Raw genomic sequence first — 72,089 nt, 5'->3', positions numbered from 1 at the left:
TATGTGGCAGTCCAAAAAAGTTTTCAAACCAGAGGAGCAGGTAGTTGGTCTTCCAGAAAATTTAAATAGATTGAGTGCCTGTATGTGGCACTCCCAAAAATTGCTGAAAACAGAGGACCGGGTAGGTGGCCCTCCAGAAAAATTAAATACATAGAGTACTATAGCTAGAGCCAGTTGGCCCTGGCAAAAAATAGCCAGTTTCCTATGGTTTAGTGTACAAAGAGGAGGAGAAGGAGGACAATGAGGAGGAGGAGTGCATACATTATTCAGGTTGAGCTTCTTTCACCTGGTGGAGAATGGAAATCCTGAGAAATCCAGGCTTTATTCATTTTCATAAGCGTCAGCCTGTCAGCACTATCAGTCGACAGGCGTGTATGCTTATCGGTGATGATGCCACCAGCTGCACTGAAAACCCGCTCGGACAACACGCTAGTGGCAGGGCAGGCAAGAACCTCCAAGGCGTACAGCGCCAGTTTGTGCCACATGCCCAGCTTTGAAACCCAGTAGTTGTAGGGAGCTGTGTGATCATTTAGGACGATGGTATAGACAGCTCCGTACTCCCTCACCATCTTTCTGTAAAGATCAGCCCTACTCTGCCGAGACTCAGGAGAGTAGACAGTGTCTTGACAAGTGACAATGTCTTGCTGGGGTGACATAAAACTGGCAAAGGCCTTGTAAAGCGTTCCCCCAGCCAGTGCTGGACTCTCCCTTGCTACTTGTCCCGCAGAAGTACGCCCTCTGCCGCTAGCGCTGTCAGAAGGGAAATACTGTTTCAGCTTGTGCACCAGGGCCTGCTGGTATTCATGCATTCTCACACTCCTTTCCTCTCCAGGGATGAGAGTGGAAAGATTTTGCTTGTACCATGGGTCCAGGAGAGTGAATACCCAGTAATCGGTGCTGGAATAAATTCTTTGAACGCGAGGGTCACGGGATAGGCAGCCTAGATTGAAATCTGCCATATGCGCCAGAGTACCAACGTGCAAGAAATCACTCCCCTCACTGGCCTGACTCTCCATTTCCTCCTCCTCCAACTCCTCTTATTCTGCCCATACATGCTGAACAGTGAAGGACTGAACAATGGTCCCCTCTTCTGTCTCGCCAACATTCTCCTCCTCTTCCTCCTCATCCTCCTCCACCTCCTCTGCGCTGAGAAACAGACCTGAGGGTGCTTTGGCTATCAACAAGGGAATCTTCTTCCCCCGTCTCTTGTGACGAGCGCAAAGCTTCCGACTTCATGCTGACCAGAGAGTTTTTCAACAGGCCAAGCAGCGGGATGGTGAGGCTGATGATGGCAGCATCGCCACTGACCATCTGTGTTGACTCCTCAAAGTTACTCAGCACCTGACAGATATCAGACATCCACGTCCACTCCTCATTGTAGACTTGAGGAAGCTGACTGATCTGACTACCAGTTCTGGTGTAAGTTGACATCTGGCAGTCTACAATCGCTCTGCGCTGCTGGTAAACTCTGGATAACATGGTTAATGTTGAATTCCACCTCGTGGGCAGGTCGCGCAACAGTCGGTGAGCGGTCAGTTGGAGGCGGCGCTGCGCTGCCCTGAGAGTGGCAGCATCTGTGCTGGACTTTCTGAAATGCGCACAGATGCGGCGCACCTTCGTGAGAAAATCAGACAGATTCTTTAAAGAACCTCCAGACTTCTGAAAATCTAGCCATCGCCACGGGAGCTTGACTACGTGAAAGATTTGGCGCTGATGCACCAGCTCTGGCCCAGCCTCTCCGTCTGGCCCCACCGCTGCCTCTTCCAACCTGTTCTGGTATCGGAATCGCCTCCGTCTCAGAAGCACTGTGTTCACCTGGCCTATCAACCCAGCTTGGGTCTGTCACCTCATCATCCACCGATCCCTCAGTCTGCTCCCCCCTCGGACTTCCTGCCCTGACAACAACTTCACCACTGTCTGACAACCGTGTCTCCTCATCGTCTGACACCTCTTTACACACTTCTTCCACTACGTCAATAATGTCATCATCACCCACAGACTGTGACCGGTGGAAAACCTGGGCATCAGAAAAGAGCTCAGCAGCAACCGGACAAGTGGTTTGTGACTGTGGTAAGGGTCCAGAAAACAGTTACTCAGAGTATGCCGGTTCAAATGCCAAATTTTGCTGGGAGGGGGCAGACTGGTGGGAAGGAGGCTGAGGTGGAGGAGCTGGAGGAGTGCTGATTTCGGTGACATGGGTGGACTGCGTGGAAGACTGACTGGTGGACAAATGGCTAGAAGTATTGTCCGCAATCAACGACATCACCTCTTCGCACTGTTCTGGCCTCAACAGTGCTCTACCATGAATCCCAGTAACTTGAGACATGATGAACCTATGGAGTGTATCTCTGCGGCGTTCCCCTGCTCCCTCATCAGCTGGTTGTGTCTCACCCCGCCCAGGACCACGGCCTCTGACCCATGCAGTAGTTGGACGCCCATGTCCACGCCCTCGTCCTCTACCCCTAGCCCTTGGGTTAAACATTTTCAAAATTAAAGTGTAAACTGTAAATTTTTTTTGTTTTTTGTTTTTTTGTGTCTTTATTTTATTATTTTTTTTAAACAAAACGATGCTATCCTATTGCTATGACTAGTTTCTAACCTACACTGACAGCACACAACTGGATTTTGTGCTGTGCCTGACGACTTTGAGTTATAAAAAAAAATAAACGTAAAAAAAAATAAATGAGCAGACTGTGCCTAATTCAAATCATACCCCTAATAAATTGTCCCACTTCGGTGTTTGAGATGGATATGTGTGTCACTAAGAGCTAAACACAACGTTCGCAAGTCTCCCTGCAAATTCCTCACAATATGGTACTAGCTGCACTACTAGTGCCAGCAAGCCCAGCCACAAGCAAATCAACAAAAAATAAAATATATAACGCTATTGTAGGCCAAAGTAAGCCGTTTGGGTTCTCCTATGGCTATTTTCTAGCCTACACTGAAAGCACACTGCTATGCCAGATGACTTTGAGTTATAAGAAAAAATAATCGTAAAAAAAAAAAAAATAAATCAGCAGACTGTGCCTAATTCAAATCAAACCCCTAATAAATTGTCCCACTTCGGTGTTTGAGGTGGATTTGTGTGTCACTTAGAGCTAAACACAATGGTCGCAAGTCTCCCTGCAAATTCCTCACAATATGGTACTAGCTGCACTACTAGTGCCAGCAAGCCCAACCACAAGCAAACAAAAAAAAAATATAACGCTATTGTAGCCCTAACAAGGCTGTTGGGTTCTTGTAGACTCACTCCTGCCTAACAGTAAGCTAATATAACACCCTAACGCTATCCCTGCAGCAGTAGCAACTCTCTCCCTAACGGAATCCAGACACAGAATGATCCGAGCAGCGCGGGCAGGGGCTAGTCTATTCCAGGGTCACCTGATCAGGCCAGCCAACCACTGCTATCGACGTGTAAGGGTACCACGTCAGCTGGCGAAATACTCGTCCGCAATGAGCAGTTTCGAGTACGCTAATGACGAGCATCAAGCTCGGACGAGTGTGTTCGCTCATCTCTAATCCTTAATGATCCTTAAATGATACTGTGTTCACTGTGTTCTTCACTGTTCTTCACTGTGTTTCCTTAAGTGTAAGCTCGTTATCGAGCAGGCGAACTACTCGTCCGAGCAACGAGCAGTTTCGAGTACGCTAATACTCAAACGAGCATCAAGCTCCTAAGAGTATACTCGCTCATCTCTATTAATAGACTGTTTTGAAATACAAATTATGTTAGAAAAAAGGGGATTCTTCCACATTATGTTGTTTGAGGTGTGGAATGGAACTGATGTGTATGATGGGTATGTCTGATGTGTGCCCTTTATTTGTCTGTTATTATGACTTAAGGTGAGTTAACTCATTTAGTTATCACAGGGCAATATTGTGTTGTATTCCCTTCCCTGTACACACTACACACTGGGTGTTATTTATTTGATTTCTGCCTGTTTTGTGGCAGGCACTTTTTTCTCCTGTTGCACCATATGGGCCTTATTTATTATGTGTCGGCACCACATAATTGTTTCTTTTCCGACACTCACGCCATTTTTTTATGTCGTTCAAATTTGGCCGCAACTTCAGAATCCTTACACCTATCCTGTTCTTCTAATTTCTCTGAAATTTGTGTTGCAAATACAAATACAAAAGGCATGTCTACCAAGTTCTATTTCTGCTTCATGAATGTGGAGCCATTTCAGATACTTTTCAGTTGTGTGTCAATTTATTAATCCCTTGTGCCACAATATAACATTCTTGTAGTACCGTACAGTTTGTGCGCCCAAAAATTGACCCTGGGTCACAATTGATTTATGCCTTTCACTCTTTTCTCACATGTGGTTAGTGGGTTGAGCCAGTCATGTTATTTAGTGGTGTATCTATATGTGTGCCCAAGGTGTTTGCTGCACTATACAGTATTGATGCATCTGATATTGTGGTTTGCATTTGTGTGTTCACCGTCCTATGAGATATGTGTGTCTAACATGTACACTAGATATAACTGATTTTGGCATAGCACATGTCATGTGTGTCTTTGCTTTTATGGCATTAATACATTTTAAAGCTACATTGGTCACATATTAAATTGTCATTGTCTCCATGGCCATTTGCTAATATATGGCTCTATACATGATCCATGGACAGTATTATTGCATGCAATGAATTGTAGTTTGCATTATGTTTTTTTAGTCAAAAGGCTTTCCTGCTCAGATAGGACATAATTCCATCCTATTGTTGGCACCGTGTGAACTTTTTCTGTACTAACGCATTATTTGGCCATGTACAAAGAGTTTAACATTAAGGGTGGTTTCACATTGGCCTTTTTTTTTACATCAGTGATTTTTCAGTAAACTTATTTTGGCAAATGGACATAAAGGGGCACACGCTGAAATAATCACAAATGCTATCTTATTGCTAGCAATTGTGATTATTTGTCCTAATTCCCCACCTTCACACCAGTTGGGCATGAAGGGGGGGTGTCGATGGCCAGGAGTGGGCTGGCACGGGGTGTTACTGTCCCCGCACAAGTGCACTCGCTGCTGCCAGCTGCACAGCAAGCTGCCCTGCCTGCTACATCAAGAGGCTGAAGTGGGCTTTCTCACACTTCCTCACACTTCTTTTTTTTCACTAATCAGTTATCAGTTTAGAACCATTTCTTTTTGTGCTCAGTGGAAAAAAATGGCATGTGAAAAAGCCCATTTAAATAAAATTGTTCAATAAAGCATCAGTGAAAAATCTGAAGCCAGGAAGAGAAAATCAATCTGTATGTGTCCACAAGCCAAAATGGGTTCAGTGAAAAATCACTGATGTGAAAAAAACACTAAAGTGATGCCACCTTAAGGTCTCATTCAGATGGCCGTCTGTGGGGATGTATATGTGGCCACAGAATTGTGGCCGCATATTCATCCCCATTGGTGGAAATGGCAGCATGGTGGCGGTATGGTGCCACATATGTGTGGCACCGATCTGTGGTGTACATGGTGAAAAGATAGAGCATGTTCTATTTTTCTCTTGTGTCATCGGCCATGCGCCGCTGTTTTTTATGGAGGGAGGATGGGTCACCTCCTCCTCCTTTCCAGCGCATGGCAGTATGTGATTGCACCCTAAGAATGCACTTTCCACGGCTTACAGAGTAAATGATAGCTAGATTAGATAACATTGAAAGAATTTTAAAGGAACTTCTGCTAGGATTTTTTGACCAAATGTTTTTTGATAAACCTGGAAAAATAATATTTTTCTACATCTTCTCTAAAATTAAATTGCTATTTATTGTAGCAGAAAAGAAATGTGTCCTGGGACACTGAAACTGCAGATTATCCCATAGCACTGTATGTTAGTCTATGTTATTCAGTATACATGTTAATAAGGAAATGAGAGCATTAGAGGGTTAATTTATATGGTACTGCAAATAAATTGAGCTATGTCATTACAACAAGTAATATTGATCCAGAACGCTGCTAATTATTGCTTCATTTTTATGCTACCAAAATGTAGGTTGATTTCATGTAAGCATGGCCTCGGAGGTTCTCTATTGTCTCGCAAGTACATACCTTAGCTAAGCATGCAATTTACAGAAAGTATTACAGAAATTTGCAGAGAAGATGGAAAAGAATAGGGAACAAAATCAGAAATCAATAGAGAGAGTGTGGGTTCCTATTGACATATTAATCAGCCCCCTGTATGAGAACAGTTTTCTTGAAATACATTTTCTACTAGCTATATTCTATGTATGTCTAAAATGCACAATGAACGATTCAGCAATGTCTTATTAGAACAATAGTTCTTTGTTCTCTTTGCTGGGTTTGAATTAACCATAACACCATAAAACAATCCTTGAAAATCTAAACTGCTATATGCAAACTAGCGAGAAGCATGAACGTGCCACAAATCGTATAATGTAGATTCATCTTTGATCAGGACAGCATACATATCTGACAATTTATGGGCTAATTTTCTTTGCTGATAAATATTTCTGAAAAAGATTGTTTGAGTCTGGCTTTGAACTATATTTTTACAGTATGTTTTTTTTCTCTCAATAAACTGATGTAAAAGTATGTGTCAATCACAAATTTGGAATTGTTACACCCATATTCCATCATGCTTTTGTAAAATTTAATACTATATAGGCTAAAGTATGTATGGTAAACTGTTTGCACAGATCAAATCCATCAGATAGAGATTAATCCTTACGTTTTTTTGTGTTCTTTTTTTAACCCCTTCAAGTTGCAGCCAGTTTGTATGTTAAAGGAAATCTACCATTTGATTTGATGCACTATGTAGCAAACATAACTTGAGAATGCTGTAGCTACACTGATGCAGGATCATATCTTGTTTAATCCCTGTGCTGAGTGGTTTTGCTGATAGAAGAATTAAAAAAATATGATAATGAATCCGTCTCTCTTCAATGGCTGCTCCAGCACTTCTCCTTGCACATTAGTTATTCACTGAACCAAAGGATGATGCAATCCCTGGGTTGTGCTTGAAGGCAGAATAATCTATTGCTGCACCTTCCCACAGCTGCTTTGCATGAGTGATCCAGCTCAGGTTGATTAGTCATGTCTTGACTAACTCATGACTAAGCTCTGTGTATAATGACAAGTCTTTGTGTCATGTGTATATGAAGACAGCCAGTCTGACCCAGCTTTCCCAAAGTCCTGAATGTTATAATTGTTTTTTTCAGCAAAACCACTCAGTTCAGGGATTAACCGCTTATGAAAAAAAACTAAAATTTGCTAAATTTTTTGAGAAATTAGTAATTTTCAATATTTTAAATAATCTGATTTTGAAACTTTATCACCTAAATAAGTTACTTACTAACATTTCCCATATCTTAACTTCATGTTTTTATAATTTTTTTAAAGTAATTTTATTCTTATATGACATTAGACATCTCAAACACAGAGGGGGACATGTATCATAGGCTTGTCTTTCTGTGGTGAATTTTTGAGACATTTGGCAGCTCCGCTTGGCCGGCCGTGCCCCCCCTTCACGCCCCTTCATGCCCCACTGGCGTGAAGGTGGCGGATTGGGGCAAATAATCGCAAAAGCTAGCGATAAGCTAGCATTTGCGATTATTTCAGGGCCTCTGCGCCACTGGCGGTGCACAGAGGTCCTGTTAAATATCCCCCTTTTTGTTGCAAATGTCTCAAACGTCTTGTTGTGATACATGTTCTGCAGGTGCAAATTTCGGCTTCTTTTTGAGACTTTTTGTTGCAAATGTCTCAAATCCACTTTGACACAAACCATGTGAGGGGGTTATATGCAAGAGTGTACACTACTGTTAATTTGGGATTTGAGGCTGTGTGCTTCATTTTTAAGCACTCTAGTCACACCCCAGGGAGATTTATGACATACAAGGCTGCAGTCACACATGGTGTTAAGGGTGCAGTCACATGTCGTGTTTAACGCATGCGTTTAAAAAATTCATTACAACACCGGAAGAGAGATTTGCATCTGTTAATTAAACAGCTGTTAACACTTGCATTTACAAAACACAACTGTTAACACATTGTTAACATATGTGTTAACATCATGTTGACATATGCATTTGTTAACACAATCTTAACGCAAGCATTGACATTTGTGTTTTGTAAATGCAAGTGTTAACAACTGTTTAAATAGGGAAATCTCTCTTCAGCTGTTGCAATGCATTTTTAAATGCATACGTTAAACGCAATGTGTGACTGCACCCTCAGAAGTAACCAATAAATTTAAAAAAAATGTAAATGCAAAAATGTCTGAATTTTCAAAAAACAGGTTACTGTGCAAAATGTTAAACATTTAAAGCATGTGAAATAATTCCAATTTACATGTTAAAATAGGGTCCATGTAAAAAATCCTTCCTTTGAACCAGGTGCAGATTTGCCCCATAAAAGTTGCCAAAATAAGCAGGAAAAGTGAAAAGTCGCACGGAAAACAAAGATACATAAGGCACACTGCACAAGGTGCAGACCAAGGCGTACTTGAAAAACGACAGAAAAAATCGCAGTGAAAAGTCGCAAAAACAGATGAGACAATTTGGCTAGCAGAAATAATGATACATGTCAAAATTTCTACATTGAAATTTTTGACATCATTTTTTCTTTTACATGAGTTGTTTTAAATTAAATTGTTAGAATTCCCCTGGGAATCCCCCCATTTTCAAAAGTACACCCTTCAAAAAACAGCTTTTAGTAAGATTTTTACACTTTAAGCACCGCATAGTAATTAAAACAAAATGGAAATGAAATTTAGAATGTTCTAATTTTGTCGGTAATACATTCATGTAGATAAAAGGAGAAAACCCATCTTAAAATTTGTTATGCAATCTCTTCCGAGTACAGAGGCCGCCTCCTCCCTGCACTACCAGTTTTATCCTATAATAACTTAGCAAATTTTAGTTTCCTCATGTAATTGATTTTTGACTTTATAGTTTTTGGTGTTTACAATATAGCCTAAAAAATGCCATATTTTTATTCTATTACACAACAAAAAGGGAAAAAGTGTGCACCAAAATTAGCTCAGTAGACACTATATGCAGGAAACATAGTAAGGTTTATTCATTACCAAACAAGATACATATATGACACACAATTAAAAACATCTAAAACATGTGATATACATACATATCAATTGGTGACCAAGGTGCAGGTCAACCCAATGAAGACCCCTGCTGAGTCCCCCTGTGGTGGACTGAAAACCTACCAACCAAAATCTATAGAGGAATGCCAAGTCTCAATAAATCAAAAATATCAATAAATAGTATAAAAATTCATGAATCCTGTAAGCAGCCAAAGCATGAGTCAAATATCAAAAGAACTGAATAAACCTGGAAGTGCAAGTGCGTGCAATGTGCAAATAATACCCAGGTATAGTAACTAAGGTGCTCTCAAAAGGCTGGCAATCAGGCGGTAGGGAAATGCAGGGGTGATGTCAGACGGGATCTTACAGACACCTTATAGGACCTCAGGGCTGTCATGGAAAAGATTGTCGCCCTCCCCCCCCAACCCGAGGATGTTGCCTGGGGGGGAGATCATGGGGAGAGACCCCTAGCAGGCATCTTAAATTTATAATTACAATGGTTCACAATACCAACCATAATACAATACATATAAAAAATCACCCACCCAGATTAGAGAGAGAAAATCCACATACAACAACAAAAACAACACTAAAAAGACAAATCCACATGAAATCTTCATGAAAAACACACATAAAAACTGCATATTGGATGCAGACTTTCCATATGACAATCTGCAAAATGCGCACATAGCCATCATACAGGTTTTCAATTGCTTAACATGAAGAATCTTGATGGAAATAAGCTTTTTAGTATTGTGTTTTCCTGTGCTCTCTTGCTTGTTACTCCAATTAGTCCTCTCCACAGTTGGGATAAATGCTATAAGGAGTTTACAAACAAATATCTAATCACTGCACCTAAAGAAAGGTTAATGTATTTTGGAAATTGATGTTAACCCCTTAACGACCTGGCCTTTTTTTTTGCTTTTTTCTTTTCTATGTTTCACTCCCCACCTTCAAAAATCTATAACTTTTTTTATTTTTACACGTAATGAGCTGTGTTTATTTTCTGCGTAACAATTTTCACTTCACAGTGACGATATTTAATAATCCATGCCGTGCACTGGGAAGTGGGAAATTTGGAAAAATTCCAAATACAGTTATAATGGGGAAAAAACGCACTTGCTCTGTTTTCTTGTGGGCTTGGATTTTACAGCTTTCACTGTGCGGCCCAAATGACATGTCTACTTTATTCTTTGGGTCGGTACAATTACGACAATATCAAATTTGTATAGGTTTTATAATGTTATCATACATTTACAAGCATTAAAATCTCCTGTACAAAAAAATGTTTTTTTATTTTGCCATCTTCAGGCGCCAATAACTTTTTCATACTTCAGTGCACAGAGCTGTGGGTGATATCATTTTTTGTGACTTTTGATGACGTTTTCATTGATATTAATTTAGGACTGTGCTACCTTTTGATAACTTTTTATAGATTATTTTATGTTTTTGAATATGGCAAAAAAGTTTTGGATTTTGACCACTATTTTCTGTTACGGGGTTAAATGCAGTGAAAAACCATTCTTATATTTTGATAGATTTTGGACACTGCGATATCTAATGTATTTATAATTTTTACTGTTTTTTAATATTTAAATCAGTTCTAGGGAAAGGGAGTATTTGAGGTTTTTTTAAATAATTTTTATTAAACTTTTTTTTTCGACTCTCAACTTTCAACTCCTTTAACCCTAGGTTGTTTGATCGATCCTAACATATACTGCCATACTACAATATGGCAGTATATGGAGATTTTCCACCTCACTCATTACAATGTGCTGATAGCACATTGTAATGATAGGTTTAACTCGAGTCAGCCTTGGTCTTACAAATGACCCGAGGCTGTCCTGGCGAAGGATAGCCATTCCCCGATGACATCAAGGGGAGCGACAATCCTCGGCAAGATGGTGCCATCTTTTTGAAGCCGCCAGCAGCATTTATGCTAGGAAAGACGTCAAATGCAGAGAGAAATCATTTTGTGTTAATTCCAACCTAAGACCAATGCTGTATGACAAACTTAAGCGCAGTTCTAAGTGTGAAAATATTGTGGGTAAATATTCTTTGTGTGAATAATAACAGTAGGTTAACAATGAAAATTAGATAAAATACAAGGGTGTATATAAAGTGTATGTAAAGAGATAAAAACATGGAACCTAATGTAATGTTTCCCTCTAATATATCCCTTGTAAAAACACAACTCGTACATAACATCTAGTTTTAGGCTTCACTTTACAAAAAAGATAAAGGAGTCTCAGAACAGTTGAAAATTCTAGTGACCCATTTATGAACTGGGATGGAATGCCATTCTTTAAATTATTACAGTATTTATTTTTATTTTCCTTAAAGAAAACCTACCATCACAGATCTGCCTAATAAAGTAGATCCAGTGGAAGGTTCCTATAATACATGGCAGCTATGTCCTTTTTGGATAAAACTTTTAGTGGTCAAGAAATTAATCAAAATCTTGCCCCAGTAGCCACTTCCAATCCCTCCTATGACTTCTCGGCTTTGGAGACAAGGTTGAGGTGCTGTAGCTATGTGTTACTGGAATGTGGAGTAGCTGGAGCAGGAGCTGTGGCTACTGCAAGCCCCAGTAACACGAGAGCACTCGTCTGTGAAGCTGGAGTTCTGCACAGGCAGCTGTGTGGTGAAGCTGTGGCTACTCTATGCCCCAAATATGAATAATTAGAAGTTTCAGAAATTTAGAAATTTTAATTAATTTCTGGGCCACTAAAAGTTTTATTTAAAAAATGGACACGGCTACCATGTATTACAGCAATGTGCCGCTGGATCTACCTTATTAGGTAGATTCACAATGGTAGGTTTCCTTTGAAGAAGATATCCTTACATGAGCAAAATAGCAGTACATTAAGCTTCTTTGATAAATTAAATAAAGTGTGGAAAAGAAAGTATTTACTCAGACACCAATTGTGCAAGTTATCCCACTTAAAAAGGTGATAGAGGCCAGTAACTGACATCATAGGTAAAGAATATATTTGCTAATTATGGTGGAAAATAAATATTTGGTCACCTACAAACGAGCAGGATTTCTGACTCTCATAGACCTGTAACTTCTTCTCACCAGTCCTCCACTTATCACCTGTAGAAATTGCTACAGTTTGAACTTGTTATCAGTATGAAAGACACCTGTCCACAACATCAAACCGTCACACTCTAAACTCTACCATGGTAAAGACCAAAGAGCTGTCCAAGGACACCAGAAAAAAATTGTAGACCTACACCAGGCTGGGAAGACTGAATGTGCAATAGGCAGCAGCTTTGTGTGAAGAAATCAACTGTGGGAGCAGTAATTAGAAAATTGAAGACATACAACACCACTGACAATCTTCAGTGGTGGGGCTCCAAGCAAGATCTCACCCGTGATAATCACAATAAGGCCCCTTCCACACTTGCGTTGCCGATCACGTCACAGTTTGATCAGGGTGCGATCAGTGTTTGGTCAGTAAAAAACTGACATTTTGCATCAGAGTTCAATCAGTTTTCAGTCAGAGTTTGTTCAGTGTATCAGTTTTTCACACGCGTTTTTCACGCGCAGATAATGCGTGTGAAAAGGACCCAGGACTGCGCTCCATCTTTTCTATGGCAATTGATGCATGAAAAACGCATTGCACTTGCATTGGACTTGCATGTGTCTCAGAGTGCAATGCGTTTTTGATGCATCTCCACAGACTTGTATGGTGCGTTTTTCACACATGTGACTTGCAAAAGTAGAGCATGCTGAGATTTAAACGCGCGTTAAAAAAATGCGCGTGTGTGCCTGAAAAAAATGCAAGTCTGAAAAAGCTCATTGATTACAATGGGTCAGAGTGCAATGCAAGTTCTGCACATCAAAAGCACACACAGAAAACGTGCGTGAAAAACGCAAGTATGGAAGGGGCCTATCACTCCTAAATTATTAAAAAAGAAAGTTTTTTCCCCATCTACATTATCAACACCATAAAATTATAGGTTATTTTGTAATCATATCACTGTATGCAATCTCTATCTATGAGAAAATATATCCTCATAATGACTACAATGGAGATTGTATTACAAATGAGATTTCCCAAAATAAAAAATGTCAGCAAAGATGACAAACTCCTTGCAACTCTCACTGGAATGACCTCAATATGCAAATAGTCATTTATACAGCTTCTGTTGAAGAGAGTGGGAAAAGTTAGCTATTGCTAGTGACGGCTACTGCAGCATGAGAAGTCAGAGAGATCATTGGGCTGCTATGTGATTTTTGCAGAGACTTTTGGTCTCTGCATAGATATTTTGGTTAGAGGAAAACTAAGCAACAGAATTCAATATCAAGCAGCAGCTACAATAGTAAATATGTTGTTTTAGGCAATATATAAAGAGAGATAAAAAACATAATTATCTCAAATATAATATCTCATAATAAGAGACAGGAAAATTAAGGCTTGTCCAGCTTGGAAAATCATTATATATAATCTTAATGGTATGATTATGTGTGTATATGTATGATTGTATGTGTGGTCAGTACAAAGAACAAACACACAATTTATTCTTGGACAAAAGTTGTCACAGGACTTGTGGATATTCATTAGATGTTGAAAAAAGATGATAGAAACTTCAATATTAAAAGTGATTTTTTGCATTTGGTTCCAATGTGTGGAATATGTGTGTTAATCAAAGATACTTTATAACATTTAAAACATGTTATCTTTTAATCTAATAACCAATGTCATAGGGATTTAGCATTAACCTAACAAAAATAGCACACATCTATGAACAGAGAGGCCAAGCCAACACTCTGTCACTGTTCCAGCTGCTTGCCATGCTCCGCGGCATGCTGTTGCACTTGCACACAATGTAATTTGCTCTGCTTAACACTCCCGCATGACCTGAAACTGATCCATATCAACTCTGGCTTGTTTTGTATGTATCCTTTCCTAACCTCTGGCTTGTCATTTGGATTTGCTTGCCCTGAAATCTGGACTGTCTGAACATACTTTATGTTAGCTAGCCTGTCTCCTGGTGCTTCTCTGTAAATATGCAGAGAAATAGGGGGAGATTTATCATACACCAGCACTTGTGTACTGGCTTTTAATAGAGACCATGCCTCCTGTGTCCCAGCTGATACAAGAGGATTATGCCCGACCAGGCATAGTTTTGCATAGAAAACCTTCGAATGAGAGTCCGCAGGTTTTTAATAAGTATGCAGGCAAGCGTTAGGAACGCCCTGTGCCCATCCTCTCTGCCTGGCTGCGCCACTCCATGCATCCTCCACTTCATCTATTATCAGGATAATAATCAAAAATTCTTGCAGTGTGCTACAGTGTGCAGAAAACTGGTGTAGAAGCACTGAAACCCCCCCCACCACCACCACCACCCATAGTATTTCCTTTCTTTAGAACTCTTTATAAAGCTGCAATAAATAAAGCATTAAATGAGATACCATCTCCGGTAAAAATCCTAAATGTTTCATGGTTTGTGGTTTCAAACTAGTCAACATTTTATGGAATGATAATTTTAGATGTGAACTTAAAATGCCCAATTATCTCAATGTGAGATAAACATCCTAAATAATTCTGAGTATATAAGTATACAAGCCATTATAAAACCTTGGAAGGATAATTACAACTTGAAATTATTATGATTAGAAAATTATAGGAAGAGGGAGATCAAATGTTGTTAAAGCAAGTCTTGTGCTATTTCAAGGTGAGACAAAACAAAGTATAATGGCCCACATATACTTAGGGCTGTGCGCCAGTTTTCTGTCAGACTTTGTACTTTCTTTGCAGTGCAAACTGCTTGCACAGGTATTTATATGTATTAAATGTCTGAGACACAAATCTGGTGTACACCACACAATTGTGGAGTAAGCTGCACTAGCCAACATGCTTCACAAATCAGGGGCGTTCCAGAGCTCATTCCAACAAGATTAATCATGCAAAGTCAGACATAAGTCTGTCACACACCCTATGTTAAAGGTGCACCGCAAAAAAGTTAGTGAACTCTGTCAGGTCAGTGCAGGGAAGTGCCAAATTCATGATTTCTGGTGCACATTCTTAATTAATCTGGTGTAATCTTAGTAAATGTACCCAAATATACTAGAAATCCATACACTATATTATCAGTAGAGATCAGCAGATCAGCTTGTCTGTTGCTCAATTTATTAATTAAATAAGTGCATCTATACCCTGATGCTAGAGACAATGGAAAACCTCCAATTGTTCAACCAAATTCCAATGGCAAGTAGGAGACAAGGTGCTAATTGCACATTGTAATGAATGAGGAGGAAAATCCCCATATACTGCCATACTCTACTTTAGCAGTATATGATAGGATCGATCAGACAACCTAGGGTTAAAGTACCCTAGGGAGTCTGAAAAACAGTAAATAGTAAATAAACCATGGTGAAAAACGGTGTCACAGATGCACCCGCGATCCTTGTCGCACGGACTTACCTCTCCACGAGCCTGCTTCCCAACTAGGCTGTATCCTTGCTCCTGCTGCCGAGGCCAAGCACTCCAACTGTCAGGGCGTGCGCGTGCCCTCTCTTCCAGCCTTAAAGGGCCAGCATCCTCCTGAATGGCGCTTCCTAGTCCGGCTTAGCCTTTATAATCCGGCACCTCCTTTCCTTCCTCGCCGGATCTTCAGCATTGTTGCAGCTTTGTTTCAGCTTTCTTCATGGAACTTCCAAGGTTTCCACACCTTGCTTCCCACAGCGGTTCCTGCTGAAGAAGAAAGCCCATCAGCATTTCCAGATGCTCCTGTTCCTCCAGCGTTTCCAGATGCAACCATTTTTCTCCAGCGTTTCCAGACGCCTACGTGTTCCTCCAGTGTTTCCAGATGCCTTTGCATTCCTCCAATGTTTCCAGATGCTCCTGGTGGCTCTCGTCTTCCAGCGTTCCCAGACGCCTCCAAGCCACCTCAAAGGACCTCTCAGTTTCTGCCTGTCTGGGTCCTGTGCCAGCTACTGCCTGCTTGCCTCCCGTGAGTTCCAGCTCATCCTTCCGAGCCACACTCCTGCTGTCATCCTAGCTGAACAGTCACAAAATAAACATAGTCTGTTGAAGCAGCATGTGCAAATTAGAGCAATGTTTAAGTTTCCATTAGGCTGGCCTTGCCTCAACCTTTCATAAGCAAAAAGGATCACAGTGAACAGCCCTCCAGATAAATGTATACTCATTCTTCCAAGACAAATACCAAAACAATTAGTAGTCTCAATAGGAGGGTAGAATATTTATGTGCTATTTGTATTTGTGGAATAATTCTCCATTTTTCTGGACTGGTGCTTTGCCATGAACTGTTTCACTACCTCAAGGTAGAGGTAGACAGTGTCCTCAAACACCAAGCCTGAGATATGATCTGTCTATAGAATAGACTTGAATTACACTTTGGTGTGGCAGCTAAGATAGGAGGTGAAAGCCTGATAACAATGGGGGACATTAATTATTTTTGGTGCTAAGTGTTGTTCTTTGGTGCCCAATTTTAGCATTGATATTTTATATTATGGTGCACAGTCTCCATGTATTTGGCACCTAGTAAGATGAACTAACACAAACCGCATTCATGAAGGGCGTTTAGAACTTGCTATTGTTTGGTCTTATACTCTAATCTGATCTATGAGGGGAGGGTGACTTTTAGCGAAAAATCTTTAATAGAAAAACTTATTGTATGTTTATCCTAAATACAAGGTTCCCGCAAGGTCAGAACCACTGAATGGATCTCACCACATGCTACTAATTAAAGTAATATCTTTCCTCCATTGATTTTTTCATTAAGTATAGATTACAATTAATAGGTTACAACCCAATCCGTAATTGATCTTTAGTCATGTGATCTCCTAACTACATTAGATAGTTTTGTGTGTGATCCGAGAAGTGGGCTATAGGAAGATGTACAACAGAGAAATCATAGGGTACATTCATTGAAAAAATATATATGATTGTCCAATGTTGGCCAGTAATAGATTCATTAGTACTATTCGGCTAGAATATATGTTATATGGTAGCATTTCGATCATGAGCTGATGAATGGTGTTATCTTGATGTCTATATGTCAATCAGTCAATATGTGATGATATATAGATATAAATACATATCAAATGGAAAGACAGATGTAATTGCAAAATATATAATCTTTATTTAAGTGAAAAAAACATGATAAAATCACTTAAAACACCCTCAAAAGCGGGTGGGAAGCTCAAATCCCTCAGGTATGAACCCAAATAGAAATAGTACCAAAAATATCATGATTACAGAAGCTGACATAAGAACAAACCATAATTCATCAAAGAAAATAAATTAAATCAAAGAAACCGCAGTGTCAATTGCACAAGTGTACTGTTCAGGCAGCTAAAGTGCAAATAGTATTCAAAGTACATCAACCAAATAAGCAGCAAGAGGTATACCCAGTGATGTAGATCCTGGGTGAAGAAAGTGGAAATGTTGGGCATTTCCACTTTCTTGTCCCAGTATCTACATCACTGGTAATACCTCTTGCTGCTTATTTGGTTGATGCACTTTAAATTTCTATTTGGGTTCATACCTATTTGTTGATACTCTCTACACCCCATTTATTTATTGTATATTGATATAAATGTAATGATATTTGTATAAAAGTGGATATGGCATGGATTTGTGCTTTGCTTCATTTTATATATAACTGGTAACTGACTTTTGTATTATCTGTTAATATTGATTGTACCACCATGTGTATCCATGTGTATAATGAATACAGAAACTATTCAGACCCCTTTAAATCTTTCTCTGTTTCATTGCAGCCTATTGATAAGATGAAAAAAGTTCATTTTTTTGCTCAATAATGTAAACTCTTCTCTACTATTTAGCTCACATGCTGTCCATTTCCTTCTAATACTCCTTGAGATGGTTCTACTCCTTCATTGAAGACCAGTTGTGTTTAATTAAACTTATTGGACTTTATTAGGAAAGTCCCACACCAGTCTGTATAAGACCTCACAGCTCAAAGTGCATGTTGGAGCACATGAGAATCATGAGGTCTAACAAACTGTCCAAGAAGCTTAGAGACAGATTTATGGCGAGGCACGGATCTGGCCAAGGTTACCAAAGAATTTTTGCAGTACTCAAGGTTTCTAAGAATGCAGTGGTCTCTATAATCCTTAATTGGAGTTTTGAACCACAACTCTTCCTCAATGACATCAATAACAAACATAAGAATATTACCACAGTCATGGATCCATGAGAAAGTGTCCCTGCTTGATCATGCTTGATTGAGTTAGTTTGCATGGTACAGTATTGAGCAGCCTGTTCACATACTATTACCAATACTGGCTCGGGCCCCTTTATGGAAAACGGGAACCTTGCCATGGTGGGATCAGTGCTGAGAGGGGCCACAGTCTTGCGGGCACAATCAAAAAAGCAAACATTGTAATGACTATTGCTATGCCACTGTTTGGTTTTGCTTGTATCCATTTTGATATTTCAACGTAATACTGAGTGAATGGATCATAAAATGTAGTCCACTGAAAAACATCACAGTACTTCTAAACAAGTTTAATTTACTAACTTTCATATTAACTGTGATAGCAAGGTAGTGAAGTAGCTTGGTTGGTGAAGAATTAATTTGCAGCTAAGTTTAAAAACTTCAAGGTCTAATGGGGTTAACATATTGTACTGTTTTACAGACTATCCTGTTAAGATTGATTGAATGAATGTAGCTTGCTATTTTCATGTTCCAAGAGTTTGTCCTTGGAAATAGTAAATTGAATAAAGGAAAGCAAATCAAATGAATTAAGTTATTAAAAGCAAAATCTCTGAAATATTACAAAATCTTAGTGTTCTAAGTTATAAAAACATTCAAAACATAAACTATATTTACCTTACAATGTAAAAAGATGCACTTTGATTTGGAGGCAAACTTACATATAACATTGAATTTGTAATTTGTGCCACACTTACAAAGGCAGGGCAGAGCTCCAAATTAAGTAGTACACGGAGATGAAAAGCCAGATTGCATTAAAAAATTGATTTTCTACAATAGTAAATGTAAAATGTGTCCCAAGGTAGCAAGCTTAGCTGACCTTAAGTACATTTATGAATTAGGATTAGCTCATGTCTTAGAAGAAATGTAATAAGACATAGAGTTTAATTAAATGAGGATGCTGTTAAATTTAGATTAGACTGGGGAGATTAACATAAATAATGAAGTCATATTTAGAGCTGGTATATAGGGAAATGTCCTAATGTACTAAGTCATAACCAACATGCTATAAATTGCCTGCGAAAACTGCCTCTAGGTCATACAATACAAAAAATGCGTGTTAACAATCTGTTTGCTATTACTACATTGTATTAATGTGATACTGTACTAAAGTAGAGATGATAAGCTCATACCTTCATATGTCACTGAAGTCTTGGAATATTTCATTACGTGTATATAATAAACATATTATTACTGCTAAAAGAAATTTTGGTTCTGCAGAGACACTATCTAGTGGCACAAAATAGAGCTATAGTTATGTAACGTAATGAGAGGAATTCGTTATGACACCATGTGGTTTCATGAATATATTGAGTGAGAGGTATAGCAACTGTATCCACCCTGCACCATCTACCCTGCACCATCCATGTTTTGCTAAATGTCTGCGGATTGAAGGTTTAGAACTGTGTTTTTGTGGATTAAGAAAGCTTTTGTACATTAAGTCTGCATAGGAAAGGAGAAGTAGAATATGAAAAGCCTACATTTCCTTTCATAAGATCTATCTATCTTTCTTAGAGCTAAATGCAAGTATTTTCAAACTTTAAAGCTATTGTATATCAGTTGCTATTGCTATCAGTTTATGAATGTATTATATATCACACATGAAGACATACAGTAGGATGTGACTTTCTTCTTTTTGTAGAAACCATGCATGTGCTTTGTTTCCTTATATCTAATACATTTTATAATGTGTCCTCGTGTTTGGGAGCATGATAAAAGCTTTTATGTAAAATAAACTCTGCAAGTGCTGTTCTGGTACATGCTCTATTCACCATTATTCTGAGAAATTAATCTGTCTGCCTACTAATTAGCCAAATACCACCCAAATGGGTTTTTACTTTGGTCACCAAGTTGCCAAATGAGTGAGGGGCTACATCCCTCCTCCTATCCTCACCCCGCAATGGGATTGCAGGATGCTGTCTCCTTTGCTTGCTGGACCGAACATTTTTACCAAATACACCTTTTTTCATAAATTAATGCTTTATATATCAACCAAAATTTCCCGCTTCAACTGGTCACGAAAAAACATTTTCAAAACCACCTGGGTAAGTTTAAGTGTTCTAAAGTTATTACCGGATAAAGTGACACGTGCAAGTATTAAAAAATAGGCACAAATGAGCTTGGACACTAATTTTCTCTGAAAAACTGTGCTTTTTGCCAGGTGGCTTCATCCTGGCGAAACTTGGAGTCGGGCTGCTAATGTCGGACGTGCAACCATTTTATTCTTATAAGGCCTTTTATTAGAAGTTTTTTTTGTGAGTATACGAAATAAAAAGAAAAAGTTTTACGCAAAACCCTATTGCACCATTGTGTGTTCTTTCTCTCCCTATTGGTGAATGGACTTGAAGTGTTCCCTTTCTGGACCGTAGCGGAACCAACGTTGGTGGAGTTTGAATTTCTGAGTCGGAAGACCGGACACTCATACCGCATCTCCAGTGGGAGCCGTAGGATCCACGGACGCATCGAGCTTAAAAAGAACACTACACAAAGGAGTGATAATGCACAAATAAGGTTTTTTGCCTCTACTCGGGTACATATGTTTGAAAATGGAGAGGTACTGTGTCTTTTCTTATTGATTATTTTTTAATTATTTTTTATCTAATATTTACGGAGGACGTTGATGCAGAGGGACTTTTGCATTTTTTGTATTTCTACATTTGGATATTTGGACTTTTATCCGTTTTTTGTCTCTCTTGCGCCGTTACGCCGTTCCCTACAGCGGATTTGGTTTTCCTTGTTTTTGTTTTTTCTATACATTTGTTCTTCAAACATGTTGTTCTTCACATACCATTATACAAGCACTTATACCTTTTGTGTCCCCCTTCTTCCTCTTAGTCTGTAAGCTCTTGTGAGCAGGAAACTAACTCCTATTCTTTCATCTGGACTATGTTTCTACTTTGTAATGACTTATTTTATTTGTATAAGTCCCCCATAATTTCATAGTATCATAGTATCATAGTATATAAGGCTGGAAGGAGACGCAAGTCCATCAAGTCCAACCTTCAAGAATTAAATAAATGTTTTATCCCCATAACCCGTGATATTTTTTCTCTCCAGAAAGTCATCCAGGCCTCTCTTGAACATGTACATAGAGTCGGCCATAACAACCTCCTGCGGCAGAGAGCTCCACAGTCTCACTGCTCTTACAGTAAAGAACCTTTGTCTATGGTGATGGTAGAATCGCCTCTCCTCTAGGCGTAGAGGATGCCCCCTTGTCCTGGTCACAGGCCGTGGTATAAAAAGATCTTTGGAGAGATCATTGTACTGTCCGTTCAGGTATTTGTACATTGTAATGAGGTCTCCCCTCAGTCGTCTTTTTTCTAAACTGAACAATCCCAAATTTTGTAATCTGTCATTGTATTCTAGTTCCCCCATTCCCCTAATAATCCTGGTTGCTCTCCTCTGCACCCGTTCCAGCTCTATTATATCCTTTTTATACACTGGTGCCCAAAACTGTACACAATATTCCATGTGTGGTCTGACCAGGGATTTGTATAAGGGCAGAACTATGTCTTTATCATGAGAATCTATTCCTCTCTTGATACATCCCATTATTTTATTTGCTTTAGCAGCAGCCGCCTGGCTCTGGTCACTAAAATTAAGTTTACCATCCACCAATACACCCAAGTCCTTTTCAGCTTCAGTTTTACTAAGTAATTGACCGTTTAGAACATAATTATACTTTTTGTTTCCATGGCCCAAGTGCATAACTTTACATTTATCTACATTAAACCTCATCAACCATTTCTCTGCCCATCCCTCAAGCTTCCACAAATCCCTCTGTAATGCTAAACTATCGACCTCAGTATTTATTACTTTACACAGCTTACTATCATCTGCAAATATTGAAACTTGACTGTGTAAACCCACTACAAGGTCATTAATAAAAATATTAAAAAGAAGTGGCCCCAATACTGACCTCTGTGGCACTCCACTGGTAACATCAACCCAATCTGAGAATGTGCCATTAATGACCACCCTCTGTTTTCTATCACTAAGCCAATTACTTACCCAGATACACAGATTTTCTCCTATTCCCAGCAGTCTCATTTTATATACCAACCTTTTATGTGGCACGGTGTCAAATGCCTTTGAAAAGTCCAGATATACAACATCCACAGCGTCCCCCAGATCCAGTCTTGAACTTACCTCCTCGTAGAAACCAATCAGATTAGTCTGACAGGACCGATCTCTCATAAACCCATGCTGACGCTGGGTTATAAGGTTGTGCACAGTGAGATACTCCAGGATAGCATCTCTAATAAACCCCTCAAATATTTTCCCCACCACAGCAGTTAGACTCACGGGTCTGTAGTTTCCAGGATCGCTATTTGATCCTTTTTTGTATATTGGTACCACATTTGCTATGCGCCATTCCTGTGGAACATAACCAGTCCTCAGTGAATCTTCAAATATTAAAAATAACGGTCTGTCTATCACCGTACATAATTCATGCAGAACCCGGGGGTGTATGCCATCTGGCCCAGGTGATTTATCTATCTTAGTGGTTGCGAGGCGGCGCCGTACCTCTTCCTGGGTTAAACTGTTGACATTATAAAAAGAATTAACATTATTCCTCATTGTGTCTTCCACCAGGGGATTTTCCTGGGTAAAGACAGTTGAGAAGGCGACATTCAGTAGATTGGCCATTTCCTCATCTCCTTCCACCATGACCCCCATGTTATTTCTAAGGGGACCCACACTCTCTGTTTTTAGTTTCTTATCATTTATATACTTGAAAAATAATTTGGGATTATTTTTGCTCTCCCTGGCAATATTTCTTTCAGTCTCTATTTTTGCGGCCTTTATCTGCTTTTTACAGGATTTATTTTTCTCTCTATAATCCTGTAATGCCTCATCGCTACCTTCACGTTTTAGCACCTTAAACGCTTTATCTTTCTCGCTTATTGCTTTCCTTACAAGACTAGTTAGCCACATAGGCTTTTTCTTGTTCCTTTTATGCTTTTTCCCATAAGGTATGTGTTTCTCACAGGACTTTTTCAGAATATATGAGAAAAAGTCCCATTTTTGGGGGGGGCTTTTGTCTTTGAGAGCATTATCCCAGTCTATGCCTTTAAGGTCTTCCCTTAGTTGATGAAAATTTGCCCTCCTGAAGTTTAGAGTGTTGGTTGCCCCTTCACTAACATGCTTAGTAAAGCGTAATACAAAATCAATGATATTATGATCACTATTCCCCAGGTTCCCCCCAACCTGTAGTTTTGATACCCTATCAGGTCTGTTGGTAAGGATAAGGTCCAGCAGTGCCCCCCCTCTTGTTGGCTCCAGGACTAGTTGCGACAGGTAATTGTCTTTTGTTGTTGACAAGAACCTGCTGCCTTTGAAGGATCTGCAGGTTTCTGCCCCCCAGTCAATATCTGGGTAATTGAAGTCCCCCATGATAAGTACTTCACCATGCTTTGAAGCCGCATCCATTTCACTTATCAGCATTTCCTCTGCTGCCTCCATTATATTTGGAGCCTTATAACAAACCCCTAGTAATATTTTATTTTTATTTTTCCCTCCTCTTATCTCCACCCATAGGGACTCCACATTTACGTTACTGATGTCATCTCGCAAGACGGGCTTGAGGCAAGAATTCACATATAAACAAACCCCTCCCCCTTTTTTATTTATACGATCCTTTCTAAAAAGACTATAACCATCTATAGTAACAGCCCAGTCATAGCTACTGTCCCGCCATGTCTCGCTGATACCCACTATATCATATTTCCACTCCAACATCAAGAGTTCCAGTTCCTCCATTTTGTTTGTGAGGCTTCTGGCATTTGTGTACATACACTTTATATGGTTTTCCCTGTCCGTATTCCTTTTGTCCTTATTCCCCAATCTCATTTCAGCCCCCCTTCCTCCCCCATGGACTATGGCTCTTCCCAGCTCTCTATGTACACCGTCTATTTGCCCTGCACAAGTGTAGTTGCCCTCCCCCCAGGTCTCTAGTTTAAACACTCCTCCAACCTTCTAGCCAATTTGTAAAGCACTACAAAATATGATGGTGCTATTTAAATAAAAATATTATAATTATTACAAATGTAAATGTAAGAATTCTGTTCCAAGCTTTCTTTCCATAGCTCATGTAAAATGCTCAACTGAAAAAAATGGAGGCCTTACTTGAAGCACTGAAAACTGTGTAGGACTACAAACCATTACATATGTTACCATCCACTAAATTTACTCAAATGGGTCAAGAAGACTTTTGGGACCTAGTTAGGCTACACGGATTAGATTTATCTTCATATCTTCTATACTTTTGTATGTGATATCATGTGTAGATGGATTACATTTACTACTTATATATAACAGAATCAATAACTCTTACCATTCCTAAAAAATGGACAATAAAGGGGGAAATCATTTATTCATTTTAATCTATTGTCAAGAGAACAACTTATATAAAGATTTATTATAAAATAAATCATAATGTTCAAAAGTGGGAATACACAACTAATTATAAATGCAACTCTAATGCATTTGTGTGTCATTGTGTCTATCATAGTCAAAAAGTACACACAAACTTTACCAATTATGTTAATGAACATTTTAATAATATTCATGAATCGTATCTGACAGTAATCAGCATGACTTTAAGTTTCACTACTCTTTTTATCATTTTATGGCAGTGCTTGAGTTTCAGTAACTTAAGGAAATTGACTGATGAAATCTATACTGTAAATCTTCTTATAAAAGGACAGTTCATAAAACTCTCAGATTATTGTCCATTACCACGTTTCGAAATGACTCCAGACGTGCTAGCAAATGCTTCATTTCATCTATCAAATATTGACTGAGCAACTTTATTAGTGGCCTGTCAAAGAAAACTTTTCTCAGTATTATATATGAAAACCTTAAAAATGCAGGCAATCCACTTGGAAGCATTCTCTCTGCAAGCAATTTCTTGCGTGAAAGGGCAGCCAATTAATTATATTAACCAGTGAAGAACAGAAGTAGCACAGGCTAAAACAAATGTTAACTGACACAACACACAGAGCAGTTTGTTTCTAATAAGAGGTTTATCAGGCAGAAATAAGTGTGCAAGCGGAATATAATTATTTATTGAAGAAAACAGCTTGCAAATAATAAATTTGGCAAGACAGTTTTCATGCACTTTAATATGTGTAAGGACAATGAATATGGTAATGAAAACAGCATTTGTACATTTGAGCATCATAAAATTAATGTAGTAATTCCAGGGAATTGTAGGCCCATGAAACAAATCTGGCACCACACCATATGAATGATACTTTGCTGCAGATTTATCTTATTTACAACCACCTGATAATGTATTCAATGAGAGAGCTCTTGGTTGTCTTTTAAAAATGGAATAATGGGCCCCCAAAACCTCAAAAATAGAGATGGCACCACGTGTGCTGGATTTTGAAATGAATTTCAGATGTAATTAATAGCAGCTATACAGCAGTCTTCCATTTCAATATACATGACTACTCATATACAGTGTGAATATAATCGCAATAACATAATGCTTTTTATTATTTAGTAACTCTGCAGCAATTTGAATAACACTCTCCCCTCTACATTTCAGCTGAAAAGCTGTAGTCATACACATATTGATATGCGCTGTACATTACACCCCACATTAAAATCAAATGGGAAAAGTATAATCAAGAAAGAACTGTACTGTAATGAAAGGTTTTGCTTGATCACAATCTAGATATAAATACATGGTTGCTGGACAGGGCCCTAAAACAAACAAGTATTCATACTATCAATTATTTTATCGAAAACAGGTTTGTCATCCACATAGTATTTTAAATAGAATTTTTAGATACTTCTGTATAAGCCGACAAAATAAGCACATAAATGTGCTGAAAAACCCCACCTCGGCCTATACACAAAAGTGTAAAAAAATTAAATTACAAACTCACCTTTCAGCACTCCTGGATTCTCCCCATGGCTCCACTTCCTTCTCCTCTTTACTAGTAACAGAGTGGAGAAAAGCGCCCATGCCCTCTACCCACCAGCACACACTATGACCTCAGTAGTGTTGACACCACCACATCATAGAGTGCGCCATGCATAGGAGAAGGAAGGAGCTGTGGGGAGCATCGGGGAGCGTCATAAGGTGAGTATGTAATTTTATGTTTTTATACAATGAGGGGTTGCAGGGCATTTAATTATTTGGGGAGCTGCAGGGAATTACATTATAAGGAAGGCTGCAGTGCATGACATTATTAGGGAGCTGCAGGTGATTTAATTATTTTAAAAGCTGCAGGAATTTAATTATTGGGGGGCTGCAGGCATTTCATTATTAAGGTAACTTCAGGGAATTTCATCATTTGGGGGGATGCAGGAATTTAATTATTTGGGGAGCAGCAGGCATTTCATTATTAGGGGGCAGCAGAGCATTCATTTTTGGGTGGGCTGCAGGAATTTCATTCTTTGGGGGGCTGCAAGCAATCAATTATTTAAGGGGCTGCAGGAATTTCATTATTTGGGGAAAATGCATGCATTTCATTATTAGGGGAATGCAGGCATTTAATTATCAGAGGGGCTGCAGGCATCTCATTATTTGTGGGGGCTGCAGGAATTTCATTATTTGGGGGTGTGTACTGCATTACATTATTAGGGCTGCTATAAGGCATTTTATTATTGGGGTTTCAAGGGGCATTGCATTACTGAGGAAGGCCCCTGGGTATTATATTACTAGGAGAGGGCTGCTGGGCATTATTTTACTCGAGGAGGCTGTGACCAAGGCATTTCTCACCCTTGGCTTACACTTGAGTCAATAAGTTTTGCAAGTTATTTCTGGTAGAATTAGGGGCCTCAGCTTATGCTTCGGTCAACTTATACTGGAGAATATACACTCACCGGCCACTTTATTAGGTACACCATGCTAGTAACGGGTTGGACCCCCTTTTGCCTTCAGAACTGCCTCAATTCATCGTGGCATAGATTCAACAAGGTGCTGGAAGCATTCCTCAGAGATTTTGGTCCATATTGACATGATGGCATCACACAGTTGCCGCAGATTTGTCGGCTGCACATCCATGATACGAATCTCCCGTTCCACCACATCCCAAAGATGCTCTATTGGATTGAGATCTGGTGACTGTGGAGGCCATTTGAGTACAGTGAACTCATTGTCATGTTCAAGAAACCAGTCTGAGATGATTCCAGCTTTATGATATGGCGCATTATCCTGCTGAAAGTAGCCATCAGATGTTGGGTACATTGTGGTCATAAAGGGATGGACATGGTCAGCAACAATACTCAGGTAGGCTGTGGCATTGCAAAGATGCTCAATTGGTACCAAGGGCCCAAAGAGTGCCAAGAAAATATTCCCCACACCATGAAACCACCACCACCAGCCTGAACCGTTGATACAAGGCAGGATGGATCCATGCTTTCCTGTTGTTGACGCCAAATTCTGACCCTACCATCCGAATATCGCAGCAGAAATCGAGACTCATCAGACCAGGCAACATTTTTCCAATCTTCTACTGTCCAGTTTCGATGAGCTTGTGCAAATTGTAGCCTCAGTTTCCTGTTCTTAGCTGAAAGGAGTGGCACCCGGTGTGGTCTTCTGCTGTTGTAGCCCATCTGCCTCAAAGTTCGACATACTGTGCATTCAGAGATGCTCTTCTGCCTACCTTGGTTGTAACGGATGGCAATTTGAGTCACTGTTGCCTTTCTATCAGCTCGAACCAGTCTGCCCATTCTCCTCTGACCTCTGGCATCAACAAGGCATTTCCGCCCACAGAACTGCTGCTCACTGGATGTTTTTTCTTTTTCGGACCATTCTCTGTAAACCCTAGAGATGGTTGTGCGTGAAAATCCCAGTAGATCAGCAGTTTCTGAAATACTCAGAACAGCCCTTCTGGCACCAACAACCATGCCACGTTCAAAGGCACTCAAATCACCTTTCTTCCCCATACTGATGCTCGGTTTGAACTGCAGGAGATTGTCTTGACCATGTCTACATGCCTAAATGCACTGAGTTGCTGCCATGTGATGGCTGATTAGAAATTAAGTGTTAACGAGCAGTTGGACAGGTGTACCTAATAAAGTGGCCGGTGAGTGTATGGTAATCTTTTTTTGTATGGAGTCACACACAAAAATACATGAATAGGCTCATATACCTAAAGAATATCACTGACAAACTCAAACTCCAAAAAAGAAAAAGGGCAAAGGGGAACACGGTGTTCACCAGGAAGCAGATAATTAGAGGGGTGAAAGTTCAAGTATCAAATGAAGTGGACAGAATGCGGCACATTTACTTAACCGGTCCTGTTGTAATCCCCGATCTGGACTGTCCGACGAGGATGAAAGGATGAAATAGTCCGGCGCGATTCACCTTCTTGTTCCCGGTGTATGTGAGTGCATGTCTTGTGACACAATTTGACATGTTAAGTCCTGCGCGTTGTCCGAATCCATCGGCGCGATCCCCGAAAATGTAGGATAACCCGATGGAAATGCGGACGATAGACCTTAGTAAAAAGCCCCATTGTATCAGTCCAGTACTCATGGGTTAATGATGTGTGTTAAGTCTGCATTTTATGACATCCTGATCCATGGTTTTTAGTTTTAATGAAATTTCCTTTGTCTTAACACAAATGTTTGTCTAGATATAACCATGTAATATCCATTTTAATGGGAAAAGTTTAAAAGTAAAATGTGTGTCAGAGTGCAGAACAGTGTGAAGGAGTGTGGAGCCATGCCCAGTAGTTAGTACTGACACATGATTGAGGTTTTGACATAAATATGTGACATCTAAGGTTGTTTTGAAATAGGATTGTAACCCATATTGATTTATGTATACCATAATATTTACATACCCAGCATTCTTATTAGAAGAAAGAAGTAATATTTTACTGGAGCTACCAGAGTGAATATAGGAATAGAATAAATTAGCTTTATTTTGTTTTAGGTCTTCACTATTGACAACACTGGGTGTCCCTTTTCCAGTGAAAATTCAACAGAAGTATTCCTATTACTCTCTGTGTATACAGAAACTTTATAGATAAAAAGAGTCAGTGCTGACCAAAGGAAAATGGTCAGGGTATTACTTAAAATGACAAGAAGAGGTTTAGCTCATAGATTACTTAACAAGTATTAAGATGATGCAATATGGAGGTCTTTGATAAAACACAAACTGCATTCATTTCATGACAAATAGTATAACCCTACATGAGCCAGCTATTAGAAATAGTTCCCTAAAATAGTTCCAAAAAACCTAAGTGGGTACAGTATATGTCTATTGATGTGCACACACACAGTAGACAATGTAAACAAAATCTGCAGGTTAACCATTTTATTTACCTTACTATCTCAGGGGAGCATGCTTGTATTGCTCTTATATGGAGTGTTTGTTGTGTTGGTTTCTTTATTATTGAGTTATTTTTGCATTTTTTGATGCATCAAATGTAAAACAATATAAAATGGACCAATGTCAAAAAATGCAAAAAACTCAATCATAAAGAAACCGGGTTTCTTTCTATGTGGGTATTGCCCAGCATGTAGATTGACTGGCATAAATAAAGCACATACAATTTTTAAGAAAACAGATGGAAGAGTAGAATATACAATTAGGCATCACATAAACTGTCATACAGATGGGGGAATATGCTGCATCAAATGTCCCTGCCAAAAAATGTACATTGGAAGAACTAAAAGATCAGTGATAACTTGCATAAAGGAACATTTATAAAATATAAAGAGAACAAAAAGAGTGTACATCCACTCGGCCATCACTATAAGACAGTACAAAAGAGAAATTTTAAGGGATCTGTAGTATTTGGGATTGAAAAAAATCCAGATAGGGCTTAGTAAGGATATAGAGCTATTTGCCTTTTTATAAGTAGCCGACCCATATGGTTTTATAATATATACGTGCACCTACATTAATGAAGCTATGCACAGGTCACACCTATTATGTTGGCAATATATACATATTTTTATTTTTATCACATATATTTTAATCTGTTATGATTGCACTGCTCCTGGCTAGAGATGGGCCAATTTGTCAAAATTTGATTCAACCAGGTTCGCCAAATTTTTCCAATAGATTTGATTCAACCCAAATCGAATCATGGGGAATCACATTAAAAACAGGTATTTCCTGGCTGCAGAGAGCCTGTAGGATGTTGTAGACCGTTGTGCCATTCTCAAATATGCATAGCGAGTGTGGTTTGGTGTTCAAACAATGCTGTGTTTTAGTATAACATGCACATGACAGCCGCCGCTCTTAGAATCGCTTCACTCTTCAATTCCATGGGAACTTACAGGGGCCAACTTGACCAAATAAGTGAAGCGGGAACGCAGCTTGACAAAGTAACGTCTCTGCCAGCTCGAAAGGACTAAGCTGAGTGCCAAGATCCCACTATAACATCAAAGAGTGCACTCTTTTTACATTGACATCAGATGATTCCATAGATTACGTCAGAACCTGTTCTGTTAAACGCTGATACATGCAGAAACCCCCCAACGAGTGGAGAGGGTGTGGGCAGTAATTTTGCATTGACGTCACTGATCATTTTGCCCTTCTTTTCATCCGTCAGTGTCCGCTTTCAAACGGTCAATAATCCATCAGTATTGCTAAAGCCAAAAACAACAGGAGTTGATCCAAAACAGAGATGACCAAAAATTGGGATATTTGCATGTCCCCTGTGTTCTGTATCCACTCCTGACAGACTGCTGAGCTGGCATCAGCAGCAAGAGGTCAGAGGGGCACAAGAACTAATTCCAGAGGTGGCCGCAACATGTTAGGAAACAGTGTGGCACAAGGACAGAGTGTGGAGGTGGTGGCAGCAGCAGGAGGTCAGAGAGTGGTACAATGACAAATTATAGAGGTGGCAGCAACATGGTAGGCCACAGAGTGGCACAATGACAAAGTGTGGAGGTGGCAGCAGCAGCAGGATGTCAGAAAGTGGCCCAATCACAGTGTGTTTAGGTGGGTGGCAGCTGTAGCAGCAGCATGAGGCCAGAGGGTGGCACAATGACAAATTATGGTGGTGGCAGCAACATGGTAGTCCACAGTGTGGCACAATGACAGAGTATGGAGGTGGCAGAAGCAGCAGCAGCAGGAGGTCAAAGAGTGGCAAAATGACAAATTCTGGTGGCAACAAGGTAGGCCACAAAATGGCACAAAGTATGCAGCAACAGGAGGTTAAAAATGGCACAATTACGGTGTGTGTAGGTGGGCGGCAGAAGCAGCAGTAGAAGCAGCATGAGGCCAGAGAGTGGCACAATGACAGAGTGTATAGATGAATGGTAGCAGTACCAGCAGCATGAGGCCAGAGAGTGGCACAATTACAAATTCTGGAGGTGGCAGCAACATGGTAAGCCACATTGTGGCACAATGACAGAATGTGGTGGTGCCAGAAGCAGCAGCAGGAGGTCAGAAAGTGGCACAATGACAGAGTGTGGAGGAGGGTAAAGATGGTGGAAAGCAGATGGAGCAACTGGCAGCAGATGTGTGGCATCAGGCGGGTGGCAGCATCAGAAAAGTGGCTGAGACAGGTAGTTAGAATCCTGACTCATTTATCAACATTTGGGGGTGGTGTCATGCCTGATCTAATCTGATGCATAAGGCATTGGTTTGTTTGAATCCTGGCCGATTCATGCCTTATTCATCTTGAAAAACGTCACTCACTCCACATTACAGGTGGACAAGTGGGTTCTCCTTGGGGTAACGATGGCCCCCACCGTACTGAACACCCGCTCTGATGCCACACTACTGGCTGAGCAGGACAGCTTCTCTACTGAAAACTCTGCAAGTTGCCACATCATCAAGTTTGGCTGCACAATAGTCCAGGGGATGCTCTACCTGGGGTGGGAGAGTGCGGTCCAAATAGGCCACCACCTGATGGTGCAGGGTCTGCTCCATGTCCTTCTACTGATGTTGGTGGCGGCTACCCACCTCATTAGGCAAGTGAAGAAAGCTGCTCATGACAGCAGCCGTGGCAGTAGTACATGAGTGATGACTGCCAGGAATCTTCTGGTCAGACCTGACAGAGGATGGACAATGGTGCACATAGGCAGCTTCCAACTGTTTGCACAGTTTTTTTCTATAGTACGCCAATTGTTCCTCCCTCTCGGCAGCTGAAAAAAGGCACCCATTTTGGACCGCTAGCAAGGGTCCAAGAGGGTGGAGAGCCAAAAGCCATATGCTGGAAATTGACTATTCGGCTGTCACTAGTTAGGCAAAGCAGCATGCTGCGGGCCATCTGCGCAAGTGACTCTGAGGGACTCCCGGCCTCCATCTGCACTGTATACTGCCACGGTGCTTCTGGTTCATATGCCTTGTCTTTTATCTCCACCAAGTGCTCCTGCTCCTCCTCTCCTGTCACCTGAGTAGAAAAAACACTAATTTCACAAGACTCTGCTTGTGCTTCAATGTTCTCCTCCTCCTCCAGTTCAGCCCCCACTGGACTCATGTAGTCCCCACTTCTCCAGTGCCCTGACCAGACACATATTTCAGCATCTGCTCCAGGACATGAAGCAGTGGAATGACGTTATTCATCCCGCAGTCCTGGCAACTGACAAATAACGTGGCCTCTTCAAAGGGCTTGAGCAAATGGCAGGTGTCACGCATGAGCTGTCAGTGGCTGACATCAAAGTTGCACACGGAGTACTCCTGGCCACTTGCATCATCAAAAAATCATTAATGGCTTTTCTCTGTTCATAAAGGCGGTCTAACATGTGGAGGCTGGAAATCCAACAGGTGGAAACATTGCATATCAGCCTATGTTGTTGGAGGCAGTTCTGCTGCTGTAACTCGAGGAGGGTGTGCTTGGCTTTGTAATAATGGATGAAGTCCATTCACATTTTTGCTGGCCATTTTTAGATTGTATTGCAGATGGGTGGAAGACTTCAGGAACCTTTTGACAACCAGATTGAACACGTTTGGCATGCAGGGCGCATGGATCATTCCTACTCCGTGCAGCATAGACATCATGTCCCTCCCATTGTATGTCACCATGGTTCCGATTTGCAGTGGTCTCGGAGGAAACCACACATTGATTTCTTCTTGCATGGCGCAGAGCAGGTCCTCCCCTGTGTGACTTTGTTTGCCATGGCAAACCAAGTGTAGAACTGCATGCCACCGCTGTGCCCTTCACATGTGGTATGATGGAGCATCGCTTAGACTTGTGGAGGCTGAGGTGGTGGTGGAGAAGGAGGAGGAGAAAGCCATGTCTCCTGTTCAAGTTGTTGGTGTGGCTGAGCGGGCAGCACATTCACCCAGTGGGCCATAAAGGACATGTACTGGCCCTGACTTTAGTTACACCTCACCGCGCTTTGGTGCACCATGGAAGAAACCGATAAGCTCAAGGCTGACTGAAATGGCATGTGTGCCACTAGGTGCTGCTGTTGTTGCTGCAGCGGCAGGATGGACCACCACATCTGAGACATGTTTCTACCAGGCCATTGGTGACGCTGCATGTGTTGACACGGGGCCGTGGTGGCAACTTTAGCTCCCTAACCACGCTTCACTTTCTGCCCGCAGATTCTACATATACACACGCTCGGCTCCTCTGGTGCCTTAACAAAAATCTGCCACACTGCCAAGTTGGTCATTTTTCCGCCAACACTCTGCACTGAGTGACTACTAATGCTTGTGCCACTGCTTACTTGGACCTGCTTAGCCGTTTGTACCGTGCGGCCGTTGGGCTCCCGTCCTCGCACTGCTGCCATCCTGCTGACTCACTGCCACAGTAGCGACTTGCTGCCTGATGCACAAGCTGAAACCCTCTTCTCCTGATGATGATTATGAAGCCCTTGCTTCACCCAGCTCCCAAGTGTGATCGGCTACATCATCATCGATTTGTGTTTCCCTATTCTCCTCAATGGTCTCAGTATGCACAGCCTGACTACTTACAAGTGCCGGAGTGCAACATAACTTCCCATGCCACTCTCCATATCTCTACTTTCCTACCTAATGCACAAAGCAGCGAATGTCTGCCCCACCTCTTTACTGCTAAGCAGCTGCTGACTATCCTCAAAGAGTTTGTCCTCGCTGTATAGTGGCGCTGAGCCCAGACCACCTAATAGATCTCTGGCTGAGGAAAATGAACAGGACAGAGGTTAAATGAGGATAGGTGAGGGCTGCTGACCTGCTCCTGGGCCATGGCAGCTAAGGGTTGTATCTGACGAACCCACTGACTCTTGGCTGGGGTTGTCAGATGTCATTTGGGAGGAAATGGATGAACTAGTCAACACACTGCCGCTAGATGACCAGGCAGTTCTGGCTTCACAGTGTCACCCCTGCTGCAACGTCCCCTTACTGTGCTGCGACCTGTGCCTACTCCACCTGCCACCTCTCTGTCTAACATGTTGGTTAATCAACTATGTTGATTTGACACAGATTTTTTGATATAACCTTTAGCAACAAAAAAATTAGCTTTGGAGAGTACAGAACCCCAAAAACTGACACCCTGGACATTGAGAAAAAAATCACTCCAGCAAGTATGTGGATTTGACCTGGATTTCTTGATATCTACTTTAGCAACAAAAAAGAATTGAAATTTGGGGAATACAGAACCCCAAAAACTGAAAACCTGGACTTTGGGCAAAAATCACTCCATCAACTATGTTGATTTGACATGGATTTCTTGATATCAACTTTGGTAACAAAAAAGTATTAAAATTTGGGGAATACAGATCCCCCAAAATGGACATCCTGGACTTTGAGCAAAAATAACTTCAGCTACTGAGTATAAGCAGCTAGACCCTATAGAGAGCAAATGCAGTGTGAAATGACAGTATTGCAAATGGACAACTGTTTTTACAGTTTCTGAACAAAAACTGTAGATACGACTGACAACTGACTTACTCAAACATATTGATGGCCTCCAAATCGATGATGAGATTTGGCAAGCGAACTTTGACAAGGAGGCCTTGCACTTCTCAATACCTCATGATAGAGGGATGGAAGTGGTGGAATTCTTTCTATCTACTAGGGGTACCCAATAAAGTCTACATAATTGTATTGTCTTGGACCTCCTCTACTTCTTGCTTACACGTAATTTCTTTATATTTGACTGTAAGTTCCACCACCAGCTCAGGGGCACGGCAATGGGGAACCACATGCACCTGTGTAATGGAATACATTGGAAAAATCATACAGGAACTTTGCTGCCATATAGGGATCACTTGGGGGACATTGATGATGCCCCTGGTACACTATCAATCCCAACATGATCATCTTTTACAAGTAAGTTCACAGGGATCAAACTTGTACCCTATCCACTTAGAAGAGGTGACTGGGATTGTAAGGTTTTAGAGGGAGTAGCTGGTTGGATATAATTAGTGGATACAGTGACACCCAAGGTCCTTCCTTGGTCTTACCTTTAACTACATAAAAGATGCTTTATCTAGGGCATCAATGGTTCAGTACCTATATATATATATATATATATATTATACCATTTATTATAGAACGTTTAAGATTATTACAAATATGCTATACTTTTTGGCATTTGAGTAACTATCTTATAAACACAGCAATGTGCCTGATCTAGTAATATTTTGTGATACTCTCCTTCCTAGTTGCCATTATACTGACCTTCCAGGGTGCTGCAACTCATGTTTTGTTTGCTGGGTGCCTGTTCATACACATGGTGCTCAGGTGTTGGTCACTTCAGGGACAGGCGGCACAACGGGCAAATGACAAATGTTTTGTTTTTCTTGTTATGTGTCTTCACCGTGACCAAAGGAGGGAATTCCACCTATTACAGGACACCAATTAGGATTGAGACAGTAAGTAGGCAGGTTACAGTTTAGGTTTTATTGTCCCTATTATGGCCATGTTGTGTCTAGGACATCATCATCACCTCTTAGAGCTTCTTCCACCAAGGGCTCACCGTTGGCCACCTTGTGAGTCTCCACATTGCAGACCTTGTTTTCATCATCATGGTAAATGTGCTGCAATTGTCCACCCTTCACATCCTCATCCTCCAACACAATTTGTTGGGCACCCTGGGAACTCTGTGTCTGCAACTGGGGCAGGTGGTCGGCTATCGGAATCCTAGGCAGGGGAGTTATTAATGACTGCTCCATGACCTGTGGCTGAGACATATTTGCTGTTTTGAACAGTATTGAGGTGGAGGGCTTTGTACATAAGAGTTTTAAGACAATCAGATTGCACTTGAGGCTCCAACAAACATTGGATTGTTGGAATACACAGACAGTACTTTGCACACACAGTACTTCTCACTGCCTTCCCAAAGCCCAATTATTTAAAATTTCTAGTTACCTATCACTGTCATTGTAGCTACCTTCTCTGGCCTGAACTGTGCTGGTTGGAACCACTCATCACTACCCATAACGTCTTTGACGTTTGTATTAGGGTTCAAATTTGAGCCTGAGTCCAAGTCAAAACTGAGTTTTCCATTGATATTCAGATGAATTCATTCCACCCATATTTCGACCAACCTGCTCATCTCTAGCATGCCATCATAATGTTGGGAGGCAGTATCAAATATATTGCTGTCCAAGAGTTTGCACAGTATTCAGTCCAGGAAATAAGTCCAAGATGCGATAAATATTTAACCCCAGACAGTCACCTGCAAATAACCTAAGAGTGCAGATTCTTAATAAGTGGCTTAGTTAATAATAAAGTCAATGCAGTGGAGGAGTCAATAAAGAAGGGCACTGTAAATGAACACTAGAGTATATCGGTGACCATCATGATATGAAACAATGTTCAGTTTTTTTAATTATTCTGATTGAAGACCTTATAAAGACATTAAATGTTGAATTGTGACACAACACCTTTAAAGGACACCTGTCATCAGGTCTGTGTCACTTGTCTTGTCACTACTACCTGTTGGAGCAGCTCACAAGGATCCCATCCCAGCCTTTATCTAGTTATTTCATACATTATTCATTGTAAAATCATCTATTCTTTATCATATAAATGAGGCTGGTCACATGGTCAGAGGCAGTGATGTCACCCCTGTTACCCCTCCCCTCTCCTCCCCCTGCTCATGTCTGTGTGTAATGTATAGTAAAGCATGGCTAGTGTGTGCTGCATCTGCTGACATGCTGCATCCTCCTAATATACAGGTGAGAGACACAGACATCAGCTACTGACAATCTGACATGTTCTGCTGTAACATGGCTGACTGGAGCTGCTGTATCTCTCCTAAACACACACACACATGCACACAGCTGCAGGGGGCGTGGCCACCAGCACTAGGAAGCACATCTTTATACAGCCTCACATCATTATACAGGCTGTCAGTCATGCACTGGGGGTGTGGCTGTGCCTCCCACTCATGAATAGAGTGGACAGCTTGAATATGCTAATGCTTCATTGGACATTTCACAGGTCATTGGAAAACAGCTTTAGGACCTCATTGCTTAGGTTTACAGGCATGTAGAGGGACAATGAAGGGATAGAGGCAATGCTCTCTAATGGCAGTTTATGAAAATATATTTCGTTTAGGGGGGTTATTTTGCATGACGGGTTCTCTTTAAGGTGTAATGCAGCTCTCAGTATTAAGCTCTTTTTGGTAACTTAATAACTTTTTGGCACCTCAAATAGCAGTGACTGGACTTTTTATATGACAGAGTCTCATATTTTTAAAGATAATACTAGTGATTTTCTATTCTCATAGCATTTTATGAAATCTTAACATATATGACATAGCACATTCCTGGGGGAGATAATTAGGCAAGTAGTCAGAATGAAAAAATGTAAGATTGTAGAGTTGCAGTACAGTACATCTGTATATTTAACAATTTATCACTTTCAGGATGAATCTTAAAATACAAAACTAACCTACATTTACAGTAGCATCAGTTTCATAATGCTTGAAAAAAGATAAAATTCTTTACTATTAGTAGTCATTTTGTACTTTCAAAAGGCACAACATCATTTATTTTTAATTTTCAGCCAAAGATTTATTAGAGCAGGATATTAAAATTGCAGGACTGTGCACTAATAAAAAGGTGACTCCAGTAAAAAAAAATATATATTCATCTTACTAGCAAAGTGAAACTTATTGGCATTTATGCCATGCTTCATTCATATGAATGTCTTAATTACAGTAATTATAGGAATATACTAAAAATGTAAGTACTCCATTTGTTCATTAATATGATAATGTATGAATATAATCGGTGTGCAGCTGCTAAGGGCACTGTCTGTAAATGCTGCTCTGTGTGTTTATAACATTTTATATGTGTACTGTAACATCAGTATACAGCCTTCAGATGGATATAATTTCCTTTACAGACAGATAAAACTGATGAGAAGGGTTGAGCAAACCCGTTGAAGTCTGGGTTTGCCGAGTTTGGACAAATTTTGAACAAAAGATCAGTGTAGGTAACCGAAACTTTACCTGAACTCTTTTAAAAAGGGAAACACAAACTTTGTTATCCCAAAATGGCTGGAAAATATGGGAAGTACGGGAGAGAGGGCTAAAAAATGGGGGTTAAAATCCTGAAAATTCCCCCTCCCTTGCTGTCTTCCCTTGTCTGTGTGAGAATCAGAGTGAATGGCTGAACAGACACTGCACCCATGTATAGGAAATAGTCTCACAAGGAGATAAAGAGAAAAAAATTTCAAGTGGCAAGGTCCCTCCTCCTTGATATATTTTAAAACAAAAATACTGAGCCAAAATACTAATGTAATGTCTTCTTACAAATATTTTAAACTTAGAAAATAAAAGTAAAATTTTAGTTGGCACAAAAAGGGTTAAATTGGCATTTTTTGTTATGCATTGAAATTGAGTTAACCCAGCTACAAACAGGTTCAATTATTTGTCTGGATGTCTCCTATACACACACACAGGCTGCAGGGGGCGTGACCAGCACCAGGAAGCACATGGAGGAGCCATTACACCATTATACTTCAAAACATTATACAGGCTTTCAGTGGGGGTGTGGCTGTGACTCCCACTCATAAATAAGCTGGAGAGCTTGAATATGATAATGACTCATTGGACATCTCACAGGTCATTTGCATACAGCTTTAGGACCTAATTGCTTAAGTTTGCAGGCATGTAGAGGGACAATGAAGGGATAGAGGCAATGCTCTCTAATGGCAGTTTATGAAAATATATTTAGTTTAGGTTGCTAATTTGCCTGACGGGTTCTCTTTAATGTCACTGTTATGGGTGAACCAAACCCAAACATAGGCTTAAAAATTTATATTTTTAAAATGAAGCATGCCAATACGGTTCAGGCTTGGACGGGCCCAAAGGTCAATAGATGAATGCAGAGTGATGCATGGCATTGTATATAAATATTTAGCACAACATGACCTTACAGGATTTTGATGCTGCTTGAGGCCTGCTTCCGTGCAGGCTTAAAGATATATGGAGGGATATGTTCCTTGTCCCCTAAGACAATGAAATTCAAAGGAAAGAACTTGGAAGCAAACTACTACTTAAATGTATGTTTATGAGCAACAGTCATCTCAGTAGTTGGAAGGAACTTAATTTTGGACATTAAACCAATAAAAAATACAGTAGAAGATATGTTTAACCACTTTAATCCACCATGAAGCCTACTCATGGCCCTGTTGCTATTAGTCATCAGTTCCCTACCCGTGCCTACCTGGTTCTCTGAATGCTGACAGTATAGCATTAGCAGTGGCAAAGAAGCTGTTTATTAGATCAGAGAACCAGTGTTAACTCCTTAGATAATGTAGTAAATACTATACTTCATCGAAGGGTGCCATCAACCAGGCAGCAAATACAGTCCTCCAGGTCTGGAGAGTTTGATCTCTGTGCTGTATAAGTTTTTGGGCTGATCCACTAACTATCAAGAAGTTGTTGAGGTAGGGCACCACCTCTGTCGTCAGTTTCGTAAAAATCCTGGCTGCCGAATGATAGGGCTCTGAACTGGATAGAGGCTGTATCCCTTGAGGGTTTTAGAACTGTAAATCTCAGGGATTTTTTAGATTGCTGGCAAATTGGGACATGGTAATACCCTTTACGTCTATGGTACACATATGCCCCTGGATGGATTAGCAGTGATGCAGTTTTTTTTTTATTCCATCTTGATTCCATCTTGAATCGTTTGGAGATAGATAGTTTGTTCTGCTTCCTGAGGATCAATATTAATCTGTAAGAACCATTGGGCTTCTTTAATAGAAAAGGGTGAGTAAAAGACGTTTATTGATACTTTGATTGTCCCTGGAAAGATATTGTCCATATTTAACAATTTTTTAATTTCTGTCCACATCAGAGATTTTGAGATGGTAACTTTGTCAGTAGATTGGAGCCAGGAGGAAGGGAGGTCAGAACTACTTTGTATGCTCATTTTATGACTTGCAAGATCCAAGGATTTAAAGCTATCCCCGCCCATTGTGGATTGAATTTCTGTAACCTTCCTCCTACTTTGGCATCATTGTTTTTTGGCGGAAGTATTGCTGTTGTTGGGACTAAAGTAGTGTCCAGTTAGGGCCCAAACATCTTGTTGCCCACAAACGGTATACTACATAGTTTAGATTTTGATCTGAAAACCCCACTCCATTGGCGTAACCACAAAATTTGTTTTGCACTGATGGATGAATGCTGTCACAGACTTTAATGTAGACATTTTTTCTATAGGAGATCTTTAGGTTTCCCATCCTTAATGCAGTCCTCTAGTTGTGATAAGCAAAGGAATAGTGTACAAGCTATTGAGGTAGTCGCAATTTAAGATTTTAAATTCAGCATTGCCGACTCCCATGTCTTCTATAGGAGAATATGAGATTTCCCATCAAATGGGCCTTTGAGTTGGATAGCATCTTCAAAAGGTGAATCAGTTTTTCTTGCTACTTTGGCAACTTGTATGTCCACGTTTAGTACTGAGTTCGTTAGTCCAGTTTCTTCTTCATCAAAACTTTAGCGTTTTTTTAATCAATTGGAAACCATGATTCTCTTTCCTAGTTCCCTCTATCCATCCAGGATGAGCTTCTTTAGTGTATTGTTAATAGGTAATACTCTTTTCTTTTTACATTTCATAATATGAAATAGTTTATCTTGAATCGATTGAACCTCTGTTACTTCTTCAATGTTCAGGGTATCTTTTATAGCTTTCAATAAAGGATCTTGTTCAGAGGAGAACAGATATCTTGACTCCATTGGGCCCTGAGGAAGTGGATAGTTCACCTTTTACAGACCCGGATGCCATTTCAGAGTCCTCATCTAAGTCAGAAAAATATTCTATGATCCTTGGTCTTTTCTGGAATGTCCCCAGAGGACAAAAGGAAAACATGGATGCTCAGATTTCACCATGGATATATGGACACATTTTATCTTTAAATGAAGCTCTTTTGTCTCTTAAGAAGTGATTGACACACTGTTTTTTTATCCACAGAAAAGAGTTTAGTATTACACATGTTACACTTGTGGGAGACAGTATTCCTTTTCTCTGTCTCTTTTGTTTTTTCTAAAACTTTCCCTTTATACTTCTCTTTGGGCTCTTTTTCGGGCCCTTTTCCATTCTCCTTCCATTTAGGCTCCTACCAAGGAGATAGTGACATTTAAAATTCTGTATAATGAGTGTAAATGGGGAAATGTACAATACAATAATGGTTCCCCCAGAGCCCCAGAAGCCACTTACATATGTCATAGGCTGGGGGTCTAGTGTAAAAATTTACATGCTGATCACTGCCAATAGATGCAGGGAAGTACCACAAGCTCCAGATGACCTGGAAAGGCAACATATCATAAGGTGGAGCCAGTAACCTGTATGCCTTCCATGAGAAAAAAATACTGAGTACCTGATCTCAGAAGCTTTAGTGGATACAAGACTGGACTCCGTATAGAGACCTCAGCAGCAGTGTGACCAATCTGCAGGGCTCTGAACTAATAATTCACGTCTGTGCTCTGTATTTTGATCTCAGAATCTGGTGAGACATGGTCTTTGAAAGTGATTTAAGAGGTGGAGCAAGATGGTGGCTGCAAACAGAAGCCGCATGTGCGGGTGCCTTTCGCATTCAAAAGAACGTTAGTTCTATTTTTTCAAGTTCTAAACTAATTTGTTTAATAGGTTTGACTTTGCAAGCTATTCATTTTATAGTGTTGTGTTTATGGTCTATGATATATATTTTTCACAGAAAATAAATATTAATTATATCAGTAACTGGAATTACCTATATACAGGGCAAACAGGGAAGCAGTGGGCAAGCCTGGGCAAGTGTTGGGGTCCAGGGCTGCTGAAGGGGGCGCATAAGGCTGTGTGTAAGGAATCCATGAGGTGAGGGAGGCTGTATTTAATGAATCCAAGGAGTGGGAAGGGGACTTATATAAAATAACCATGAGGGGGATTTTAGTTTGGTAATTTTTAATGCTGCCATGTGAGTTCACTGCAAAGGGGTTCACTGAGGCCCTGTTCCCCAGGTGTCTCCTGAAACCTTCAGCCTAACCTGCTTATATACTTGAGCATAAGCGGACCCATATAAAAATGGTGGTACCTAATTTTACCACAGAATACTGGGAAAACTTATTGACTCGGCTATAAGCCTAGGGTAGCAACCCCACAGTTTTAGTAACCCCTCAAAAATGTATGCCTTCCCTCTACGAAAGTTTTAGTCCCACGTTCTAATCCCCCATAACCTCAAAATTTCTGTTCTCTGTCCCATTTTTTTTGTATATATTATAGATTTTGATCCCTTCATATTTTTCTGCCCCCTTCTAGCCCTCTCATGTTTTCTGCTTCACCAATCCCCATTTTATGTCTGCTTATATGTTTTGTGCCCCTTCATATTTTGCCTCCTTCCTGCCCCTGCAGCCTGGGTCAGGAACTCAGTCTCTGTAGTCCAGTGTTGGAAATTTGACTTCTCTTGATCACATTGCTGTAGCTGCAATAAGTGTCTTAAGTGTGTGCCAGAGCAGGGTTTAACCGGTTCACGACCACCCGCCGTGTATTCACGGCGGCGGTCGCATTCCGATGCATGGAGAGGGCTCGCGGGCCGAGCCCTCTCCATAGCCGGTAAGTCTCTGCTGCATATTGCAGCAAAGGCTTACCGGTAACAAAGGCTTACCGGGTGTTTTCTTGCTGATCGCCGCCGGCCCGTGACGTCATCGGGGAGCGGTAATCCGTTGCCATGGTAGCTTCGGGTCTCACGAAGACCCGAAGCTACTTCGGGTTAACCCATTCATTACAATGTGCTATCAGCACATTGTAATGTATGAGGAGTAAAATCCCCATATACTGCCATACTGTAGTATAGCAGTATATGGTAGGATCGATCAGACAACCTAGGGTTAAAGTACCCTAGGGAGTCTGAAAAATAGTAAAAATAAAAATAAAAAAAAGTTAAAAAAAAATTATAATAAAAAAACCTAAAAATTCAAATCACCCCCCTTTCCCTAGAACTGATATAAATAAACAGTAAAAATCATAAACACATTAGGTATCTCCGCGTCCAAAAATGCCTGATCTATCAAAATATAAAAACGGTTTTTCACTGCGTTTAACCCCGTAACGGAAAATCGCGTCCAAAGTCAAAACTGGCACTTTTTTGCCATTTAAATTTTTTTTTTAAATTCTATAAAAAGTGATCAAAAGGTCGTACAGTCCTAAAAATAATATCATTGAAAATATCATCAAAAGTCGCAAAAGATGACACCACCCTCAACTCCATACAACGAAGTATGGAAAAGTTATAAGCACAAGAAGACGGCAAAATAAAAAATTTTTTTGTAAATGAATGAAAACATTATAAAACCTATACAAATTTGGTATCCCTGTAATCGTACTGACCCAAAGAATAAATTAGATGCGTCATTTGTGGCGTGAAGTGAAAGCCGTAATATCCAAGCCCACAAGAATACGACACAAATGCGTTTTTTTCACCATTTTCACTGCATTTGGAATTTTTTTCCCGCTTCCCAGTACATGGCATGGAATATTCAATGCAATCACTATAAAGTGCAATTTGTTACGCAAAAAACGAGCCATCACATAGCTTTTTACGTGTAAAAATAAAAAAGTTATAGATTTTTGAAGGTAGGGAGTGAAAAATGGAAATGAAAAAACGGGAAAGGGCCCGGTCCTTAACCGGTTAACTTATAACTTAATAAATTAACACATTAAAAAAATCAGTCCTCCAGACCAGATTGAAGCATTAGCTTACCACTCCTCATTTTCTGGTTCAAATTACCTTTCCATGTTCCTGGTCATCATTCATACAGTATATGGAGGGACATTTAACAGGGTTTCTATGCTACAAGACTGGTGAAGAAGGCTTGAAATAACAGCAATTACTTGAGAAACACCAGTAATTGCAATTATTTTCCCCTTCACACCATATACATACATACATGCATGGTGGGCGTGGAGGGCCATGAAGAGAGCACGGCTGGCAGTGGCATGGAGGGACATGAATGGCGGGCACACTGCCTTAACTGTGCAAACTGTGCAAACATTAACCTCTTGAGTCTGACTTAAGTGTGTCAGACGACCAAGTTGGTGGAGGAACGGACCCAACCAGAGATCGGCCAGGACGCCCCCAGGGCACGGCTTCCCAAGCCACATCACAAGCAGTCCCTTTAGAAGGAGGATTTGGAGGGGGAGAGGCAGACAGAGGAAGAAGAGGGGGGCGCTCGGCCAGTTACAAGAGAAAACAGGTCTCTTGGCGTTGAGAGGTACAGACTACCCCCATGATCGCTTTACAGCTACTTCCCTTAGTCACTCCATACCCTCCTCTCCCCTTCCCCCCTCTGACCCCCCTAACCTCGATTCCTCTCCCGCCTCGATCCACTCCCCCACCCTTAACCCAGACACTCTGCATACTAACCCATATGATTTGTGCATTACTGATATCTGCTGCGAGGCTGTTGAGGTCGGTCCTATTAAGACAGGTAATTAACCTCACGGACGTTGTTTTGCCTACGGACTGTGTGTCTCTTTTGTCTAAAGGTCTTAACTTTGCTATTAGTAATACCTTTGACCCTGTTGAATTTGAAGTTGACATGTTTAAGGCTACTCGTAAACTAAATCTACATAAATTCTTTCAGGATACTGTCCCTGGTAAGCAATGCATTGGGGAAGTCCCTTGCACCGTAGGCCCCTTGATGCGGCAGCTCCTGTCCAGCATTCTGATATCCAATTACTGCTGGATCTGGACCTGGCAGCAGGTGATCCTGACCATATGAGTAGGTCAGATTCCACTGTGGAGATACCTGCTTTCCGTGAGGACATAAGTTCCACGTTTTGCCCCCCTACCCTGACCGGCTCCCCTGTTGAAATCTTCCACCAGATGGTTATTAAGGATATTAAATCCCTGGTATATCCAGTGGCTCCTAGGAACCTCACTGAGGGTGAATCTCGTGCCCTCAGCTGGTTGAAGACTCGCACTGATATATTGGTTAAGCCGGCTGATAAGGGGGGCAGCGTGGTCCTGATGACCAGGGATTACTATGAAAGAGAAGCCATGCGGCAGCTACAGGACAGGTCCACGTACACCCCCCTGGAAAGTAACCCCACCGTAAAATTTCAAACTAGATTACGAGATTTCCTTAGATGGAGTGTGAGCAATAGTATTTTGTCAGAACTCACAGCTGAAAAACTCTTCCCTAAGAAGTCCGAAATACCCGTGTTGGTACTTCTTACCAAAAGTACACAAGACCCTTGTAAATCCCCCCGGCCGTCCGATTGTGGCGGGCATTGGTTCTTTGTTTGAGCCCTTATCTCAATTCCTAGATTGGTTGTTACATCCCCTGCTCCCCAAGATTCCATCCTATTTGAAGGACACTAATGCCTTTTTAAAGGTTATCCATGACGTACATTGGCAAGAGGGATACCACCTGGCATTTGTCGATGTCGAGAGTTTATTTACACGGATCCCGTAGGAGCTAGGAGTGCAGAGGGTCCGGGACGTACTTACAAATGCTAGCCAAAGTAGCACATACATTAATTTTGTGTGTAATGGACTTCGCCTTGTATTATCTCACAACGCCTTCACCTTTGATGGTAGATGGTATGTCCAGAACACGGGAACTGCTATGGTAACCCCTGTCACTGGCACCCTCGCTAAAATTTTTCTAGCTTGTTTCAAGGGTCGCTATAATTTTTCTATGGACAACCCATATAGCACCAGGTTGAAGGCATTCCACAGATATGTGGATGATATCTTCATTGTATGGGAGGTTGATGAGCAGTCTTTCTTGGACTTTGTAGAGTACCTGAACTGGGTTAACCAGATGAACATGAAATTTACTGCAGTCTTTGGTAGGCCTGAGTTAGACTTTCTGGATGTTAAGGTTAAAGAAGTGAATGGTAAGAATGGTAAACTCTGTACCTCGGCCGATAGGAAACCTACGGCCACTAACTCACTTCTCCATTACACTAGTCATCATCCACAACACACCAAGGAAGGTCTGCCCTATAGCCAATTCTTGCGTCTTAGGAGACTTAATAGCGAGGATATCATTTTTCGCATGCAAGCAGAGAAACTAAAATCTTGGAGCGAGGATATCCTGCCCCCTTGATTGAAAAGGCCCGGTGCAGGGCCGAAAAAGTACCCCGCGAAAATCTCCTTAAAACCAAGAAGGGTTTACGGCAGCAAGAAGGGAGGAGTGTTGATAGACGTTTTATCTTCACCTTTGATTATGGCCCATGCGAGTCTGCTATAAAATCGGCCATTAATAAACAGTGGCACATACTTAAGCAAGACCCTCATTTGGCAGAGCTCACCATCCACAGACCCATCGTAGCCTACAGAAAATGTACTACCTTATGAGACACCCTAGTCCGGAGTAGGTATTCTTCCCCTCGTGATGATTAGCTACAGAGAGTGACCCCAAGGGCAACTTTAAGTGCGGGTCCTGTTGCCATTGTAGCTTTAACAGCCAAGCTAAGCACATCACTTTTGGAGGCGTCACCCAAAGGGTTTATACCTTTATTTCTTGTAGATTCACTTTTGTAGTATATATAGTTTTTTGTCCATGTCAAAGATATTACATTGGCAAAACGATCAGAAGCCTCTTCACTAGATTTAGAGAACACAAGAGGTCTATAATTACAGGGAATGGCTGTCCTCGCTTGATCGAACATGTTAGACAGCAACACAATGGGCATAGAGAGGGTGGAATGTGACTCTGAGGGTGGGGACCGTTCCCTCAATCTCTTACACCGTGAGAGAAGGTGCATTATGAAATTTGGAGCCATGGGTGCATTGGGACTTAATGATCGCAATGACATGAAAGTCTTTCTTTAAGCCTCTACAATATGTTCGGAAATTATACATATTTCGCTGTTTTGTCTACAACATGATGATGTGTCGCTATGTTTTTAACAGGTCTTCATATTGACTTTTCACTCATTTACTTACACGTCACTTTACCTTGCTGGTTGATTTAATCTCCGTCTATCTGGGCAGTTATTCTCTGCCTAGCATTAGAGTTGTACGGATTTATTGTTCCGGTCAAGGACTTTACTGTCAGCACGGTATGTTTTATCAGATTGTTTATTGTTTCTATGACGACACGTGGGCGCCTCCTCCCCCTCATATCCAGTGAGGTGCGCGCATGCGTCGTCACTGCCTTGAGAAAAGCACCGGCTGGCGCGAAACGGCCCGTCGACTAAGCGGCTGCGCTCTGACCTTGTTGTTGGATGTGATAAAGATGATATGTAAATTGTAAAATTATGAGATTAAATTCCTCAACTTGTCTAAAACCAGGCCAGGATGCTGGGGCCGCAAACACCTCCTCCATTGTCTCTGCAGCTTCCTGCAGCTGCTCCAGTGTCTCCACAGCTTCCCGCAGCTGCTCCAGTGTCTCCGCAGCTTCCCCAGCTGCTCCAGTGTCTCTGCAGCTTCCCACAGCTACTCCAGTGTCTCTGCAGCTTCCGCAGCTGCTCCCATGTCTCCGCAGCTTCCCGCAGCTGCTCCCATGTCTCCGCAGCTTCCCGCAGCTGCTTCCGTGTCTCCTCTGCTTCCCCAGCTGCTCTAGTGTCTCCGCAGCTTCCTGCAGCTGCTTCCGTGTCTCTGCAGCTTCCTGCAGCTTCTCCAGTGACTCCACAACTTCATGCAACTGCTCCAGTGTCTCTGCAGCTTCCTGCAGTTGCTCCAGTGTCTCCACAGCTTCTCGCAGATGCTCCAGTGTCTCTGCAGCTTCCCCAGCTGCTCCAGTGGCTCCACAGCTTCCCACAGCTGCTCCAGTGTCTCCGCAGCTTGCCGCAGCTGCTCCCATGTCTCCGCAGCTTCCCGCAGCTGCTTCCGTGTCTCCTCAGCTTCCCCAGCTGCTCTAGTGTCTCCGCAGCTTCCTGCAGCTGCCTCCGTGTCTCTGCAGCTTCCTGCAGCTTCTCCAGTGGCTCCACAACTTCATGCAACTGCTCCAGTGTCTCTGCAGCTTCCTGCAGCTGCTCCAGTGTCTCTGCAGCTTCCAGCAGCTGCTCCAGTGTCTCCACAGCTTCTCGCAGCTGCTCCAGTGTCTCTGCAGCTTCCCCAGCTGCTCCACAGCTTCCCACAGCTGCTCCAGTGTCTCTGCAGCTTCCCGCAGCTGCTCCAGTGTCTCCGCAGCTTCCCGCAGCTACTCCAGTGTCTCTGCACCTTCCCGCAGCTGCTCCCATGTCTCTGCAGCTTCCCGCAGCTGCTTCCGTGTCTCCACAGCTTCCCCAGCTGCTCTAGTGTCTCCGCAGCTTCCTGCAGCTGCTTCCGTGTCTCTGCAGCTTCCCGCAGCTTCTCCAGTGGCTCCACAGCTTCATGCAACTGCTCCAGTGTCTCTGCAGCTTCCTGCAGCTGCTCCAGTGTCTCTGCAGCTTCGAGCAGCTGCTCCAGTGTCTCCACAGCTTCTCGCAGCTGCTCCAGTGTCTCTGCAGCTTCCCCAGCTGCTTCAGTGGCTCCACAGCTTCCCACAGCTGCTCCAGTGTCTCCGCTGCTTCCCGCAGCTGCTCCAGTGTCTCCGCAGCTTCCGCAGCTGCTCCAGTGGCTCCACAGCTTCCCACAGCTGCTTCAGTGGATCCGCAGCTTCCTGCAGCTTCACCAGTGGCTCTGCAGCTTCCTGCAGCTGCTACAATGGTCCGCAGCTTCCCATAGCTGCTCCTGTGCTGCCCCAGCCTCCGCAGCTTCCCGCAGCTGCTCCACGCAGCTGCTCCCGCGGCACCACAGCCTCCGCAGCTTGCCAGTGCTGCTCCCCTGGTGCCCCAGCCTCCGCAGCTTGCCAGTGCTGCTCCCGTGGCACCACAGCCTCTGCAGCTTGCCAGTGCTGCTCCCGTAGCGCCCCAGCCTCCGCAGCTTGCCAGTACTGCTCCGTTCCCCAGGCTTTGTACTAACCTCATCCCGGTTCATGGCTGCGTCGGTCCTGTCAAGGCAGCTCACTAGGGCGCGAATTACAGCTCACTAGGGCGCGCCCGACTCTTCAAGAATTTAAAGAGCCAGCGTCCTCCTTATTGGCGCTGGCATCCTGGCTCTGCTATTTAGCCTGGCGACTCCCAGCATCCCCTGCTGGTGTTGGTGTTGATGAGAACAGGGCTGGAGTTAAATCTGTCATGATTAAGTAACAATCACACCACTGGACACTTTAAAAGGAGGCTGGTGCTTGGCATCATTGCTTCCCTTTGTTAACCATGGTTATCTCTAAAGAAACACGTGCAGTCATCATTGCACTGCACAAAACTGGCCTAACAGGGAAGAGTATCGCAGCTAGAAAGATTGCACCTCAGTCAACAATCTATCGCATCATTAAGAAATTCAAGGAGAGAGGTTCCATTGTTGCCAAAAAGGCTCCAGGGACCAGCAAGTGCCAGGACCTTCTCTTAAAAGTGTTTCAGTTTCGGGATCAGGCTATCAGCAGTGCAGGCAGGTGTGAATGCATCTGCACGCACTGTGAGGCGGAGACTCTTGGAGCAAGGCCTCGTGTCAAGGAGGGCAGCAAAGAAGCCACTTCTCTAAAAAAAAAAACATCAGGGACAGATATTCTGCAAAAGGTACAGGGAGTGGACTGCTGAGGACTGGGGTAAAGTCATTTTCTTTGATGAATCCCCTTTCCGATTGTTTGGAACATCTAGAAAACAGCTTGTTCTGAGAAGACAAGGTGACCAATACCGCAAGTCTTGTCTCATGCCAACTGTAAAGCATCCTGCAACCATTCATGTGTGGGGTTGCTTCTCAGCCAAGGTAATTGGCTCTCTCACAGTCTTGCCTAAAAACACATCCATGAATAAAGAATGGTATCAGAATGTCCTCTAAGAGCAACTTCTCCCAACCGTCCAAGAGCAGTTTGGTGATCAACAATGCCTTTTCCAGCATGATGGAACACCTTGCCATAAAGCAAAGGTGATAACTAAATGGCTCAGGGAACAAAACATCGAGATTTTGGGTCCATGGGCTGGAAAGTCCCCAGATCTTAATCCCATTGAGAACTTGTAGTCAATCATCAGGAGACGGGTGGACAAACAAAAACCAACAAATTGTGACAAAATGCAAGCATTGATTGTGCAAGAATGGACGGCTATCAGTCAGGATTTGGTCCAGAAGTTGATTGAGAGCGTGTCAGGGAGACTTGCAGAGGTCCTGAAGAAGAAGGGTCAAGACTGCAAATATCGACTTGCTGCATTAACTCTCTTATTCTGTCAATAAAAGCTTTTCTTACACATAATATGATTGCACTTGTAACTCTGTATGTGATAAAAACATCTGACAAACACACATAAAAACCAGAGGCCAAGAGATCATGTGAAAATATAATATTTGTGTCATTCTCAAAACTTATGGGCATGACTGTACTTTTGTGAGTATGTTTAACAAATAATGCTGTAAGAAAAAATAGACAAAGGTGGGTGCCATTCTTTTCATATAAATAAAGATTATTATTATTAGATTTGTATGATAATGCATTTGTTTGTAAGCACTGTTCTTTTATATATTAAAACTTCAATTTAATAAAAGACTTCTTGTGTTCTAATGATTCCATTAACTCAGAAGAGATGTTACCTACATTGATTGCTTAATTAGAGGTTGTAATAAGTATTTGGGCATATTCTATGAAGGGTGTCTCGTCAGGAGTGGTGGCAGTTAACATTAGCTTAGGTTTTGGAAGGCAGACAGCTATCATAGGACAGTCCAATGTGACCAAGCACGCTTCCTTCCTGAACCCAAGTCCATGATATTGACATACCTGACACTTTTTGTCGCTCTATCATATAAAATATCCCAAAAATACATTCAAGTTTGTGGCTGCGTTTTAAGGAAAAAAGTTGATAGAAAGTTCAAGTGTTTGAATACTCTGTAGCCCAATGGCTATAACTTTTGTAATTTTTTTTATAATTGTGTACTTAAATTTCTTGATGTTAATGTATAACATTTAGATACAGGGACATATCTCTATTTAAGGTACATATCTCTATAATGAAAGCAAATCAATTAGCAATAACGGATAATAAAGAGCCTCCCTTTTCTCAAGAAGGACAACAATTGGTGTGCCTGAGCAATGCCTGCTGCCACCTATACTGAAGTGGCAACATATTGTCCAAATATTATTTCTAAAGTGAAGTGACAATCTTTTTTACAGACAAGATTACTGTAAGCCACAGGCAGGTCAGGGCCACATACTAAAAGTATCTATATGATTTACTTGCAGCACTTAAAAATATGTTATCATTGTTGAAAAAACATGGTGGGTGAGGTGAATTAAGCAATGGAGGTGCCCATGTACTTTGTAAAAGTGAAATTTTACATAATGTGTTTACATTTACTGCATATAATGAGCATATACAATAGGCATATATGTATATACACTATATACAGTATATTTTCTATAGTATGTAGAGATAGTATTTCCAATTCATTTAGTACAGTGTAATATAATAGAAACTTTCAGAACTATTAATCAGAGTCCACTTATGAATGAAGCCTGCATTTACGGACACCGCTGTGACTAACACTTCTAAAGTAAGTAAGAACAAAATGTATTGGTAATGACAAACAGTTTGATTTATTGCTAAAATTTTATGTTCCTCTGCATCATTTTTAATATGTAATGTGATCATACTGATAATATTTCACCTGTGAAAATCATACTGTGGTTGGTATAATTATCTTAAACAGCCCCTGTCACTACAATAAGAAGACAGCTGAAATGTACATTAACTCTGGGTATTTTGCCAAGAGTGCAGAAATTTACTGGCACAGCTAGAATTTTTAAAATTTGGTCCCAAGCCAGGAAAGGTTTGCCTGAGGTTAGCAAATTAGCCCCATTTAAAGCTTTAAATCATAGATGCTAGTGGGAAGGAAAGCCATGTCTTTTCTGATTGATTGTAGTACTTTGGCAGTAACTAATCAGAAAAGACAAAGAGGAAAAGTGAAGTGTTCTTTGTGTTGTGCTAACTACCATGTACTTAACTGATAAAGATTAGCACATTACAGCAGTAATGTCATTTATTAATCTATAGATCTAACGATTTCTTATATCTACACGATTATTATATGATCATTTTATACATAAACAAACAACAATGGCTTACATTTTACGAAAACAAAATACAATATTGTACAAATGTCATATGTAGGCCCACATTTAACAAAAGAAGTGCATTATGCACTATGTGCAGTTTGCCCCAGTAATGTGCTAGATTATTGAATACTGGCGCATTGGTCTTAATTAATCTGGCCCACCCTGTAGTGTTTGAGAAGCTCTATCCTTTTTGTCACACCTTTAACATAGAGGTGCAAAGTCAGACTGACAAACTTTAATAAATGTGGGCCATAGTGTATTAGTTCCAATAAAATGTTCAATAAAAGTAATGCATCTAATGTGTTTCAGGACCTCTTGACTCTACTGAGATGTGGAATACAACCTTTTTGTTTTTGAGAATAGCAACTACTAGGGGAAGCTTCTATGACACATGGAGGCTTTGCCAGACTGAGCGAGCATATATGTGAAAGGAATAAGATGATAGTGGTCCATACAATGAGCAGCTGTCAGCTAACTAAGCTATATTGAGACCCCTTACTAGTGAGTAAACTGGTATTATATAAAATATTGGTGATCATACACTTTGAAACTCTTTATCAAACTTACCTTTGGGCAATTGTTTATATACATGTTAGTAGCCCCATCTGCACTGATAGTGTGCTAGTCTCTTTCACCATCACACAGTATTATTTTCAAAGCAGGTTGTGTTAATCAGAAGTAAATTAAAATGGTGTCCTACAGAAATGTGAGAACATTCTCTGACTGGTTGGTTTGCCTATAGTTTAAAATTGTCGCTTGTAGCCTTCCCACTAATAATCTTACCCCATTCAATCTACTCTCAACTTTACAGTTAACCCACCTCTCTAATTGTTCATTTCATTAAGTAATTTATATACCTAATTATATGATGAATTCACTGCAGAGTACTGATAATGACCTACAGGTTTCTGTACCCTCAATAGCTATTCTGTTGAGTGTTCCCATCATTCAATCTTGTAATAGCAATCTGAAAATAAACCACAGCTGTATAAGTCTGTGCTCTTCTGTATACAGCTAACTACAAATATTCATTCTAGCCAAAGAGCTCAATGAGTTGCACTTTCATTGGATATCACCCTTGCCAGTAATTTCATGAAATTTCGAGATCTGCATCTCCCATCTATAAAATCCATAATTCTGCAGTACAAGCATTCATCAGTACCAACAGCTTCATAGTGGACAATGCAAGGCTGATGGGCAATGTTGCCAACTGTGATTCCAGATTTTCACTCTTTTTTTAATGCTGGGCTGGCTGTATACTACTGGGGGCAGGCTGAGTTGGCTGTATACTACTGGGGGCAGGCTGTGGTGGCTGTATACTACTGGGGAAGGCTGTATACTACTGGGGGCAGGCTGGGCTGGCTGTATACTAAAGGGGGCAGGCTGGGGTGGCTGTATACTACTAGGGCAGGCTGGGGTTGCTCTATACTACTGGGGGCAGGCTGTATACTACTGAGGGCAGGCTGGGGTGGCTGTATACTACTGGGGGAAGGCTGTATACTACTGGGGGCAGCCTGTGGTGGCTGTATACTACTGGGGGCAGGCTGGGGTGGCTGTATACTACTGGGGCCAGGCTGGGGTGGCTCTATACTATGTGGGGCAAGGCTGTATACTACTGGGAGCAGGCTGGGGTGGCTGTATACTACTGGGGGCAGGCTTTATACTACTGGGGGCAGGCTGTATACTACTGGGGGCAGGCTGGGCTGTCTGTATACTACTGGGGCAAGCTGGGCTGGCTGTATACTAATGGGAGCAGTCTGGGCAGGCTGTATACTACAGGGGGCCGGCTGTATACTATAGGGGGCTGGCTGTCTATATACTGGGGGTCTGTGACCAATGCATTTCCCACCCTTGGCTTATACTCAAGTCAATAGGTTTTCCCAGTTTTGGTGGTAAAATTAGGGGTCTCGGCTTATACTCGGGTCGGCTTATACTTGAGTATATACGGTAGATGTGAACTGGACTTTGTAGTCCAACATTCATTTCTGACCTCACAAATGCTCTCTTGGTTTTGATACACAGAAGAGTATTCACTAGGCTGGCAAATAATAAAAGGACATGCAAAACCATAGTTACATAATTTTAAAATGGGATTCCTAAAAAGTACACAGAGGTGTGATGTGAGGAATTCATATACTTTTGGCTACAATGGGGGAGTTGTATTAATGTGCCTGTCCTCAGACCAGTGCAGAGGAGCACTAGACGGTTCTCTGCTGTGCTATATTAATCTCGATTAATATGGTGCATGATAAGACTGGCAAGTCATACATTGCACCTCCAATTAGTTTCACCACAATATTGGGGCACATTTACTAAGGGTCCTCAGCTGCGAATCCCTCGGGTTTTTCCCGAATATTTCCGCTTTGCGCTGTATTTCACGGGATTGTGGCGCACACGATCGATTTTTGGCGCAATCGCGCCGACTTTCGCGCGACAGAAATCGGGGTGTGTGGCATCCGGACAACCCGAAGGATTCGGAAAAACCGCGGAATTTAAAAAGCCATTTGTGTCGCAAGATCAAGCACTCACATACACCGGAAAAAAGCAGGTGAACTTCGGCGGACATCGGCGCAGCAGCGAAACATGGTGAATATCGGCGCACGGACCTTAGTGAATCGAGGCAGAACCCGAATCAGCGTCGGAGAACCCGCTGCTGGATCGCGACTGGACCGGGTAAGTAAATGTGCCCCATTGACTTTTTTGTTGCACGGGCTATTTTTTGTCTGGTCACACCCCTTTATTACTGAGGACAGATCCACTTTTTGGACTAGCCAGAAAACTGCCTAAAATTACCTAACACCTTCAATAATGTGGAGGTGCAAATTACTTCACTTTTTTGGCGTAGACAAATTAAAACATCTTCCCAAATGTATATAATGAAGAGATATTTGTTACATATGTGTAAGTGTTTTACTCATTTAATACTGTGAGGCTGAGGAGAAATTGGGGCACATTTACTTACGTGGTCGCTGCGTGATCCCTGAGGTGCGTTGTCCGATGAGGATGAAGTCTGCCCCGATTCAAAAAGATTGTTCACCCGAGATCCTGCATGTGTCGCTTTCCCGCTCAGGTCCACTGGAGTTCACCTTCTTCTTCCTGGTGTATGTGAGTGCATGTCTTGCGACACAATTTTAACTTTAAATCCTGCGTCTAGTCCGAATCAGTCGAGTTGTCCGGCGGCCAGGCCCCCCGATTTATGTTGCATGAAAGCTGGCGTGATTGCGCCAAAATCCAATCGCGTGCGCCAAAAACCCCTGTTAAATGCGGTGCAAAACGGAAATAGTCAGGAAATCCGATGGAAATGCGGTTCGCGGACCCTTAGTAAATGTGCCCCATTGAGTTTCTATTTGGTTCTCTTAATTCAGCAGTCTGAAAAGGGCTTATTAAAGCTGCTGATTGAATCTCTCTGCAAGTTTTGTTCTATACTGGCAATGATGAATTTGCTCTGACTCCATGCTATACCCATTGCCAGTTAACAGCTTCTTCTCCTGCTCTTTTTTTTGCGCAACGGTGTCTGATTTTTGCCTCTTGTTTTTTAAATATTTTTTGTGTTTGCAACTTTATGCCTGGTTAGATATTGTTTTGTGTCCACACTTTGCCTCATGGAAGGACCGCCTTCATGGTTGTCCCATATCGTCTGGGATATGCTGAGACAAGCAGGCAGGGCTGTTGGGGGGTTGGAATTTTAAAGTTTACCATCTTGTATGCTGTCCCTGAGTCCAGTATCCCCAATAAATGTTTGTGCTGGTATGAAAAGGAATTACGGTTTCCAGTTTTCCGGGAAGTGTATGTTTACACAGCATATTTCTTGGATTTAATGGCTGTGACAGTTGCATTTATCTTAATAAGGCTTATACTACTTGTTTCATAAATAATGTGTGTAGTTATTTGACACAGATAGCAACAAAAAAACAACAAACATATACAAATGCTCTTGTCTTGTATAAAAAGTATCATATACTGCAATTAATTTAATTAATCTCCGTTGGTAAAACATATAGGGGGGCATTTATCCTTCTTCCATGCCAAGGCATGAAAAAGTTGCAATTCCTGGAGCCCAGCCCCAAAATTTATGGTTTTAGTCTGGCACCACCAAATTTACTTTAGTATGTGTCAGAGTACTTTAGTTACAGCTAAAATTTACACTACTGGAGTAGATTTCATTTTGGCACACACTTTCTACACCTAAATTACGAAGAGGTTGTGACCCATTAGTAAATCTGGAATGTAATGTGGTAGCAAACCAACCCTAATATTTTAATTCCTCCCCCCCCCCCCCCCCGATTACTATATTGATTTCAAGCAAAATTTCAGTTGTATTGAGCAATGAAATGCTCAGATGGCCAAGTAATGCTGATATCTCTCTAGAATTATTACAAATTATATTAACAGTGTTTACAAAAAGAAAAAGAAAGTGCTGTAGTTGAAACCACAAAACTCGTACATATATAATATTACAGGTATCATTTCTACAGATCCATGTTCTTTCAGGTAGATATCTTTTTAAATGGAGGTTTTGAAAGTGGGCTCATGAGTAGGTAAAGCAGGGATGGGCTATCTTATTCCCACCTCCCATCTCCCTCAGTTCTATTACATATTTAAATGTTGTTAATTTATGCTTTATACAGTGAAATTTTCTGAGACATAACTACATACTGTAAAATGTATAACTAATCTGTTTTAAAATACAAAGTGTGGTATTTCTTTATAACTGCCTCTTTTTTCATTTGTAAGTGATGTCTGTCTTCTATTTAGTGCTGTACTTTCTAGCCTACATTTCTAGACTTTGATCATACAAATTTGTTTCCTAATTTTCCTGGGAAATTAAAGCAGTAGAATAGTTGAATTAAATCATTACATTAGGGATACAATTATATATCTCAACTTGTTCTCACAGCAATACTCATCTTTAAGATAACAAGTGCTTCAAGCACATATACGTGAGGGTTCACAATAGCAGATCTTTTTTCTAGCTATGAACAATAGCATAGTATCATGTTTTTCAAATAGACTGTTTTTATTAGACTCTAAAGATACACTAAAATAGTGCAAAAGAGTTATAATTTGTGTTAAATATAAATTACAGCAATCTTAAAGGAATAAAATGGCAGGGGTAAGCTGTAAGTACCGAGCACCAGCTCAGGGTGAGCTGGTGCCGGTACTTACTTTTGCTAGTGTTATAAACCGCGGTATCGCGGTTTTAACACTTTTTAAACTTTAGAGCAGGAGAGGCTTCAGCGCTGTGCGCGGCCGAAGCCTGTTCTGGTCTAGAGTTTAAAAAGTGTTAAAACCGCGATACCGCGGTTTATAACACTAACGAAAGTAAGTACCGGCATCAGCTCACCCTGAGCTGGTGCTCGGTACTTACAGCTTACCTCTGCCATTCTAAATGGTAGGTTTCCTTTAAAGGACACCTGTCATCAGGTCTGTGTCACTAGTCCTGTCACCACTACCTGTTGGAGCAGCTCACAAGGATCCCATCCCAGCCTTTATCTAGTCATTTCATACATTAATCATTATAAAATCATCTTTTCTTTATTATGTAAATGAGGCTGGTCACATGGTCAGAGGCAGTGATGCCACCCATGTTACCCCTCCCCCTGCTCATGTCTGTGTGTAATGCATAGTAATGCATTGTTAGCGCCTTTCTGCTGCCTGTGGCGAACTATAGAAAGAACAATTATACAATTGTTCGATCGATCGAACAATTATACATTAGTTTAAGTGCAAATAAGCATTCCTGGTACCCATTTCTAAATTTTAAAATATCTAGCTTTTATTCCACATAAAACCATTACAAGCAATTCTTTTAATGTATAACTTTAGTATCGTAACTCAACAATAGAGCATTACCATGCAAAACTTCAAGGAAAGTTTCTAACCACTCACAAAACTCTAAAAGACACAAAGTAAAGCACAAATAAGAAACCCTTTGAAATGCATATTTAAAACAAATACAATACATCATTTCTCTCTTTAAACTTAGTATAAGTTTAAAGTATTGGTAGATGATGTTTTGACCAAAATGCTTGTGTTCGGTAGGTAGTGACACACATTTACAACTGGCAAACCACCATAAGCGTAGCAACAAGTGGATTTGGGCAGGAGTTACTTGTGATATGTAGATGAAATATTTTTCAAAATGCAGTTCAAGCACACTCACAAAACACTCACAAAACGTGCTATAACTATGCAACTTTTTTTTGTTGTATTGACATATGCCTTTTTCCTACCTGATGATTTGGATTAAAAATAAAAGATATGCACACAACTTTAAACTTTATTATTAAGTATTAGAATCTATTTGAAAATCTAAAAATAAACTTACCAGTAAAAGGAGTTGATCAATAATATCTTTTCTTCAATTTCTTCAAACCTGAACTTTCCTCAGAAGAACACTCAAATCTTGGAACCTTTTGGTTTAAAAATAAAACACATGCACAAAAGTTTAGAGTTTGTCATTAAGTATTGGAATCTATTTTAAAATCTAGAAATAAACTTACCGGTATTGTTAAAGGAGTTGATCAATAATATCACTTTTCTTCAAATTCTTCGAACCTCACACAGTAGAACATGTGGAAATCTTGGAACCTTTTGCAACTACAGAACTTAAGTGAAACTTAATAAGAAATCAAACTTGAGTAACAAAGTAAATTACATGATGGGCGCTTTGCGTGCCTTTTGGGAAGCAAATGCACGAATTGCATCATCCAGATCTAACTTATAGGCAAGTTCGTGTTCAATTGAAATTGTCGCTAATCCAACAAGTCGCTCCTGTTACATGGTTGAGCGTAAGTATGTTTTAATAAGTTTTAACTTTGAGAAGCTGCGCTCACCACTTGCAACAGTCACTGGTAATGTAAGCAGAATTCTGAGAGCAATGCAAGTATTTGGAAATATTGTGCACATTTTGTTCTGGCAGATGTACTCCAGAACACTCTTTGGAGTAAGGCAGTTAACTGGAATATATCTTGAGAGTGATTTAAGCTCACAACACAGGTCAGCTCCATGAATGTCACGCAAGTTGTCATGGGACAGCTGTTTTTCTAGTCCATCACACTGCTCTCTAAGGTTTTCTTGGGTAAGATCCTTTATTTGTTGTACATTGTAGAGTAATCCAAATACGTTGCTGTGTTCTCTTAACTGTAACAAGCCATCTTCACAGATTGTATAGCAGCATCAAGGATCTGATAAAAGAAGGCGACCTTAAATAATTGTTTAGGATTAGAGATGAGCGAGCACTAAAATGCTCGGGTACTCGTTATTCGAGACAAACTTTTCCCGATGCTCGAGTGCTCGTCTCGAATAACGAGCCCCATTGAAGTCAATGCGAGACTCAAGCATTTTTCAAGGGGACCAAGGCTCTGCACAGGGAAGCAAACACCTGGGAACCTCAGAAAAGGATGGAAACACCATGGAAATGGACAGGAAACAGCAGGGGCAGCATGCATGGATGCCTCTGAGGCTGCTGAATCGCACCATTATGCCAAAATTATGGGCAACAGCATGGCCATGACAGAGTGACCGAATGAGGCTAGATAGCATCTAAAACATCCAATAATTGACCCTGACACTATAGGGGACGGCATGCAGAGGCAGCGGCAGCAGTGGCAGGCTAGAGAGTCTCATGGCGACATACACTAAATGGACTCAGGTTTCACCAAAGGAGGTGAAATGATTTCCTATGTGAACAAAAGGTTGACGGTATATTTAGTCGATAACACAGCATGGTGTCGACATAGTGACCAAGTTCCATAACGTATCTGGTGAAACACCCGAAGAATGAGCCTGACACAGCTCTTTTGATAAGGGGACGACATGTGGAGGCAGCCATGGAGACGACTTCCATGATTAAGAGCGACAGTATGGGGCATTCATATTGCGCTGCTATGATTGCAACTTCAGGTCTCCAGCATGGCGGCGACAGATGGGCCGAGTTCCACTATGTATCTGGTGAAACACCTGAAAATTCTGCCTGACACAGCTCGTTTGATAAGGGGATGATGTGCTGCATATCCTCTCGTGCTCCAGCGTCTAGGGTATAGAGAGTTGAAATGAGACATTGGTGGACGCTGTGGAGGATCTTGGAGGCAAAATGGACAGGAAAAAGCAGGGGCAGTATGCATGGATGCCTCTGAGGCTGCCTAATCTTGGGATGGAGCTGGCGGTCCACTGCCAGGCGAGCTTTCGCCTGTCCAAGCCCCTGTCTCTCGGCTCCTCCCCACCCAAAATAGGCCTGGGGGCCAGAAGCGTTTACTTTGAAAAAATTATAATTTTCAAAGCAGGCCGGGTCATTTGAATATTTCACCTAGGAATAATGGAATAGCATAGTGGTTCTATTTTTAATTGTTTTTACGGAAATGGTTCCATGATTAAGAGCGACAGTATGGGGCATCCATATTGCACTGCTATGATTGCAACTTCAGGTCTCCAGCATGGCGGCGACAGATGGGCCGCGTTCCACTATGTATCTGGTGAAACACCTGAAAATTCTGCCTGACACAGCTCGTTTGATAAGGGGACGATGTATGGAGGCAGTGAACTAGTAGTAGATTAAAGGTGCTGCAGTTAAAACTATGTTAGTTGGATCTTGAGATGGAGCTGGCGCTCCGCTGCCAGGCGAGCTTTCGCCAATCCAAGCCCCTGTCTCTAGGCTACTCCCCAAACAGCACTTCTAAGAACCTTTTGTATAAGATCAAGTGTAGTAGTGTTCTTATAAGTTTAGGATATGGCGGGTGAGGGGAATGTAAACAGATGCGCAAGAAGCGCTGAAATAATATTGGTAAATGATAAAAGTTTGCCAGTATATTTTGTGGATTACACAGCAGGGTGGCGACAAAGTTAACAAGTTTGATGTGGAGGCCATGAAAACAACCCAAAATTCTGCCCGACACAGCTCGTTTGATAAGGGGACCATGTATCGAGGCAGTGAACTAGTAGTAGATTAAAGGTGCTGCAGTTAAAACTATGTTAGTTGGATCTTGAGATGGAGCTGGCGCTCCGCTGCCAGGCGAGCTTTCGCCAATCCAAGCCCCTGTCTCTAGGCTACTCCCCAAACAGCACTTCTAAGAACCTTTTGTATAAGATCAAGTGTAGTAGCGTTCTTATAAGTTTAGGATATGGCGGGTGAGGGGAATGTAAACAGATGCGCAAGAAGCGCTGAAATAATATTGGTAAATGATAAAAGTTTGCCAGTATATTTTGTGGATTACACAGCAGGGTGGCGACAAAGTTAACAAGTTTGATGTGGAATCCATGAAAACAACCCAAAATTCTGCCTGACACAGTTCGTTTGATAAGGAGACCATGTATGGAGGCAGTGAACTAGTAGTAGATTAAAGGTGCTGCAGTTAAAACTATGTTAGTTGGATCTTGAGATGGAGCTGGCGCTCAGCTGCCAGGCGAGCTTTCGCCAATCCAAGCTCCTGTCTCTAGGCTACTCCCCAAACAGCACTTCTAAGAACCTTTTGTATAAGATCAAGTGTAGTAGCATTCTTATAAGTTTAGGATATGGCGGGTGAGGGGAATGTAAACAGATGCGCAAGAAGTGCTGAAATAATATTGGTAAATGATAAAAGTTTGCCAGTATATTTTGTGGATTACACAGCAGGGTGGCGACAAAGTTAACAAGTTTGATGTGGAAGCCATGAAAACAACCCAAAATTCTGCCCGACACAGCTCGTTTGATAAGGGGACGATGTATGGAGGCAGTGAACTAGTAGTAGATTAAAGGTGCTGCAGTTAAAACTATGTTAGTTGGATTTTGAGATGCAGCTGGCGCTCCGCAGCCAGGCGAGCTTTCGCCAATCCAAGCCCCTGTCTCTAGGCTACTCCCCAAACAGCACTTCTAAGAACCTTTTGTATAAGATCAAGTGTAGTAGCGTTCTTATAAGTTTAGGATATGGCGGGTGAGGGGAATGTAAACAGATGCGCAAGAAGCGCTGAAATAATATTGGTAAATGATAAAAGTTTGCCAGTATATTTTGTGGATTACACAGCAGGGTGGCGACAAAGTTAACAAGTTTGATGTGGAAGCCATGAAAACAACCCAAAATTCTGCCCGACAGAGCTCGTTTGATAAGGGGACGATGTATGGAGGCAGTGAACTAGTAGTAGATTAAAGGTGCTGCAGTTAAAACTATGTTAGTTGGATCTTGAGATGGAGCTGGCGCTCCGCAGCCAGGCGAGCTTTCGCCAATCCAAGCCCCTGTCTCTAGGCTACTCCCCAAACAGCACTTCTAAGAACCTTTTGTATAAGATCAAGTGTAATAGCGTTCTTATAAGTTTAGGATATGGCGGGTGAGGGGAATGTAAACAGATGCGCAAGAAGCGCTGAAATAATATTGGTAAATGATAAAAGTTTGCCAGTATATTTTGTGGATTACACAGCAGGGTGGCGACAAAGTTAACAAGTTTGATGTGGAATCCATGAAAACAACCCAAAATTCTGCCTGACACAGTTCGTTTGATAAGGAGACCATGTATGGAGGCAGCTATATGGACGACTTTTGGAGGCAGCTATGGCGATGACGTGTGGAGGTAGCAATGGAGACAACGTGTGGAGCCAGCTAAAAAGACGACATGTGGAGGCTGCTATGGAGACAATTTAATTTGGATAGTGCCTGTATGTGGCAGTCCAAAAAAGTTTTCAAACCAGAGGAGCAGGTAGGTGGTCCTCCAGAAAAATTAAATAAATTGAGTGCCTGTATGTGGCAGTCCAAAAAAGTTTTCAAACCAGAGGAGCAGGTAGGTGGTCCTCCAGAAAAATTAAATAGATTTAGTGCCTGTATGTGGCACTCCCAAAAATTGCTTAAAAAAGAGGACCGGGTAGGTGGCCCTCCAGAAAAATTAAATACATAGAGTACTATAGCTAGAGCCAGTTGGCCCTGGCAAAAGATAGCCAGTTTCCTATGCTTTAGTGTACAAAGAGGAGGAGAAGGAGGAAAATGAGGAGGAGGAGTGCATACATTATTCAGGTTGAGCTTCTTTCACCTGTTGGAGAATGAAAATCCAGAGAAATCCAGGCTTTATTCATCTTGATAAGCGTCAGCCTGTCAGCGCTGTCAGTCGACAGGTGTGTACGCTTATCGGTGATGATGCCACCAGCTGCACTGAAAACCCGCTCGGACAACACGCTAGCGGCAGGGCAGGCAAGAACCTTCAAGGCGTACAGCGCCAGTTCGTGCCACATGTCCAGCTTTGAAACCCAGTAGTTGTAGGGAGCTGTGTGATCATTTAGGACGATGGTATGGTCAGCTACGTACTCCCTCACCATCTTTCTGTAAAGATCAGCCCTACTCTGCCGAGACTGGGGACAGGTGACAGTGTCTTGCTGGGGTGACATAAAACTGGCAAAGGCCTTGTAAAGCGTACCCCTGCCAGTGCTGGACAAGCTGCCTGCTCGCCTACTCTCCCTCGCTACTTGTCCCGCAGAAGTACGCCCTCTGCCGCTAGCGCTGACAGAAGGGAAATACTGTTTCAGCTTGTGCACCAGGGCCTGCTGGTATTCATGCATTCTCACACTCCTTTCCTCTCCAGGGATGAGAGTGGAAAGATTTTGCTTGTACCGTGGGTCCAGGAGAGTGAATACCCAGTAATCGGTGCTGGAATAAATTCTTTGAACGTGAGGGTCACGGGATAGGCAGCCTAGCATGAAATCTGCCATATGCGCCAGAGTCCCAACGCGCAAAAATTCACTCCCCTCACTGGCCTGACTGCCCATTTCCTCCTCCTCCAACTCCTCCAACTCCTCTTCTTCTACCCATACACGCTGAACAGTGAAGGACTGAACAATGGTACCCTCTTCTGTCTTGCCAACATTCTCCTCCTCTTCCTCTTCATCCTCCTCCACCTCCTCCGTTATGCGCCGAGAAACAGACCTAAGGGTGCTTTGGCTATCAACAAGGGAATCTTCTTCCCCCGTCTCTTGTGACGAGCGAAAAGCTTCCGACTTCATGCTGACCAGAGAGTTTTTCAACAGGCCAAGCAGCGGGATGGTGAGGCTGATGATGGCGGCATCGCCACTGACCATCTGTGTTGACTCCTCAAAGTTACTCAGCACCTGACAGATATCAGACATCCACGTCCACTCCTCATTGTAGACTTGAGGAAGCTGACTGACCTGACTACCAGTTCTGGTGGAAGTTGACATCTGGCAGTCTACAATCGCTCTGCGCTGCTGGTAAAATCTGGATAACATGGTTAGTGTTGAATTCCACCTCGTGGGCACGTCGCACAACAGTCGGTGAGCGGGCAGTTGGAGGCGGCGCTGGGCTGCCCTGAGAGTGGCAGCATCTGTGCTGGACTTCCTGAAATGCGCACAGATGCGGCGCACCTTTGTGAGAAAATCAGACAGATTGGGGTATGTCTTGAGGAAACGCTGAACTATATGATTTAACACATGGGCCAGGCATGGCACATGTGTCAGTCTGCCGAGTTGCAGAGCCGCCACCAGGTTACGGCCGTTGTCACACACAACCATGCCTGGCTTCAGGTTCAGCGGTGCCAGCCACAGATCAGTCTGCGCCGTGATGCCCTGTAATAGCTCTTGGGCGGTGTGCCTTTTATCGCCTAGGCTCAGCAGTTTGAGCACCGCCTGCTGTCGCTTAGCAATGGCACTGCTGCTGTGCCTAGAGCTACCGACTGATGGCGCCATGCCCACGGATGGTAATTTGGAGGAGGAGGAGGTGGAGGTGGAGGAGGGGTGGGAGGAGGAGGCATAGTAGGCCTTTGAGACCTGGACCGAGGTAGGCCCCGCAATCCTCGGCGTTGGCAGTATATGAGCAACCCCAGGGTCAGACTCGGTCCCAGCCTCCACCGAGTTAACCGAATGTGCCGTCAGCGATATATAGTGGCCCTGCCCGGCAGCACTCGTCCATGTGTCCGTGGTCAGGTGGACCTTGTCAGAAACGGCGTTGGTCAGGGCACGGATGATGTTCTCTGACACGTGCTTGTGCAGGACTGGGACGGCACATCAGGAAAAGTAGTGGCGGCTGGGGACCGAATACCGAGGGGCGGCCGCCGCCATGATGTTTCGAAAGGCCTCGGTCTCTACCAGCCTATAGGGCAGCATCTCCAGGCTAAGCAACTTGGAGATGTGGACGTTGAGGGCTTGGACGTGTGGGTGGGTTGCGCTATACTTCCTTTTGCGCTCCAGTGTCTGGGGTATGGAGAGCTGAACGCTGGTGGATGCTGTGGAGGATCCTGGAGGCGAAGATGGGGTTTTCGCACGGGAGGTGTTTGGGCCGTGGTCCTGGGCAGGGGGCTGACTAGCAGATGACACAGGGGAAGGAGCAGTGGTGTGCCCGGCCGGAGGTGAACGGGCTTGGTGCCATTGAGTGGGGTGTTTAGCATTCATATGCCTGCGCATACTGGTGGTAGTTAAGCTAGTAGTGGTGGAACCCCTGCTGATCCTGGTTTGGCAAAGGTTGCACACCACAGTCCGTCGGTCATCCGGTGTTTCTTTAAAGAACCTCCAGACTTCTGAAAATCTAGCCCTCGCCACGGGAGCTTGACTACGGGCAACATTTGGCGCTGATGCACCAGCTCTGGCCCTGCCTCTCCGTCTGGCCCCACCACTGCCTCTTCCAACCTGTTCTGGTCAAGGACTCTCCTCCGTCTCTGAAGCACTGTGTTCACCCGGCCTATCAACCCAGCTTGGGTCTGTCACCTCATCATCCTCCGATCCCTCAGTCTGCTCCCCCCTCGGACTTCCTGTCCTGACAACAACTTCACCACTGTCTGACAACCGTGTCTCCTCATCGTCCGACACCTCTTTACACACTTCTTCCACTACGTCAATAATGTCATCATCACCCACAGACTGCGACTGGTGGAAAACCTGGGCATCGGAAAATTGCTCAGCAGCAACCGGACAAGTGGTTTGTGACTGTGGGAAGGGTCCAGAAAACAGTTCCTCAGAGTATGCCGCTTCAAATGCCTAATTTTGCTGGGAGGGGGCAGACTGGGGGGAAGGAGGCTGAGGTGGAGGAGCTGGAGGAGTGCCGATTTCGGTGACATGGGTGGACTGCGTGGAAGACTGACTGGTGGACAAATGGCTAGAAGCATTGTCCGCAATCCACGACATCACCTCTTCGCACTGTTCTGGCCTCAACAGTGCTCTACCACGAGTCCCAGTAACTTGAGACATGAGTGTAGCTCTGCGGCGTTCCCCTGCTCCCTCATCAGCAGGTGGTGTCTCACCCCGCCCAGGACCACGGCCTCTGACCCCTGCAGTAATTGGACGCCCACGTCCACGCCCTCGTCCTCTACCCCTAGCCCTCGGGTTAAACATTTTCCAAATTAAAGTGTAAACTTTTAATTTTTTTTTTTTTGTGTTTATTTTTTTATTTTTTTTAATTTTTTTTTTAACCAAAACGATGCTATCCTATTGCTATGGCTAGTTTCTAACCTACACTGACAGCACACAACTGGATTTTGTGCTTTGCAAGATGAGTTTGAGCTATAAAATGAAATACAGCTAAAAAAAAAAAAAATCAGCAGACTCTGCCTAATTCTACTCAAACCCCTAATAAATTGTCCCACTTTGGTGTTTGAGGTGGATATGTGTGTCACTAAGAGCTAAACACAACGGTCGCAGGTCTCCCAGCAAATTCCTCACAATATGGTACTAGCTGCACTACTAGTGCCAGCAAGCCCAGCCACAAGCAAACCAAAAAAAGGAAAATATAACGCTATTGTAGGCCTAAGTAAGCCGTTGGGGTTCTCCTATGGCTATTTTGTAGCCGACACTGAAAGCACACTGCTTTGCAAGATGAGTTTGAGCTATAAAATGAAATAAAGGTAAAAAAAAATAAATAAATCAGCAGACTCTGCCTAATTCTAATCAAACCCCTAATAAATTGTCCCACTTCGGTGTTTGAGGTGGATATGCGTGTCACTAAGAGCTAAACACACCGGTCGCAGGTCTCCCAGCAAATTCCTCACAATATGGTACTAGCTGCACTACTAATGCCAGCAAGCCCAGCCACAAGCAAACAAAAAAGGAAAATATAATGCTATTGTAGGCCTAAGTAAGCCGTTGGGGTTCTCCTATGGCTATTTTGTAGCCGACACTGAAAGCACACTGCTTTGCAAGATGAGTTTGAGCTATAAAATGAAATAAAGGTAAAAAAAAATAAATAAATCAGCAGACTCTGCCTAATTCTAATCAAACCCCTAATAAATTGTCCCACTTCGGTGTTTGAGGTGGATATGTGTGTCACTAAGAGCTAAACACAACGGTAGCAGGTCCCCCTGAAAATTCCTCACAATATGGTACTAGCTGCACTACTAGTGCCAGCAAGCCCAGCCACAAGCAAATAAAAAAAAAATGTATAACGTTATTGTAGCCCTAAGAAGGGCTGTTGGGTTCTTGTAGAATCACTCCTGCCTAACACTATTCTAATAGAACACCCTAACGCTTTCCCTGACCAGCAGCAGCTCTCTCCGTAGCGGCATCCAGACAGAGAATGATCCGAGCAGCGCGGGCAGGGGCTAGTCTATTCCAGGGTCACCTGATCTGGCCAGCCAACCACTGCTATCGACGTGTAAGAGTACCACGTCATGCTGGGTGGAGTGCAGAGTCTTCTGGCTTGTGATTGGCTCTGTTTCTGGCCGCCAAAAAGCAAAACGGCGGGAGATGCCATTTTCTCGAGCGGGTGAAGTATTCGACCGAGCAACGAGCAGTTTCGAGTACGCTAATGCTCGAACGAGCATCAAGCTCGTGGTGTGGGTGGAAATTCAAAGCCAAGAGAGCTTTGAGAAAATTATTTTAGGTGTAATTTATAGACCCCCTAACATCTCTGATGAAATAGAGGGTCACCTATATAAACAGATGGAGCGGGCTACACAGGAGGGGACCGTAGTGATAATGGGAGACTTTAACTTTCCAAATATAAATTGGGGTCAGGGCTCGTCTTTATCTGTGAAGGGGAGACATTTTATGAACATTCTTCAGGATAATTTTATGGTGCAGCTTGTAGAAGATCCCACAAGAGGTGACGCATTGTTGGACCTTGTGATTTCTAACAATGTGGAGATTGTCCAAAATGTCAGTATCCGGGAACCCCTTGGGAACAGCGATCATAATATAATTATTTTCCTCTTAAACTTTAAAAAACAGAAACAGGTGGGGAAATCGAAAACTTTGAATTTTAAGAGGGCTAATTTCCAAAAATTCAGGGCTGCAATACAGGATACAGACTGGGATCAGATACTGTCACATGGTGATACTAATGTTAAATGGGAGAAATTCAAATCTATCCTGGGTTTTTATACTTCTAAATTTATTCCAATAGGTAACAAGTATAGACGGGCTAGATTACATTCCTCGTGGCTTACAGCTACAGTTAAAAGGGCAATTAATGAGAAAAAGAGGGCATTTAAAAAATATAAATCTGACGGGTCACCTGAGGCTTTCAATACTTACAAAAAACTTACCAAAATCTGTTAAAAGGAAATCAAATCAGCCAAAATACAAAATGAAAGACAGGTGGCTGAAGATAGCAAAACAAATCCCAAGAAATTTTTTAGGTATATCAATGCAAAAAAAAAATGGGTCACAACAGGTTGGACCCCTTTATTCTGAAAATGGGGCATCGGTGACTGGAGACCAAGAGAAGGCGGAGATACTTAATAGGTTTTTTAGCTCCGTTTATACAATAGAAGAGAGAACTTCTGACTTGGGTGGTGCTAGTGCGGGTCATGCACCCTGTAATATAGTAGACTGGCTGAATGTAGGCATTATCCAATCTAAGCTCAATAAAATCAATATGTACAAATCTCCTGGACCAGATGGGTTACACCCCAGAGTTCTTAAAGAACTCAGTTCTGTTATTGCTGTACCGCTGTCTAAAATCTTCAGGGATTCCATAATGTCTGGTGTGGTGCCAAGTGACTGGCGCAAGGCAAATGTGGTGCCAATATATAAAAAGGGCTCTAGAACTTCGCCAGGCAATTACAGGCCTGTAAGCTTAACTTCCATTGTGGGGAAAGTATTGGAAGGGTTAGTAAAAGACTATATACTGGAGTATGTGACATCAAATAGAATAATAAGTGATAACCAGCATGGGTTTACTAAGAATAGAAGTTGTCAAACTAACCTTATCTGCTTCTATGAAGAGGTGAGCAGGTGCCTGGATGGAGGAGCAGCTGTGGATATTGTGTTCTTGGACTTTGCAAAGGCATTTGACCCTGTCCCTCATAGACGCCTGATGGGTAAAATTAGGGCTATTGGTTTGGCAGAAATCATTTGCAATTGGATTGAAAACTGGCTGAAGGATCGTATCCAGAGAGTTGTGGTCAATGATTCCTACTCGGAATGGTCACCAGTTATGAGTGGTGTACCTCAGGGTTCTGTGCTTGGCCCACTACTATTTAATATATTTATTAATGATATAGAGGTAGGAATTAATAGCACTGTGTCTATTTTTGCACTGTGTAGTGTAATACAGTCTATGGAGGATGTTCATAGGCTGCAGGGTGACTTGGACAAACTGAATGTTTGGTCATCCACTTGGCAAATGAGGTTTAATGTGGACAAATGTAATGTTATGCACCTGGGGGCCAATAATCCAAAGGCAAAATATGTCCTTGGGGGAGTAAATCTGGGAGAGTCCCTTGTTGAGAAGGACCTGGGGGTACTAATAGATCATAAATTGTATAACAGCATGCAATGTCAATCAGCTGCCTCTAAAGCTAGTAGGATCATGTCATGTATCAAAAGTGGAATGGACTCTCGTGATAGGGATGTAATATTACCACTATACAAGGCACTGGTTCGGCCACACCTGGAATATGCTGTCCAGTTCTGGGCACCGGTCCATAAAAAGGATGCCCTGGAGCTGGAGAGGGTTCAACGTAGAGCCACAAAACTGATAAGGGGTATGGAGGGTCTTAGTTATGAGGAAAGATTAAAACAACTAGATTTATTTAGTCTGGAAAAGAGACGACTACGAGGGGACATGATTAATTTATATAAATATATGAATGGTCCATACAAAAAATATGGTGGTAAGTTGTTCCAGATTAAATCAAATCAAAAGACGAGGGGGCACTGTCTCTGTTTGGAGAAACCAAGGTTTAATCACCGTAGGCGACAGGGCTTTTTTACTATGAGAACTATAAATCTGTGGAATAGCCTGCCTCTGTCAGGTTCGCTAGGGAGAATGCTGGGACTTCTGGTGGTGGCAGCAGCGTTCTCCGAACCCCGGCGCGTGTCCGCGCAATCTCCACCTCTCGTCCTGGGCAGCGGCTGCTAAGATCTTGCGCTGTCTAGGAGTGGCTGGGACTTTGAACCTCTGCTTGGTGCCTGTTGTTCTGCACCGTTAGGGGTTAATTCCCAGATGCTGTCCAGCTCCTATCAGGTTCTGGAGGTGGAGTTCTGGCTGCATAAATTGCAGCTTCACTAGTCACCTGTGCCAGTGTTTGAAATCTCTTTCTCCACTTGCTTGCTGCACTAGGTTGTATTGCTCTGTATCTGTATTGTTGTTACCTCGGCTAGTTTTTGACATTGACTATTTGCTTACTGACTTTGCTATTGACGTACCCTCCCGTTGTGACTCCGGCTAGTTTACTATTCTTTTGTGTTTTATGTTCGTCAGTCTGTTTGTATTTCCCTTCCCGCACTTAAACCAGAGTATTCCGAGTCTTCAAGTAGTCGCCCCACGGTTTAGCGTGGGGGGGCTATAGGAAGGGACAGAGGCTGGGGCAAGCTCAGGGCACACTATCCCCTGTCTTTTGTGTACCCAATCCTAACAGAAACACTGGCCACTCACAGGTCTGCATCCTGTATCCGACCTGCTACATTCTCTCCTTCCATGGAGCCTTTGTCAGCTGTGGTCGCTCAGGTCCAGACCCTAACTCAGCTTGTTCAGGATCTAGCTTCCCGTCTCCAAATTCAGGAATCTATGCAGGTTCCACAACAGACATCACCGCAGGATCCACTGCCACCCATGCCTGAACCTAAGGTTCCTCTCCCTGACGTGTTTTTTGGTGACCGTAAGAAATTTTTTTCATTTCGGGAGGGCTGTAAACTTTACTTTTCTTTACGCCCTCGTTCATCGGGCACAGAGATTCAAAGGGTGGGCGTGGTAATTTCCCTGTTGCGTGGGGATCCGCAAAATTGGGCTTTTTCTCTCCCACCTGACTCTCCATCCCGTTCTTCTCTTGACGCTTTTTTTTCTGCTTTAGGCCAGATTTATGACGAACCTGACCGCCGAGCACTTGCAGTTTCCCACCTTAGATCTCTGTGTCAGGGAGAACGGACAGCAGAAGATTATTGTGCCCAGTTCAGACAGTATGTGACTGACTCGCAATGGAATGACTGCGCCCTAAAGGACCAATTTATGTCCGGACTGTCAGACCGAGTACAGGACTTAGTCTTAGCTTATGCCGAGCCTCAGACATTAGATGATGCCATGACTCTGGTCATCCGAGTTGATCGTCGCCTAAGATCCA

The sequence above is a fragment of the Engystomops pustulosus genome, chromosome 5, assembly GCF_040894005.1.
Source record: "Engystomops pustulosus chromosome 5, aEngPut4.maternal, whole genome shotgun sequence".
Classification (NCBI taxonomy): domain Eukaryota; kingdom Metazoa; phylum Chordata; class Amphibia; order Anura; family Leptodactylidae; genus Engystomops; species Engystomops pustulosus.
This window is presented reverse-complemented; position numbering follows the sequence as displayed.